Source organism: Lutra lutra, chromosome 14 (assembly GCF_902655055.1).
Source record: "Lutra lutra chromosome 14, mLutLut1.2, whole genome shotgun sequence".
NCBI classification, from domain to species: Eukaryota; Metazoa; Chordata; class Mammalia; order Carnivora; family Mustelidae; genus Lutra; species Lutra lutra.
Window position 1 is genome coordinate 89013452 of NC_062291.1, and position 67329 is coordinate 89080780.

At 52.9% G+C, this 67329-nt stretch overlaps 4 protein-coding genes across 4 annotated transcripts; 3 read left to right on the top strand and 1 right to left on the bottom strand.

Annotated features, from left to right (window-relative positions):
* The first annotated feature begins 3270 nt into the window (after nucleotides 1-3270).
* On the top strand, nucleotides 3271-16990 carry LOC125085126 (cytochrome P450 2E1). The gene is made up of 9 exons (XM_047703323.1): nucleotides 3271-3491; nucleotides 4424-4583; nucleotides 10660-10809; nucleotides 11119-11279; nucleotides 11678-11854; nucleotides 12929-13070; nucleotides 14553-14740; nucleotides 15166-15307; nucleotides 16282-16990. Exons 1-9 carry the CDS (start codon nucleotides 3315-3317, stop codon nucleotides 16467-16469), a joined length of 1485 nt encoding a protein of 494 aa, XP_047559279.1. The 5' UTR covers nucleotides 3271-3314; the 3' UTR covers nucleotides 16470-16990.
* A 13477-nt stretch (nucleotides 16991-30467) lies between these two features.
* Nucleotides 30468-39596, top strand: LOC125084770 (zinc finger protein 717-like). The gene is given in 7 exon segments (XM_047702546.1): nucleotides 30468-30672; nucleotides 32745-32931; nucleotides 33042-34142; nucleotides 36016-36142; nucleotides 36389-36481; nucleotides 38944-39408; nucleotides 39411-39596. Coding segments are annotated over 5 exon segments (771 nt in total). The 5' UTR covers nucleotides 30468-30672; nucleotides 32745-32931; nucleotides 33042-34103; the 3' UTR covers nucleotides 39458-39596.
* LOC125084768 (zinc finger protein 717-like) lies at nucleotides 39532-41412 on the top strand. Its single transcript, XM_047702544.1, has one exon. It carries the CDS (start codon nucleotides 39677-39679, stop codon nucleotides 40730-40732), a length of 1056 nt encoding a protein of 351 aa, XP_047558500.1. The 5' UTR covers nucleotides 39532-39676; the 3' UTR covers nucleotides 40733-41412.
* A 2196-nt stretch (nucleotides 41413-43608) lies between these two features.
* On the bottom strand, nucleotides 43609-52428 carry SYCE1 (synaptonemal complex central element protein 1). Its single transcript, XM_047702545.1, has 13 exons — nucleotides 52228-52428; nucleotides 48475-48537; nucleotides 47868-47927; nucleotides 47478-47552; nucleotides 46810-46857; nucleotides 46550-46604; nucleotides 45772-45861; nucleotides 45447-45510; nucleotides 44602-44668; nucleotides 44406-44529; nucleotides 44221-44331; nucleotides 43997-44084; nucleotides 43609-43752 (listed from the first exon to the last, which is right to left on the bottom strand). The coding sequence occupies exons 1-13, from the start codon at nucleotides 52295-52297 to the stop codon at nucleotides 43675-43677; spliced, it is 993 nt and encodes a 330-aa protein (XP_047558501.1). The 5' UTR covers nucleotides 52298-52428; the 3' UTR covers nucleotides 43609-43674.
* Between the last annotated feature and the right edge of the window lie 14901 nt (nucleotides 52429-67329).

Genomic DNA, 67329 nt, shown 5'->3' on the forward strand with positions numbered 1-67329 from the left:
ATTTTAGTTCTTTCATTTCTCCAGAAAGGGCTTTTATATCTCCCGAGAGGGTTGCTTTAATATCTTCCATGCCTTTTTCAAGCCCGGCTAGAACCTTGAGAATCGTCATTCTGAACTCTATATCTGACATATTACCAATGTCTGTATTGATTAGGTCCCTAGCCTTTGGTACTGCTTCTTGTTCTTTTTTTTGTTGTGAATTTTTCCGCCTTGTCATTTTGTCCAGATAAGAGTATATGAAGGAGCAAGTAAAATACTAAAAGGGTGGCAACAACCCCAGGAAAATATGCTTTAGCCAAATCAGAGAGATCCCAAATCGTGAGGGGGGAGAAAGGGGATAAAAAAGGGTTCAGAAGAAAAAAAAAGAAAAGAAAAAAAAAGAAACTATTAAAAAAAGAAAGCCGATAAAAAATATAAAAAGGAAAAAATATATATATATTAGATAAACTATTTAAAAAAAGTTAAAAAAGAAAACGGTAGAAGTTAAAAAATTTAGCAGAAGAAGAAAAAAAATTGCAAAAAAATTAAAATCACTGCAAGACTAAAGAATCATGGGGAGAAAGCCATGAGTTCCGTGCTTTGCTTTCTCCTCCTCTGGAATTCCGCTGCTCTCCTTGGTATTGAACCTGCACTCCTTGGTAGGTGAACTTGGTCCTGGCTGGGTTTCTTGTTGCTCTTCTGGGGGAGGGGCCTGTTGTAGTGATTCTCAAGCATCTTTGCCCCAGGCGGAGTTGCACCCCTCTTACCCGGGGCCAGGCTGAGTCATCCGCTCGGGTTCGCTTTCGGGAGCTTTTGTTCCCCAAGCGCTTTCCGTAGAGTTCCGGAGGGCGGGGATGAAGATGGCGGCCTCCCGGTGTCCGGCCTGGAGGAGCCGAGAGCCCGGGGCCCCACTCCTCAGTGCGCCCTCAGAGAACAGCACCCAGTTACTCCCGTCACCCTGGCCTCCGGCCGCGCTCTGAGCTGACCGAGCCCGCGACCGGTTCAAGGTAACCCCGAGCTGAGAGTCACTCCTCGGCTCTGTCTCTGTAGCCGGCTTCCCCATTCTAATACCTGCAAGCTCTGCGACACTCAGACACCCCCGATCCTTCTGTGACCCCGCATGGGCTTCACCCCGGTTAAGCCTCTGGAGCGATGTCCCTCAGTGGAACAGACTTTTAAAAGTCCCAATTTTGTGCTCCGTTGCTCCGCCGCTTGCCAGGAGCCGGCCCCTCCCCCCGCGGTCTATCTTCCCGTCGCTTTGGATCCACTTCTCAGCCGGTCTTCCCTTTCAGAAAGTGGTTGATTTTCTGTTTCTAGAACTTCTGTTCTTCTCTTAGATCTCCCGTTGGATTTGTAGGTGTTTGCAATCTTTAGATAAGCTATCTAGCTGATCTCCCGCTACCTGAAGTAGTCTCAGCTGCTACTTCTCTGCCATCTTGACTCCTCTCAATAAATAAAATCTTTTAAAAAAAGATTTTATTTATTTATTTGAGAGAGAGTGTATGAGCATGAGCAGGGGGAATGGCAGAGAAAGAAGCTGACTTCCTACTGAGCAGGGAGCCAGGCATGAAGTTCTATCCCGGGACCCTGAGATCATGATCTGAGCCAAAGACAGACACTTAACCAACTGAACCACCTGGATGCTCTCAAAGGAAATCTTTCAATAAGTCTAACAAAAATCAGAAATAACAAAAAAGAATTGGTAGCAATTTTTCTTTCTTAATAAGTCTTAAAGTAAGAAAGCTACCTCTGTAGAGAGAATCTTGGACTCCCACTTTTTGCTTTATCCAGTTTTGTATTGTTTGAATTTGTTACAAAGAACATGTTTTACTTTCTTAATTAAGATGGTCTTTTAATCTTTACAAATAATTGTTTAACTTCAATAAAGTCTCTCCATGTTGTTTCACTAGTGAGTTCTAACAACATTTCAAAGTCCAGATAATTTCTTGATGGTTTAAAGCATCTCAGACATAAAGAATGATGGAGGGCATTTCAATTGTTTTCTTGAGTTAGCACAGTTCTTCTTCTTCTTTTTTTTAATGTTATATTAGTCACCATATAGTACATTGTTAGTTCTTGATGCAGTGTTCCAAGATTCATTGTTTGCATATAACACCCAGTGCTCCATGCAATCTGTGCTCTCCTTAATATCCACCACCCTGCTCACCCACAATTCTTATGCAGAACCTAATAAAACATAAGAATCTGCCCCCCCCAATTCTATTTACGGACATAGATACAAAATAACCAAAAGTACTGTTACTAAGTTGAGTCCATCAGCATGTGAAAAGAGAGTCACCCCATGAAAACACTGGGGGTGATGTCGCACTGTGAGTGTTGTCACATGAGACCCTGTCTGCAGCCAGCACCATGCAGCAGACCCAAGAGAAAAGTCACAGGATTATCTCAGTTAGAAAGCTATTTTATCATCTCAACACTCATCCAAGGTACTCTTTGTTAACTAGGGAGGCCAGAAGGTGGCTCCAGTGTGACTGAGCCTTTGCCACAAACTACCAACCACAGACGTGATGGAGAGCCTGCCGAAGGACCTCATTCCTACCAGACCAGTCCTATCATCACCATTCGTTAGCATTGTCCTAGAAGGTCCAGGCAATTGAATAAGATGCAAGACGAACAAAAAGTACTCAAAAATGTCACTATTTTCAAAAGATATGTATTTCTTTATTTAAAATTTGATGTTATTTGGGTGCTCAGCAGCATTATGGCCAGAGGCCCTTGGAACAGTGGGACCTTGCCCCAGAGCACAGCTGCACCCCTGTGTGGTCCAGGCTCACCAGCACCTGCCCTCGGGCTCCCTCCCCACATGTACACCCTTGGGAAATGTGTACAGACACAGCTGTTCTCAGCCAGTGGGAGCCTGAGCAGATGTGAAGACTCTTGTTGCATGAGATCCAGTACTCTGCCATGGAGGCACTCACCAGCACATAATTGATGCTGCCTTATATCTGGCCCCTAAGCCACCCCCGTAAACATAACCTGAACCCCCCTGTCCAAACCACTGTGATCTTCTGACCCAAGGTCCAGTGTGGTAGTTCCCTGGATGCTGTTGGCTGACTTTGGTGCAGGTGCCAGCACCCAGGGTTGATAGATACTGAACATCAAAGGTGGGTGCCAGGATAGTTTCCCTGATGCAACCACCACAGTAGTCAGCTTTTGAAATGATGGCCAACAGTAGCTAATAATAAACTAATACGCTAGGTGAGAGGAAAAGGAAGATGGGATTGGTTGGCTGGTCACCCTCCTTCCCGAGGGTGCATTATAAAAGCTGTGGCTTCAGAGCATTCGCACAAGTCAGCAGTGACCCCAAAGTCACCATGGCTGCCTTGGGCATCACAGTTGCCCTGTTGGTGTGGATGGCCACCCTAATGCTTATATCTATCTGGAAACAGATCTACAGCAGCTGGAAACTGCCCCCTGGCCCTTTTCCACTGCCCATTATTGGGAATCTTCTTCAGTTAGATATGAAGAATGTTCCAAAGTCTTTCACCAAGGTAAGAGAAATATTGTTAGTTAGGGGAGGAGAATTCAGAGATTAGACATAGTATGTGTGCATTCAATTCACTGTCAGACAAGTTGTTATTCAAGTCCAGCCTGTTATGAGTGAACTGACTTAACAGTAGCATCCAAGAGGGATATTAAAGATATTTAGTTAGTGGTACAGCTTGGACCTTGAGCTCTTGAGTGGGCATTGGCCATGGCTGGCCCCAGAAGCCTGCTTGAGTCGTGGGTTAAATGCTTTGTCAGTGGATGGCTAGGTGAGGCCAGTGTGTCTGGGGCTGCTGCTGTTCACTGTCCCAATGTAAGGAGGGCCATGTGTTCCCACCAGATGCACACTGTAGATGCCAAAGAACAGGGTGAAAAGTGGTGTCGACCCACCTCTGGTGTAGTACCTCTGTCCACAGCTGTTGTGAATAGTGAATGAGCTAACGAATCTAAAAACTGAATGAGTTGCTAAATCTATTCCATGAGTTAATAAAAGAATGCCATAAGGCACCTAACATGTGGGGAAAGTGTTTGAGGTAAGGGAGATGTTGACAGTGCTTTGTGTACCATGGAGGATGGACTTGTGGAGGTCAGGACAGTGCTGACGCAGGGTCCTCCTGCAGCACCGTGGGGTCTGGGACTTCGGGGATGGCAGACAGTGAGGGTGATGGGGCATATGTTGGCAAAAGATCCTCAGGGGTGGGACAGGAGCCAGCCCACCAAGTTAATTTTGTCAAGGAGCTCAGGCATTCTGGACCCTTGCTCCCTGCAGAAGAAAGTCTCTATGTGAAGGGTCTTCCCAAGTCAGGCTGGACAAAGACTGTCTTTTCCCAGATCCCTCTGTGTTCTCTTGGTCAACAACAACTTTGGGTTTTAAGCCTGGCCTGCCTCCTCCCTGAGTTCCCAGTGGTCTCACTTGGCTCCTTGCCTGTCTCTGCAGCTAGCAGAGCGGTACGGGCCGGTGTTCACCTTGTACCTGGGCTCCCAGCGCACTGTGGTCCTACATGGCTACAAGGCGGTGAAGGAAGCTCTGCTTGACCACAAGAATGACCTTTCTGGCAGAGGAGAAATCTTTGCATTCCAGTTGCACAAAGACAGAGGTGAGCCCCACTTTTCAGAGGACCCCTGTGGGGGGTGGGAGCCAGGGAAATACCAAGGATGATGACCACATAGCACAGCGTACAACAAAACGGAAGAGTAGGGAGACCCTCAACAGTTCAGGTGCTTAGGACAGACTTTATTTAAACCTTCTATGACAGACTTGTAACAAAAAAAAAACAGGACCTCCCGCACCATCACTGACCAGCAGGACAGGTGTGTTATAGAGAAATACCACAGAGGGAAATGCCTCTGGCGGATGAGCTGTGCTTTCCTCCCACAGAGCTTCCAGCCTCCTGGGGCCACAGTCTGGGAAGCTCTTCTCACTCACAGCGCCCCCTGCTTCTGGGTGTTGGTGCTCCATTCCCCGAGGCCCTGCACCTAAGACCAGGCACCGATGCCCCCAAGGTATCCCGCTTGTCTGTGGGGCTGTTGGCAGCTGCAGTTCACATTCTAACCCTGGAGGCCTCTGATATGTCACCTGTGCTGTTCTGAGCACAGCAGCCCCAGCTCGCAAAGGGACTTCCACGGGATCCCGTCTTGCCAGCCTCACCTCTCTTTCTTTGCAGCCTATGTCTTCAGAGCCTGGGTTCCCATATCTAGAATAGGCAGTTACCCCGTATTAGGGATCTGGTGGTCTGAGTGTTTATTGGAGTCTTTACCTGAGTGTCATCCAGACTCCCGACTCCAGTGTCTACCTCCTGTGTCTCCTGGGACATCCTGGAGCCCCTGCGGGCACCTGCTCATAGGTCCTCCAGCTCACAGCCCTGTGAACTTGCTGCCCACCACTGCCTGTCCCCCGACCATGTATGCTGATTCTTTTCCACTTGCACACTTTCATTTTAACATCTGTATTCATCAGGGATATTAGTCTGAAATTCTCTTTTTTGGTGGGGTCTTTGCCTGGTTCAGGGATCATGGTAATGCTGGCTTCATAGAAAGAGTCTGGAAGTTTTCCTTCTGCTTCAATTTTTTGAAAAGCTTCAGGAGAATAGGTATTATTTCTTCTTTGAAAGTTTGGTAGAATTCCCCAGGGAATCTTTCAGGTCCCAGGCTTTTGTTTTTTGGGAGGTTTTTGATCACTGCTTCAATCTCGTTACTAAATATTGGTCTATTCAGGTTGTCAATTTCTTCCTGATTCAATTTTGGAAGTTTATAGGTTTAAGGAATGTATCCATTTCTTCTAGGTTGCTTAACTTATTGGCACATAACTGTTGATAATAATTTCTGATGATTGTTTCTGTTTCCTTGGTGTTAGTCGTAATCTCTTTTCATTCATAATTTTATTAATTTGGGCTTTCTCTCTTTTCTTTTGGATTAGTTTGGCCAATGGTTTATTGATCTTATTGATTCTTTCAAAAAACCAGCTTCTAGTTTCATTGATGTGTTCTACTGTATCTCTGGTTTCTACCTCATTGATCTCAGCTCTAATCTTGATTACTTCCCTTCTTGTGTGTGGAGTTAGCTTAACTTGTTTTTGATTCTCCAGTTCTTTAAGGTGTAGAGACAGCTGCTGTATTCTGGATTTTTCCAATTTTTTTGAGGGAGGCTTGGATGGCTATGTTTTCCCCCCTTAGGACTGCCTTTGCTGTATCCCATAGGTTTTGGACCAAAGTGTCTTCATTCTCATTGGTTTCCATGAATTGTTTAAGATCTTCTTTGATCTCCTGGTTGATCCAAACATTCTTAAGCAAGGTGGCTTTAGCTTCCAGGTGTTTGAATTCCTTCTGAACTTTTCCTTGTGGTTGAACTCCAGTTTCAAAGAAATATGATTTGAGAATATGCAGGGAATAATCTCAATCTTTTGGTATTGGTTGAGCCCTGATTTGTGACCCAGTATGTGGTCTATTCTGGAGAAGGTTCCATGTGCACTTAGGAAGAATGAGTATTCTGTTGTTTTAGGGTGGAATGTTCTGTATATATCTATGAGTTCCATCTGGTCCAACGTGTCATTCAGTGCTCTTGTTTCTTTATTGATTTTTCTGCTTGGATGGTCTGTCTATTACTGAGAGTGGCGTGTTAAGATCCCCTACTATTAATGTATTAATATCAATATGATTCTTTATCTTGATTAACAGATGTCTTATGTAGTTGGCTGCTCCCATATTGAAGGCATAAATATTTACAACTGTTAGATCTTCTTGGTGGATAGACCCTTTAAGAATGATGTAGTGTCCTTCTGTACCCATTCTTAACAAGATCCTAGCTAATAGAATCCAACAGTACATTAAAAAGATTGTCCACCATGACCAGGTGGGATTTATCCCTGGGTTGCAAGTGTGGTTCAACATTAACAAATCAATCAATGTGATAGAACAAATTAGTAAGAGAAAAGAGAAGAACCACATGGTCCTCTCAATTGATGCAGAAAAAGCATTTGACAAGATCCAGCAACCGTTCCTGATTAAAACACTTCAAAGTATAGGGATATAGGCAACATTCCTCAACTTCATAAAATCTATCTATGAAAGACCCACAGCAAATATCATCCTCAATGGGGAAAAGGGGACAGCCTTCCCATTGAGATCAGGAACACGACAAGGATGTTCACTCTCACCACTCTTGTTCAACATAGTATTAGAAGTCCTAGCAACAGCAATCAGACAAGAAAGAGAAATAAAATGTATTCAAATTGGCAATGAAGAAGTCCAACTCTCTCTCTTTGCAGATGGCATGATAGTTTATATGGAAAACCCAAAAGACTCCATCCCCAAACTACTAGAACTCATACAGCAATTCAGTAATGTGGCTGGATACAAACTCAATGCACAGAAATCAATTGTTTTCTTATACATGAACAATGAAAATATAGAAAGGGAACTTAGAGAATCAATTCCATTTACTATAGCACCAATAACCATAAGATACCTGGGAATAAACCTAACCAAAAAGGTATAGGATCTGTACTCTAGGAATTACAGAACACTCATGAAAGAAATTGAAGAAGACACAAAAAGATGGAAGACCATTCCATGCTCATGGATTGGAAGAATAAACATTGTTAAAATGTCTATACTGCCTAGAACAATCTATACTCTCAATGCCATTCTGATCAAAATTCCACTGACATTTTTCAAAGAACTGGAGCAAACAATCCTAAAATTTGTATGGAATCAGAAGAGACCCTGAATTGCTAAGGAAATGTTGAAAAAGAAAAACAAAACTGGGGGCATCATGTTGCCAGATTTCAAGCTTTACTACAAAGCTGTGATCACCAAGATAGCATGGTACTGGTTCACGTAGTTTTAGTGAGATTCTAAAGTAGATGAGGAAGAAAGCAGTGTCCTGTCTACCCTACAAAACCCAGAAGCCTCTAGTTTTTCCTTAGTTAACTATGGTGACAAATCTCTAGAAAACCTGTATCCACTTTATGTAGAAATTTCCAACTGATGTGCTTACAGTGGTGTCTGCTGTTCTTATGTGCTGTCCCCTCATTCCCATCTACTTGCACAAGGTCAAACCCTGTCACTGTCAGTGGCATCTGATTTTCTTTCTTGGACATTGTGGGCTGGTTTTACATCTTTGGGGTTGCCAAAAGCAAAGTTAACTTCCTCAGTTTTTATCATTAACACAAGAGGAGCTTTGCTGCCCCACAAGAGCAGGAGTTGTGGGGTCAAGGAGCTCCATCCTGGTTCCAGGGAGCCCTTACCTGACACCCCTGGTCCAAGTCATGGGCCCCTGAATGCAGCCAGGCAGGGGCCATATTCACATTCTATGCGTTGGACTCATGGGGCTTTGTCCTGTCCTGCCTGTGGTTCCCAAGTCCTATTTTCTCATGTGCCACATGGCCCAGACCCTGTCCATGGGACACCTCTGATGCCCTAGACATAATGATGCAAATGTTAACTGTCAACATTGTACTGAGCACAGGGCCCACATTAATTCCAATAAATTTCACTTCAGTGAATGTTTGTGAGGTGCTGACCCAGAAGCATTACTGTCTCTATTTCAGCCTGTTTGGGGTTCCAAAGTCTTAGCTCCTCTGCGATCTCCCTCTCTGTCTCTCTATCTCTGTCTGTCTCTCTTCCTCTGTGTTTGTCTCTCTGTCCCTCTGTCTCTCTCTGTCTCTTTGTCTCTGTCTTTGTTCATATGTCTCTCTGTCTTTGTCAGTGTTTTTCTTTCTTCTCCTTGTTTATTCCTCTGTCTCTCTGTGTCTCTGTCTTGTATCTCTGTCTCTGTTTTATCTCTTTGTCTATGTCTCTGCCTTTGTCTCTCTTTCTTTGTCTTGTCATTCTGTCTCTCTTTGTCTCTGTCACTCTGTCTCTCTCTCATCTCTCTGTATCTTGTTTCTTTGTCTCTGTCTTATCTATTTGTCTCTGTCTCTCTCTGTCTCTCTTTGTCTCTGTCATTCTGTCTCTCTGTTTCTGTCTCAGTCTCTTGTCTCTCTGTCTCAGTCTCTGTCTCCAACTCTTTCTCTCTGTCTCCCCTTTGTCCCTCTGTCTCTGTCTTGTTTCTCTGTCTCTGTCTCTGTCTCTCTGTCTCTCTATCCATTGCTCACATATTCTGGCCTCTCCCACCTTCCCCCTGCTACACAATTCTTTCCAGAACCATCTTAAAATTGTCTGTCTCCTTGTCCACCCCCTCAGCCCCCATGTCACAGCCATTTAGGTCCACTGGGCACTCCCACTTTCTGCGTTCCCTGCCAGCTTCTCAACCCTTAGCCCATAGCTCTGGCCTCTGGCCTGCCAAGGGCACACTCTCTAGTGCCCCCGCTTGTCTGCCCCACGTCCTGGGGCAGGATCTGTCTGCTGCAGCCACTGGAGGATGGAGCCACTGGAGCTCACTGCTGAGACATCAGTGGACCCCACAGACACGTGGGAGTATGGTCACACATGCCTGGGATCCCTCTTGGGCTGCCCAGCTGTGTCCCCAGCATCCACCTAGCAGGCTCCACAGGGTCCTGCAGGCACCCAAAGCTCCTCATACACAGACCCAAATGCAGGAACCCAAATGCCATCTCTCAATGGACGGCTCCTCTAAGGAGGACCCTGGGTGCCATGTACCCTCCAAGCACTCCCACCCAGTCAGGGGCCATGCTGTCCAGCCAGCTGTTATCTCTATCTCATGTTCTCTTTGGGTGGAATTGGACCCTAGTGTGACCAGTGCTGCCCCCCCCCCCGCCTCATCTCACACCTCCATCCCCCTCCCCGCCTCATGTCACACCTCCTGGTCCCTCCCCACCTCATCTCACACCTCCTGGTCCCTCCCCGCCTCATCTCACACCTCCATCCCCCTCCCCGCCTCATCTCACACCTCCTGGTCCCTCCCCGCCTCATCTCACACCTCCATCCCCCTCCCTGCCTCATCTCACACCTCCTGGTCCCTCTCCGCCTCATCTCACACCTCCATCCCCCTCCCTGCCTCATCTCACACCTCCATCCCCCTCCCTGCCTCATCTCACACCTCCTGGTCCCTCCCTGCCTCATCTCACATCTCCATCCCCCTCCCTGCCTCATCTCACACCTCCATCCCCCTCCCTGCCTCATCTCACACCTCCTGGTCCCTCTCCGCCTCATCTCACACCTCCATCCCCCTCCCTGCCTCATCTCACACCTCCATCCTCCTCCCCACCTCTGACCCTCCAGACTTCCTTCTAGGATGCACAGTGCCTCGGCCTTCCTCAGACCTCTGCTTGCACCTCCAAGGGGAATGTGCACGAGGTCTTCCCATATCCAGAGGCTGGCAGAGTCTGGGAGCTGAATGACAGCTCAGGTTTCAGTAAGGACACTTTCTAATTTGTAGTGTGGAAGTTCGAAACCAGTGGAAACAGCACAACTTCTGGGAAAGGGGCAGGGGCTTTCACTGGTGGGCAGCTGTGGTTTTGTTTCATGTGGGAAGCCTCTGGGCAAAGTGGACAAAGGCAGTAAACTGATGGTGGGAAGAACACTGGGGGAGGTGAGGTGTCAGGTGGAAAGCCAGCCTTAGGGCACCAGCCAGGATTCTGGACACCAGGAGCCCCGGTGCTTGGGTGCCCAGGCCAGTCAGTTCGCCACTTGGGTCCCTCCCGCCTGGAGCTGCTCACCTTGTCACTCTGCCCCGGGGCATGCAGTAAGTGCTCTGCTGTCCCCTCATCCCCAGGGATTACTTTCAACAATGGACCAGGCTGGAAGGACACCCGGAGACTCTCCCTGACGACGCTCCGGGACTACGGCATGGGGAAGCGTGGCAACGAGGAGCGGATCCAGAGGGAGATCCCCTTCCTGCTGGAGGCGCTCAGGGGCACCCGGGGTGCGTGTGGCCACCGGGTCTTTGCACACATGGTCTGGGGGGCAGCCTTGGTGGGCCTGCGAGACCCCGGACTGAACCGAAGCAGCTGGAGCTGAGAGGGTTGCCTTAATCCACAGACACCGTCTGCAGCTCTGGTCCTCTCCATGTCTGGTGTGTTTATCTGGAATAACTGGAAAGTAAAGCCCCCCCCCCCCCACAATAGGCTCCCACAAGCCTTGTAGAATTATGGGGATGCTTAGGACAACAGATCACAGACACTGGGAAGTGTGAGTGGGTGGGAGCCGGCCTGACTGCTCCCCTGTGTTGCAGGCCAGCCCTTTGACCCCACCTTTCTGTTGGGCTTTGCCCCCTGCAACGTCATCGCTGACATCCTCTTCCGTAAGCACTTCGACTACACGGACGAGACGGGCCTGAGGATACAGAGGCTCTTCAACGAGAACTTCAGGCTGCTCAGCACGGGCTGGCTCCAAGTGAGGCCCCTTAGTCTGCACTTGCCCATGTATGCTCCACTGAGGTTAGGAAAAGGACAAGGACTGGACCTGGGGGACAGGCAGACAGGACCACAAAACCAGGGAACACCCAGGGCTGGTGCAACTCACCATCTGAGAGCCTGGAGGTTGCTTCTGGAGACATCCATGGGCCCAGTGTTTGCCTTGCTGACCACAGGAGGCCGTTTTACCCTTTAAAACAGGACCCTGCTAACATGCGACCCCACACACCCCACAACGTGGTGCCGATGTGAGCCCAATGTTCTAAATATCACAATATGACATCCATGGGTTCAAGTCAGAGGAAATAAATAGCCCAGTACATAAAACCGTGTTGCATCTGGAAAAGAAAATAGAAATCCCTCCCCCTCTTTTTCTAGCTTTATAACATTTTCCCAAGCTATCTGCACTACCTGCCTGGAAGCCATTGGAAAATGTTAAGAAACGTGTCGGAAATAAAAGATTACACTTTGGCAAGAGTGAAGGAGCACCAGCGGTCACTCAACACCGGCTGCCTCCGGGACTTCACGGACTGCCTGCTCCTGGAGCTGCAGAAGGTACGTGTGGACGCTGGCCCCCCGACCCCACCCAGCTAGACACGTTTGATTGTGGGACAGGGGGCATGCACGTGCACATGGCGGTTGACACTGTGACACTCCTGCGGCCCCCAGGGGCATGTTCTGATGTTCCTGGTCTGACCGCACCCTGGCTTCATGTGACCATCCCACCTGTCTGTGTGGGGACACAGACCTTGCCTGCCCGGCTGGCCTCACTGTGCACACGCTGGTCAGCAAGGTGGCTTTGCTGGGGATGCCCTCATTGGCTGCCAGGCTGGGTGTGTGGCCCCTCGTGGTGGTTCCCTCCAGGCTGTACTTCCTCACCATTTCTGACTTTGATGACTGGGTCTCCTTTGGGGAGGAGCCCTCCACCCTCCTCATCAGCATGTGAACCCCAAATTGTACATGACTTCATGGGTTTCCAGGCCCATCCAGCATCATCTTTTTGACAGCCCTCTGGGACCCCTACCCAGATGGTGAAGCTTCTCCTCTCTCCTCTGACATCTCTTGTGCTTCTAGAACAGTATGTGAATTCCTGGATAACTGCGGGGGGCTGTCTGAGAAGCTCTTCCACGAGTGGGGCTCCTCACTGCCCCTCCTGGGTGTGTGGCGTCCTGGTGACTTCCCTGCCTCCTAGACCCAGTGGTGCTGACTGTAGGTGTGGAGGAGGCCCAGGGCAGTGTGTGCGTTGGGTTGTTAGCATGGGCCCCACAGCTCAGTCCCGGGCAGCTGGAGGTCATGGCTCAGGACTAGGGAGAGTCTTACTGCACTCCTTGCTGGCCCACTCCCCATGGCTCCGCTCTGTAGGAGGAACACCAGAGCTGCACAGCCCAGGGGAGGAGCACAGTCCTGCCTGTGGCAGGTCTTCTGGGAGCCTTGGTTTCCCTAATTGTGCCATGGAGATGATCATGTCTCCACGGGATAACTTCATGCACATCTGATCTGCCCTCTCCTCCCTGTGGAGCTGACAGCAAGGCTGTTGGGTGTGTTTGAGGCGGAGGGAGACAGAGGTCTCTTTCTCATCCACCGAGGAGCTCTTCTAATGGAGTCCCTGTGTATCTCTAATGTCTGCAGGAAAGATACAGTTCAGAGCCCTGGTTCACCCTGGACAATATTGCTGTGACTGTGGCTGACCTGTTCTTTGCGGGCACAGAGACCACCAGCACCACTCTGAGATATGGGCTCCTGGTTCTCATGAAATATCCAGAGGTCGAAGGTATGCTGCACAGGAGACAGGGTTCTGGGGCCACACTTTGTCAGGCCGGAGTGTTTAGGGAGCAGCTTTCTGCCTGCAAAATGAAAGGCTGGCCTTGCTGGCTAAGCCTCATGGCAGTGACACGGGAGCCACCGCCTGGATTCAGTGGAAGCACTCCTGTATGATGGGTGCCTGGCACTCTTGGACGCTGTGCCCCGTGCCCCACTGACACATACCTGATTTCAGAACAGAAGAGCCTGCAGCAGCATGGGAAAAGCAATGCCTTCTGCATTCTGCTGCACAAAATAACCTACTTATGACAGTGAAAATAATGTCTACCTTGCCCCGGAACAAGACCTGGCTGGCTACACAGAGCACAGAGAGAGAGGGCAGGATGGGGTGAGGGTGTCCTCATGGCTAAGAGCCTGCCCCAGCGTCCCGGCTGCCCCTGGGCTCTGCTCCAGGGAACACTCATCACCCTGAGGCAAGCTTGCTGCTGCTGCTCATAATAATTTGGCTCCTGCTGTGTGCCAGGCATGGGTAGGAGCCCTGAAATACACTGTGTTCTTAAGGGCAGGAATTTTGGGATACGAGGTAATTTCCCTCAGGGATGCGGACTGTGACCTGTGCAGGATCAGACCTGACCCCAAAGGCATTGCTTTTTCTGTCTCACAGAAGGGTTAGGGGTGAAGGAGCCCAAGTCTCTGGAGCAAAGCCTTCCACAGATCTGAGAACTTCTGACCAGTCTGGACCAGGGGGACTAGAGCCTGAGAAACTGTGATTAGTTGTGAGCAATCTCCAATATAGAGAAAAAGACAGAAAGTAAATAGGACTGATACCCACACACCATTGCCGGATCTGACACGTGTTAGCCTTTCACAGGAGCTGCTTTGGGGCTCTTGGAAACCTGTTGCTGAAGCCCTGCCCACCCCAGGCTTGTCCCAGGACTGTGTGTGTCACCTCTGCACTCAGCTTTGTACCCTTAGTACTGGTTCAGTGTCAGCAGGAGTTTTACACTTTTACCTGGGAACCATACAGCACATGACTTTGTCATTCACTCAGCATACTGCAAAGGCCCCAGCAACTTGTCAGAGCGGGAGGCCCAGACTCTGCTCCTCCATTCTTCATGCAGAAGGCCATATGCACCTGTTTGCATTCTGCCTCTCACCTCCACAGCTCCTGAAAGCGTGCAGTAAACCAGCTGGGGGTAATGATTAATACAGAGGTTTCCCTCCACCTGAAATTTCTAAGAACTTTTTGTTACCCTCTACTCCGGGCGTCGGGTCAGGCACTGGATTAGCTGCCATCAGCTAACAGCTGGCCCTAGCCGCACAGAGTATGACTCTCATTGGCCTTTGTGGAGGAATTATCCAAGGGTCCCCAGCATCCAGGACACCCCCAAGCACTGCTGAGAGTGCCCTGTAAGCCTCTGCTGGGCGGGTGGGTGGGTGAGAGCTGGCCTGGAGCGGGTCCTCTGCATCTGTCCTCTTCATGTCTCGGCAGAGAAACTCCATGAAGAAATCGACAGGGTGATCGGGCCAAGCCGCATCCCTGCCATCAAGGACAGGCTGGAGATGCCCTACATGGACGCCGTGGTGCACGAGATTCAGCGGTTCATCGACCTCCTGCCCTCCAACCTGCCCCACGAAGCAAACCGGGACACGGTGTTCAGAGGTTACATCATCCCCAAGGTCAGATGGGGCCTGGCGTGCATGCCCTGAGCACCATCTGCCAGCCCGTCTGCTGGCCCATGGAAAGGCAGAGTCCCTTGACAGATGTGGCTGAATGGTGGGGGCCAGACCAGAGTTCTGCCCCCTGGAGTGCTGCGCCCCCAGAAGTCTTCACATGGACCTGATGACCAAGCAGTGGAGAAAATCTGGAAGGGGGACCCCTGGGCCAGTGCCTGGCTCTGTGGTACTTCCACCCAGGAACCACGGGTAGTACATCTAGCCCATGAGCTCCTCCTGTGATGAGATTAGAGCTCTCACCTCTGTTTAGAACTGACCCCTGACTGCCTCCCATCTAGTCCTGAAGCAGACGACTTCCCCCGCCGGGAGTCCCCGTGGAAAGCCCATGTTCTGGCAGCTTGACTGACGCTAGCCTTTGTTCCTTCTAGGGCACGGTTGTAATTCCAACCCTGGACTCCCTCTTGTTTGACAAGCAAGAATTCCCTGATCCAGAGAAGTTTAAGCCAGAGCACTTTCTGAATGAAAATGGGAAGTTCAAATATAGTGACTATTTTAAAGCATTTTCTGCAGGTAAGAAGAGTGAAGATGTAGGTCGGGTCTTCCCTGGGAACTGTCCCTCATTCCTGCTCTCTGCCATGGTCAAGCACTTGTACGGGGACCCAGATGTCTTCTTCCCGTCCACAGAGGCCAAATGGCATCTTCTCATCAGAGGTCCTGGGAATGAGAGGAATTTCCCCTTCTGCATAGCAGATACCGTTCTTCATCCAGTGCTAAAATCCTATCCAATAGTGCTTAGTGAAAATCCCTCAAAACTTTATTACCTAATTCTCCATACTTTTAAACAAGGGTCAGTAAATGAAACCTCAGGGTTGGTTACCGGGACTCACCATGGGACACTCTGGCCTTCCCTAGGCTGTGTCCTGGTGTCCTCTCTCGGGCCCTTGGTCTCTCCCAGGGCCCTTCCTCAGTGGTTGGTGGGAGGGAGTCCATGTAAGCAAATCCCTGATACTCCGTGTTAGAGGCCGCCTTCCAGCTGTGGCCCCGCTTCTTTCCTGCAGGATGTTAGGGGAGCACTGGGCAAAGATCCCTGTTCCAATCCCATATAGGTTTATGCTGCTGAGTCCTGGTGATGGAGACCATATGAAGCCCTGTCCCCGAATATGTCTATCACGGATATTTTTTTTTTTTAAAGATTTTATTTATTTATTTGACAGACAGAGATCACAGTAGGCAGAGAGGCAGGTAGAGAGAGAGAGGGGGAAGCAGGCTCCCCGCTGAGCAGAGAGCCCGATGCGGGACCCGATCCCAGGACCCTGAGATCATGACCTGAGCCGAAGGCAGAGGCTTAACCCACTGAGCCACCCAGGCGCCCATATCACGGATATTTTTATACTGAACGATGTCATGTGCTTCCTTCTAAGGGGCAGAGAGGGGTCCATTCTGCTTGAGGGTGACAGTTTACCCACAACCCCCTCCGCCCAGCCCCCCTCTGCTGCCTCACCTGTGCTGCCTCAGAATCTCAGGAGCACTGTTGTCACTTCCAGGAAAGCGGGTGTGTGTTGGAGAAGGCCTGGCTCGCATGGAATTGTTCCTGTTCTTGTCCGCTATTCTGCAACACTTTAACCTGAAGTCTCTTGTTGACCCCAAGGATATTGACCTCAGTCCCATCGCAATCGGGTTTGCCAAGATCCCACCCTATTACAAACTCTGTCTCATTCCCCGCTCAGGCTGAAAACCAGCCCCACCCCCGCCCCAGGCTCTCTGGGGCAAACCTGGAGTTACCCCACGCCCCCACACCCCCTCAGCCCCTCCAGGAAGACCCTTTCTGCAGAGTCTCAGTGAAAGCAGTTCGCTTCACAGGGAATAAATTGGGCTAGAGATGCTGCTTTCCACAGTTATGTGCATCAGATGAAATTTGTGTAAAGCTAATTAAACAAATTGAAACAAACTGCAACCTAGTTGAGTCTGTGCTGGGGTCCCTGGAAACAAGGGTGAGCGGTTCTCTGGGAAGGTAAACACACGTCTTCCAGGAAAGCAAAGTAGCTGGCAACCAGGACTCACAAAAAAGAATACCGATGCTGTTCCGTAGTTTGGAAAAGCGGAAAATAATAGACCTTTGAAGGCTTGTCAACCATGTCAAAAATGTATCTGCTACCATCTGTCCCTGGGATAAGAAGTTGTTCCTTTGGGCTCGCTTCTCAGCACCACGTGCTGTATTTTAAGATTAAAATATGCCTGAAAAGTCAACATAGACATCTGTTTTTATCTCTTATCATTAAAATGTGACTTCATACCTGGAACAAAAATTCTAGGCTCGTGGGAACCCTGGGTGGAATAAGGCAGAAGTGAGGAAATAGCGATTAATCGGCTCAGTGAACTAAAGCATGTCGTGAAGCAGAAGAGGAGTTTGGAACAAGAACTCTGTCCGCACCCTGTCAGCTCTCACTGAAGGCCCCTGGGTGCTCAGCCTTCATGCTCTAACTGCCCACCTGTGGGACGGGCCTGACGGAGGCCCCTCTACCCCATAGCCTATGAGGGCTGGGCGGTCTAGGCTTGCAGAGTCTTTGGAACCTGTGGGGCAACCAGAAGTCCTGCATAAATGTTCCTTAATAAAATGAGTAATGTTTTGAAGCCAGTCGTGTAGCAGCTTTCAGTCTCTCTTGGGCTGACCCCCCGCCTCCCTCTTATACGGGTCCTGTGACGATCATGGGTCCACCCAGATAACACAGGATAGTCTCCCTGTCTTAGAGCTCCTACCTTCATCGCACATTCAGAACCCCTTCTCTAGGTAAGGTAGCATAACCTTGGGCTCCGGGATTGGGACGTGTGTGCCATCCTACCCACCATGAGGCACTAGCAAAACCAACACTGACAGATGGGCAAATCACAAACTGAGGACCGGCTGCTCCATTCTGAAAGCTGTCTGTCATTTTCCTGACACACCTACACGGGGGTAATACTGCTTCCAACAGAAAAAGATAAGAACATGTCTTTTCATTTTCTCTGGGGATTTAAAGTTGAGAGAATGTCTAGGAAAATCCTAAAGTACTCAAAAGTGATGGAAAACGTTGGGAGGGAGAGTGGGGGGTGTTGGGGTGTGAGTGTTCAATGGATTCAGGCAGCAGCTGGCTATCAACAGGCTTGGGTTGGTTCCTCTTCAGCACATTCCAGAATGCCTCCATGCTATGGTCTCCAAAGCTCCAGCTCTTAACGAGCCCTGCTGTCCCCTCAAGGACAAGCGTGGACTGCCCGGTAAAACTAGCTGGAAAATTAGTCTGAACTTAAGAAACCCTCCACTGATCTGAACCACCTTTGGCAGAACAGAAAGAGAAAGGGTGGGGTGGACAAGGGAACGGAGGAATGACTTGGTCTGTTCTGTTTGCTGTAACGAGGTGCCACAGACTCGGGTTTATCACTGACTGAAAGGTATGAAGGCTGGAAGTCCAAGGTCCGGATGCCAGCATAGTGGGGTTCTGGGGAGGGCAGATGGCTTTTGGGTCGCAGATGGATGACTTCCTGCTGTGTTCTCATGTGCAGAAAGGGAAGTAGGTAGCTCCCTGGCCTCTTTTCCTAAGAGCACTGGTTTCATTCATGGTCAGATCACCTCCCAAAGGCCATTCCTCCTAAGACCATCACACTGGGATTAGGGCTTCCACATAGGAATTCTGGGGGACACAGACATTTAGTCTATAGCATTCCATTCCTAGCTTCCCCGAATTCACATCTTCCCAGTGTAGAACACACTCCCTCCATCCCAGCAGCTTCAAAGTCTTACTGCTTGCAGTCAGCGTTTAAGTCCAAAATCCTGTCTCCTCTAAATACCCACTAAATCAGATGGGGGTGAGACTGGAGGCACTGTTTCTTCTCAAGCAGAACCCCTCTCCAGCTGTTACCCATGACGCCAAAGGAGTTATGTGGTGGGGCAGGCGTCTGATAGACACTCCCGTATCAAAAGGGAGAAATGGAGTACAGAGCCTTTACCTCCTTGGTCAGGCTTATTCCCAGGTGTTTTATGGTTTTTGGTGCAATAGTAAATGGAATCAGTTCTCTAATTCCCCTTTCTGTATTTTCATTGTTAGTGTGCAAGAAAGCAACTGATTTCTGTGCATTGACTTTGTATCCTGCCACGTTACTGAACTGCTGTATGAGTTCTAGTAGTTTGGGGGTGGAGTCTTTTGGGTTTTCCATATAAACTATCATGTCATATTCACAAATGACAGTACAAAGAGCTGATATTCAAGATCTATAAAAAACTCCTCACACTCAACACCCCAAAAACAGATAATCACATCAAAAAAATGGGCAGAAGACATGAGCAGACAGTTCTCCAAAGAAGACATACAAATGGCCAACAGACACTTGAAAAATGTTCAACATCATTAGCCATTAGGGAAATACAAATCAAAACGCAATGAGGTACAATGTTACACTAGTCAGAATGGCAAAAATTAACAAGACAGGAAACAACAAATGTTGGCAAGGATGTGGAGAAAAGGGAACCCTCCTACACTGTTGGGAATGCAAGCTGGTGCAGCCGCTCTGGAAAACAGTATGGAGTTTACTCAAGACATTATAAATAGAGCTACCCCATGACCCAGCAATTACACTACTGGGTATTTATCCCAAAGATACAGATGTAGTGAAAAGAAGGGGCACCTGCTCCCAAACGTTTATAGCAGCAATGTCCACAATTGCCAAACTGTGGAAGGAGCCGAGATGTTCTTTAACAGACGATGGATAAAGAAGACGTGGTTCATATATACAATGGAGTATTACGCAGCCACCAGAAAGGACGACCATCTACCATTTGCATCGACATGGATGGGACTGGAGGGGATTGTGTAGGTGAAATGAGTCAATCAGAGAAACATAATTATCATATGGTTTCACTCACACGTGGAACATAAGTAATAGTGCAGAGGACAATAGGAGAAGGGAGGGAGACCTGAATGGGAAGAAATCAGAGAGGGAGACAAAGCATATGAGACTCTTGACTCCGGGAACCAAATGAGGGTTGTGGAAGCAGAGGCTGGCGGGGGATGGGACAACTCAGCGACGGGCAGTAAGGAGGGCACGTGGTGTGATGAGCACTGGGTATTGTACACAACTGGTGAATCACTGAGCATTACATCAAAAACTAATGATATCAAAAATCAATGATGATACGTTGGCTAATTGAATTTAAATTAAAAAACAAAAAAAGGAAAAATAAAGTAGCTGTAAAGGAACAAAGAAGAAAGAGAAGGAAAATTTTAATCGAAAGAGCAAAGATCGTGAGAAACACCCTCAAATGCTGTGTGCCGTTGCCCAGCCCTGGGGTTTTGCAGTCCTGTGCGCTTGTTGAACTCGATACCCGCCTGCTGTCCCGCTGGCCCGCTCGGGAGGGGCCTGCTGTGCGGATTCTCGGTGGCTTTGCCTGGGTGGAGGCGCGCGGCCCCTTCCCGGGGCCGGGTTCAGTGTAAGCAGCTCCGGGTTGCTCTATGTGGCTTTTCTTCCCTGAAGGCTTTTCACACTTCAGAGGACGAAAATAAAAATGGCCACACCCTGACGTCCAGCCCGAGAGCTGAAAGATCGGGGGCGCCTCTCTCTTCAGCAGGCCCTCAGGGAGAAGCGGCTTTCACTCCCATCTGAAGTTGACTCCCATCCACTGTTGAAGCAGAACTGCCCAGGGCTCAGGCCCTGTTCCTCGGGCGGTGGGGGTTTCGTGTTTGCGGCTGGAGCAGCGGGAGCCCTTTCAGGAGGGAACCCCCTCAGCATCTTTGGGACAGAGAAACCGATGCGTCTGTCATTCCCTGGTGTGACTGGGACTGGGATGGGTGAGGATCTGTTCCTGCGGCCTGAGGCTGAGGGCAGAGGAGCGCGCCCTCCTCAGCTCTGATCGAAGCCAGGAGTGCCTGAGGCTTTATGAGCAGGTTGGGCCCTTCCACAGCGAGGAAATGGGGATACCGCATGGGTCGGTGGTCCGGGGCTTTACCGCTCCCTGTCACGGAGCTGACGAAGGTCTGGGATGGGGCTCCTGCGCCTCCATCAGGAAGGAGTCCTTCAGGGTCCTGTGTGAGACGGAGAAGGACACAAACCGAAAGTCACCTGCAGCACCGTGGAAACCGATGGTAAGTGTCCAGCCCTCTGACTCCCCGGTTCGGGATGGCTTTCTAGCACAGCGACATGTTCGTGCATCAAGTGCGGTGTTGGGGAAAGAGCACAGGCCACGCTGTTTTAATAAGAAGTGTGCTTCTGTTGGTCCTCCCCACCCCGCCAAACCTCCTCCCATCCTTGAAGCTGGATGTGAGCCCCTCCTGGGTCCCTGATGGCCTTCGTCTCCTTCTGCCGGGACTCAGGGGCCACATCTGTGCTGCACTCCGGGTGCTTCTCCCACAGCCCCTTGTGGGTTGGGGTGGGCCGGAGAGCCTCCTGCTCCCACCTGCGCTGGGTTTCCTTCCTGTGTCCACCACATGCCAGCCGAGGACCTCAACCCCAATTTTGGAAACCTCTCAAAGGCCGTAACTGCTTTTTCTGCCGAACACAAATGTTTATTTATGAAGTCCACTTTCGTTTGCAGAGTGCGCGTCCCTCAGGGCAAGGGGTCCCCCACCACTGCCATCTTCAAGAGCTGCTGGTACCACGTGCCCCGCTCCCAGACACAGAAACACAGAACCCTCTTTAAGTTTCCTTGGGAGGTCCCTGTATCACGCCAATGGTTTTTTTGTTTTTGTTTCTGTTTTTAAGCAGGAGAAAGACTAAAAGGAGTGAGTTTGTGTTGTTGGGATGAAAAACAAACCTGTCCTGGGAGACCATGGCTGGGGCAGTCGGTTGAGCATCAACTCTCCGTTCCAGCTCAGGGTCCTGAGCTCTTGGGTCCATCAGCTCCTGAGCTCAGGGTCCGCAGACCCAGCAGTGTCCAGCCCTCCCACTCAGTGCTGAGTCTGCTTAAGACTCCTTCTCCCTCTTCCCCTCCCTCCATCTTTCAAATAAGTAAATAAATGCTTAAAAAAACGAAAACACTTGTTTGGGGTTGCCTGGGGGGCTCGGTCGGTGAAGTGCCTGCCTTCTGCTCCCAGGGTCCTGGGATGGAGTCCCAGATTGAGCTTCTCGCTCAGCAGGGAGCCTGCTTCTCCCCCTTGTTGTGTGCTCTCTCTCTGGCAAACAAATAAATAAAATATTAAAAAAAACTTGTTCCAAAAAAAGATGTATTTGACTTATTTTATAGGGCAAGGGATATGATAAAATCCCATGAACTAAAACGGGGTGGAGAACTTTGAACTGAGGGCTGGACCATGTGGTGACCTCCATAGCTGTGAGATCCCCACTGAGCTGGATGCTTCTCCTGTGCCAGAGTCCCTGACAAGTCCCACCAAAGGGCACCAGTGAAGGTCACTACAGTTTCCTCTGTGTGGTCCCTGCATGGGGAAGGAAAGAAGGAAGTACGTCACTTCCTCCTCTCTCTGACCTTTTGGCCAGTGTCCACGTAAGCAGCAGGCAGAGGGCTTCAGAGCCCAGCCCTCCCAGGCGCTCGAGGGCACTGATGTCCTCCTGCCGCCGCCAACTGTGTCGTAGGGAAGTCAACCATCAAGACTTGCATCTGCCCTGACTGGGGAAGGTTTCCTGAAAAACGTATTTGGTTCTGCTCGTTGGGAGGGAGGAAGAGGAGGCCTGAGGCCCATGGTCTAGTCTTCCCAGCACGGAGGCATCCTTCTAGAGGAACACTCCGTGAGCTTTGCATCTGCCTCACTTCAAGCCCATGCTCCCAGAGTTCCTGAAGGTGGAGTCCTGAGCAAGGTACTCCCTCACTCTCTGCCTCCATTGGACATCTGTGAAAGGATGGTATTAGCTGCCTGCCAGAATTAGGGTGTGATCGAAGGAGAGAATTGAGAAAAACTCTTCAGCACAGTCGCCAAAATCAACATGGAGATTCCTGGGAGCCACACTCTGACTGCTTGGTGCCCTGAAGATTTCCCTTTTGGCTGGGCTGGTATTTGGCACAGAGTAGGCACCTGGTAAACCTGTTTTCTTTTTTCTTTTTAGGTTTTATTTACTTATTTGACAGAGAGGCACACAGCGAGAGAGGGAACACAAGCAGGGGGAGTGGGAGAGGGAGAAGCAGGCTCCCCTCTGAGCAGGGAGCCCGATGCGGGACTTGCCAGGACCCTGGGATCATGACCTGAGCTGAACGCAGACACCTAACGACTGAGCCTTCCAGATGCCCCTGTTTATTTAGACATGTCTGGTTGTAGTAAAGCAAGCATAATGAAGTCACACAGGGAAGGTGGTGCGTATACTCACAGATAGGCAAGTGCTTAGTCCCCTTATATGTGAAGAACATATACAGTTCGGGGGGGAAGGATAAACAACCTGGAGAAAGATGGACAAAGAAAATGGACAGGTCATCACTAGATAAGGAAGTTCAAATAGTTAATTATATTTTAAAGATACATAAACCTTCTGAACCAGCAATCTCAGTTTGGGAGTGTGTCCTGTGGAAATAAGGATTTGAGCTCAAGGACTGGAAATCACAGCCGTGATTCTAGTGGGCACATGGAAGATGTTTACACTTGTCAGTGGGAACATGCAGATGGAGACCATGTAGTGACGGATGCACATTCCCCCCCAGGACAATCCCCTGAGACCCACTGAGGCAGGAAGGTGGGCAAGCGGGGAGCAACGCAGGGTGGGATGAGGGGGGCTGCTCTAGCCTTCTTGAAAGTAATCTGACAGAACCTCCTCCAAGGGGAGTGATACACCACTTTGACCCAATTATTCCTGTTTTGGGAACCATAGAAATAGCAACAGCTCATACATTGTTGGTGAGATGCAAGTTGGTGCAGCCACTTTGGAAAACAGTGTGCAGACTCCTTAACAAATTAAAAATAGAGCTTCCCTATGACCCTGCCATTGCACTACTGGGTATTTACCCCAAAGACACAGATGTAGTGAAAAGAAGGGCCATCTGTACCCCAATGTTTATAGCAGCAATGGCCATGGTTGTCAAACTGTGGAGATAGCCAAGATGTCCTTCAACGGACAAATGGACAAGGAAGATGTGGTCCATATACACTATGGAGTATGATGCCTCCATCAGAAAGGATGAATCCCCAACTTTTGTAGCAACATGGACGGGACTGGAAGAGATGATGCTGAGTGAAATGAGTCAAGCGGAGAGAGCCAATTATCATATGGTTTCACCTACTTGTGGAGCATAACAAACAGCATGGAGGACATGGGGAGATGGAGAGGAGAAGGGAGTTGGGGGAAATCGGAGGGGGAGACGAACCACGGGAGACTGGACTCTGAGAAACAAACTGAGGGTTTTGGAGGGGATGGGGGAGGACAGATGGGTTAGCTTGGTGGTGGGTACTAAGGAGGGCACGTATTGCATGGAGCACTGGGTGTGGTACATAAACAATGAATTCTGGAACACTGAAAAAATAAAATTAAATAAAAAAAAGAAATAGCAACAACAGAAAATTAAAATTATGTGAGAAAATCCTTAAGACAGCTTCTTTTACTGTGGGCAAAGAGCAAACAAGAATACTGGAAACAACACAAATGTAACTTCTTGGGGGGATGATTTATTGAGTGTGGTGTATGTCAATGTAAAAATGAACAAATCTTTTAGAATCTCTAAAAAGAAGAGTTTTGTTCGAGCCCAAGTGAGGACAGCCAGGGGAGCTGCCTGGGGAACATTAACTTCACAGAGAAGAGGACGCCCCAGGAAACAGCATTTGGCACAGGGCTGTGGACATTTACATAGAAAGTTACAAGTCATCAAACAAAGGGCATCAGAAAAGGTTGCAGACCTCATTTTCAGCTTCTGATTGTGCAGGACTGGGTGACCTTGATTTTATGGGCACAGGAGAGCTTTCTTCCTGTTGCTTATCTTTGTGTTTGGAATGCCCCTATTTGGTTATATTTTAAACAAAGCAGATGTACAAAGTGCGCTAGGGCAGAAACAGAGCCATGTTTTGAGACTTTGGTCATTTTGACCTTGGTAAGTGTTCAGGGATGACTTCTCTGGGAGCCCAGGAGCAGGGCTTTAAAACATTAAGTTGAAAATTTCCTTTATTTTCTCATGTATCACACCATGGGATATTATGCAGCATTTAAAGGAATGACAAGAGTCTACATCTATTGATTCAAAGAAGACGCCCAAGGAATATTTGGTGAAGGAACAAAACACAATCGGCAAGGGGTTCCCGGGTGGGTCAGCCAGTTAAGTGCCTGTCTTTGGCTCAGGTCAGGATCTCAGGGTCCTGCGCTCTAGCCCTACAGTGGGCTCCCTGCTCAGAGGGGCGTCTGCTTCTGCTTCTTACTTTCCCTCTCCCTCTGTGTGTGCACTGTCTCTCTCAAATAAATTAAAAAAGGAGAAGGGAGTTGAGGGAAATTGGAAGGGGAGGTGAACCAGGAGAGACTGTGGACTCTGAAAACAACCTGAGGGTTTTGAAGGGGCGGGGGGTGGGAGGTTGGGGGAGCCAGGTGGTGGGTATGAGGGAGGGCACGGACTGCATGGAGCACTGGGTGTGGTGCAAATACAATGGATTCTGTTACACTGAAAAGAAATAAAAAAAAAAAGTCTTAAAAAAAGTAGGGGAGTGGAATAGCAAGTCCCTATTTTTTGTTTTAAAGATTTTATTTTATTTTGTTATCCACAACTAATGAGTCGTTGAACACTACAACGAAAACTTACGATGTACTATGTGTTGGCTAACTGAACATAATGAAAAATAAAAAAAGAATAAAAATAAAGATTCTACTTATTTGAGAGAGAGCGTGATTACAAATGGGGGGAGTGGCAGGGGGACAGAGAGAAGCAGACTCCTCACTGAGCAGGGGGCCCTACGTGGGGCTTGATCCCAGGAAGCTGGCATCATGACCTGAGCTGAAGGCAGAGGCTTCACTGACTGAGCCCCCCAGGCGTCCAGCAAGGCCCTGTTTTTTATGATCCAGCAACACTGGCTCCCCTACCCCACCTCCATGTATCCATCCACGTGGCCAGCAGGAGCAACGTGTCTCTGGCTGCCGACCCCAGGGACTTTGCAGGGTGAGTCCGGAGGAGAGGTGGGAGAGGTAGTAACTTTTCCCACATACCTTTGCACTGTTTCCCCAGTTAAAATGAGGGTCTATCTTAAAGAAATGAACTTTAATTTATAATGCAGGAAAGGAATGAAGGCTCATCATATTTCTCATGTAAAACATCGTCTTAATATCCTGACCTGAAATTTGACTAACTGATACATAACTGGGAAACATGTCCAGTAAGTTAATGTGCGTATTGTTTGGACAGATGGTGCTATTGCCTTTTTCGAAAATTGACTATATTATTGAAAAATCAATAAGGTAAATATCTCATTAGAAAAATGGTCAAATAACAGTTCAGATATTACCAATGGCCCATAAACCTAAAAATACTAATTGTTAATCTTGTTGATAACCAAATAAATGCCATTTGAAATGAGGAAGCAGCCTGCTGTGGGATGGAAAGAAGGAAGAGCTACGGAAAGTGGGGAGGTGCCTGAGGTGCAGGGTGCCAGGGGTTGTGGAGAGCACCTGCACGGTAGAGGTATGAACAGCTGGACCCCATCTCTGGGTCCAAAGTGAAGTGGGCACCAGCCCACTGTCCTGAACTCCACGGTCTCTATCCAAACCCAGCGGACCATCAGAGTTAATGTATAATCACCACTTAAAACATGAGAGAAGGCAAGGTCATTGTGGCGAGTGTGCGGGAGAGTCTGGGGGCTGGAGATGCAGGTGAGTCTGCAGAAGAGGCAGAAAGGGCATCATCAGAAGCAGAGGAAGGGCCTGGGGCAATGTCCTGGAGACCACATGGCATGGACTGTTCTTGGAGCTGAGTGGTGGGAGGCCCCACAGGACAGGAAGGCAAGGTGCAGGCTAGTGTGTGGGGGTCTTGAAGGTCTTTGTAAGGTTTTTGGGTTTTACCCTCAGGTAAATTCCTGGGAACCCACTGAGGGTTTTTCAACAGGTGAATGACCTGGCCTGATCTATGTCTTTAAAGGAGATTCTGACTGCTTTGTTCTAAATGACCGAATGGGGCAGGCGTGATGTAGGGACCCAGCGGGAAGGGAGAAGAAGGTGCCACAGGTAAAGGCACGGCCAATGCCAAAGATGGAGAAGATCAGGCAGGACGTGGTTGGGAAGAAGAGAGGCTCAGGGGGTCCAGTTGAAGACCATCTTCCATCTGCCTGCTCTATGTCTGCTGGAGTAGGACTCAGTCTGGCGGCCGCCAAGAGACGCCCAAGTTTTCCCTTTTGGGTTTCCTTTCTATTCCAGGAGAAGAGTCAAACTGATGATGAGGTGAGGGGACAAACAAAGGGACATGGAGGAATCCTGCTGGGGATAGTGTAGAGTCTTAATTAAGTGACTTTGAAGATGCCAAACCCATCACATTTCTAAACGTGGCTCAAGGGAGCATGTGGGTCTCCTGTAGACTTGATTTGCAATTACAACAAACTGTCTTCAACAGTGGCTGACATTCTAAGTGACAGTTCCATGGCCCACACAGGGTGGTGACATGACTCTGCTCAGTCTGCCCACCCTCCTGGTGGCTTGTGTGGCTTTCCTGCTGTTTACCTTTGTGTGGAGAAGAGGAGGCACTCGTGGGTTTCTGCTCCCACCTGGCCGTCTTCCTCTTCCCATCATTGGGAATATCCTGCAGGTGGAACTTCGGGACCTGCCCACCTCTCACTCCAGGGTAAGACCCCCTCAGGTATGACCAGCTGCTCCCTGGGTTAGTATAAGTGCTTTACTCAGATTTCCCAGCTAATGTTGGTGGCGGGGAGGTTGTTTCTTTCAGTTGTACTAGAATATCCCACTTTTTGTTTATTTGATCCTCTTAAAGAGACCTTAAGACTTAAAGAGTTGTGACCCTCAAACATGGTTCCATTCTTAACTGATGGCTCTCTGAGGTCCCTTTCATGGTCTCTGACATGAGAGGGAGCTTCCAGCTTTGATTCAGACCGACACTGAACAAGAGCCCCATAATACCTGGGGCACCTGTTCAGTGAGGATTGTATCCATGGCACAGTGTGGTCATTGCCAAAGCTGCACCCCATTGTCTTGATACAAAGTGCCCACCACCCATCCGGCTTTCCAACTGTAGATCTGGAGGTCAACTCCAGGGAGACCTGTCAGCATGTTATTTCCACATCCCTGCCCTTTGCTTAGTCCAGTGCCTTGTGGACCCAGGGATCAAAGGCATCCACTCAGGAAGGGCTAGCAGCAGTTAGGGTTAGACAGCGGTGGATTGTGACCTGAGTGAGGGAGAGGTGGGTGAACATGTCCTAGACTGCCTTGTGGTCTAGAAGCTTCTGCAGGGCCTTCATGGAGTCCCTCATCCCCACTGGTGGAGAGATGGCCAGGGGCACTCAGTGGTGCCCACTGGAGTGTCTCCACTTTTCCCCATGCCCATCTGGGCACCTTCCTGTCCCAGCCTGGCTGGGATTCTACTGCTAGTCATGTGCTTCTCTCCCTGGTGTCAACTCTGCTCCCCTCTCTCCCTTCCAGGAATCTATGCCTCTGCCAGGCCAGGCTCAGAGGGACACGGGTGGCCCTACTCACAGTCCCCAAGCTCCCGGGGCCCCTTCATACTCCTGCAGCCTCAGGATGTCCCCTCCTTCCTTCTTCCCGCTCTCCTAGGGGACTATTTCTCTTTTCCTGCCTGCTCTTATTTCTTCAAACCTCCATCAGTGTCCCCTCTGCCCCCCATGTGGTTCTCACTCCCATTTCTCTGAGAAAACCAGGCTGTCAGAGAACACGTCCTGAGGCTTCCACGCCAGCAGCCCAGAGCTCCTCAGCTTCCACACCATGAAGCTCACAGGCTCTTTGCACTGACAGGCACACAGCTGTGCCACCGCTGCCTGCCTCTGCACCTCTCCTTGCTTTCCTCTGTCTAGAAGGAATGCTCTTGTTCTCAGCGCTGCTCAGACCAGAGGCCAGGAGTCATCCTGACTCCCCTCTCCCACCACATCCTGGCCACCAGCAAACCCCTTACTCTACCAAGAAAATACATCAGGAATCTGGCCTCTCTGGACCTGGATCAATCCAACACAGCTTCCTGCCCACAGATGCCCTTCCTTCCATTCTGTCCATGCTCCACACAGGGAGACCCTGGAGGGGGAAGCCCACTCCCTCAGCAGCCAGTGCCCCTCTCTGACACACACAAAAGGCCTCATGGGACCTGGACCTCCCACTCCCCCAGACCCATCCTCCCACCACCTAACCCCCTGCACCATCTCCCATGCTCTCCTGTCCTCCGCTGCCCACCATGGCCACTGACCTCCTCACTCCTTCCCAACACAAACACCCTCAATTCTCAGGGCTTTGCTGGTCCCTCTGCAGTGGCTATTGTTCCCACAGATATCTGCCTGTGATGATGGCATTCCCATCTTTCTTGGTGTTAAAATGCTGCATTCAAAGGAGACCCTCCCTAGTGGCCTTCTCTTGAGGATGAGAGCACCACCAGACTTCCGCCCCTCCTCACTGGTGTTTCCCATCGGCATGCCTGCATGGAGGCATACTCTGGACTTGACCATCATATGTTGCCCACTAGAATGTGTATCAAAGAAGATAAATTTCTTGCCATGCCCTGTCTTTCCTCAGTCCTGAGACACTGTGTAGTACCTAGTATTTGTCGAATGCTTAGTAAGTGGTTTGTTCTCTCCAATAAAGGAAGGGATTAGGGAAAGGCACAAGAGGTTGAGAGGCCAGAGTGTGAGTCCCTGCACAGACATGCTGCCCTCATGTCAGCATGGCCCCCGTCTGCAGCCCTGAGTCTTGGCTGGGACACACTGATGGAGAGGGTGCTGGCCAGACATGGGGGCTGCTGGGAGGGAGTGTCTCCATTTCCAACTGCCCCTGTGCATCCAGGAGTTGGGCTAGTTGTTCAGGTGTGCCTTGCCACTGTCCCCAGCTGGCTAAGCAGCACGGCCCCATGTAACCACTGCGTCGGGGCCCCCCATCCAAGTGTCGTGCTATATGGACACCAGGTCCTGAAGGATGTCCTGTGCCCTCAGGAAGTCATTGCAGATGTTGCAGAAACAGCAAGAGAACTTGAATCAGAAATGGGGCCTGAAGATGGAACTGGATTATTGTGATTTCATGACAAAACTTCAGCAGAAGGGGGTGAACGAAGGAAGTGGTTTCTTGAGAAGGACTCTACTGCTGGTGGTGATGCCGGGAAGATTGTTGAAATGACAACAAAAGCCTGGAATATTAGATAACCCTAGCTGATCAGGTAGCAGTCGGGCTTGAGAGGACTGACAGCAACTCCAAAAGAAGTTCTGTGGGTAAGATGTTGTCAAACACCATCCCATGCTACAGAGAAATTGTTCATGTTTCCGCCATACTAGGATTTGACCAATTAGGGACAACGTCTCTCATTTGGTGAAATCAGGATCTCATAATAAACCAGAAATCCCCGGTATCCTCACGAGGTTAGAGGCCAACTCCCCGGCCCCCAGCCCGCTCTCGCGCAGCTGGACACATTCACCTCCCAGGACTCCTAAAGGACTGAGCGCAGAGGCTTGTGGGAAATGTAGTCTCCCGCGACAACGACGAATGCCCGCGCGGGACTCTGGGTCTTCCGGGTTCCTTCTGCGCACGTGCGGACCCGCCCCTCCTCTTCCGCCCGGAAATCCGGCTCCCTGCGGGTGTCGGCCGCTGTGGCTGCGGGCCCCGGTGGGTTGGGTCCTGTGTCCCCGAAGGTCGGTGCGAGGGGGAAAGGGGAGCCCTGCGGCCGGCGGGAGCTCGGCCGGGGGCGGGGCCTGACGTGCAGGCGCGACCCGTGGAGCGAGACCCGGTGGGCGGGGCGACGGGGCTTCGGGGCCCGCAGTTCGGGCGCCGGCCGGGCGCTCTCGGGCTGTGCTGGCGGCGGTCGCTTGGCGGGAGAAAGCGCGCTGCGGGGGCTGGGCCCGGCGGCGGCGAGGGTGGGTGTGGGTCTGCGGGCGGTGCGCGTGCCGGTTCCCGCTCGGGCGTGGCGCGAGCGTCTCGATGCGGAGTGCGGGGTCCCGGTCCGCGGCGGGGTCCGCGAAGCTCCTCCCGGGAGCGGTCGTGTGCGCGGGCTCTCTTGAGGCTCCTCCGAGGCCGGGGGTCGGGCCCCCCGCACTGTGCGGTCTGCCGAGCGCTGGGCTCGCGGCGGCGTGTGCAGGACCTGGTTTGCAGGCGCCGCCGGCTGCAGGAGCGGTGGCGCGGCCCCCGACGGCCGTCCTGTCTTCTCTGGAAGGAGCCCCTGTGACTTGAGCGGAGGCAGAAGAGTCCCGGCAGGGAGAGGACCCCAGCTTTGCATGGCCAAGCGCGTACGGAACAGGGTTGGGGGTGCCACCTCCCCCAGAGGGCACCAGAGGCTGCGAGTTATGGGAAGGTTGGACCTGCTCCCGGGAGACCTGAGCCAGGCTGAGAGGGGCGGGCGACGGCGCGAGGTGTCACTCGCCCGAGGGGCCTGGTGTGAGGGGGAGGGGTAACCTGCTGAGGCTGAGAGGCCACTCGCCCCGCCGACCCCAAACACTGCCTGGCTCGGTTCTCCACTCAGGGTTTCTGTTGCCTGAACTCCCTCCGCTTGCGCAGCTGGAGCTGCCTTCCGCGCCCCCCCACATGGCCCAGGACGGGTCTGGGGGCACCTCTGCCTTACGAGAAGGGTGGGGGGAGGGAGGGGTTCCAGGGCTCACCGGATTGCCCGCGTCGGGGATCCCGACTTGGGGGCGGTGTGCGTTCTCTCTCTCGCCACAGTGAGGCCACGGCCATGTCTGCTTCTGACCCCATTTTTGATAAATGCGGTCGCTTAGGACAACCGTTTCTTAGGGGAACTGCCTTAAACATGCCTGTCCCACTTTCCCTGATGGCTTCTCTGCCCTGCGGGTGCTCAAGGCATTAACAGGGCAGGTGTTCCCGCTGATGCGGTAACCTGTCTGAAGATCAGAAATTCTACCGTGCGAAGCCAGAGCCCGTTTTTCCTTTCCGGTGTGTGAAATGGGAAGGTTGGGCCGCAGTTTTCTTCTCTAACCCGTCTTTCGGGGCTGCAGGTCAGACCCTGCACGCGCCCAGCTGTAGCCAACAGACTCGTGTCGAAGTAGGGGTGTTAAGACAGGTGTTTACGGGCTCCCCACGGCCGGTCTTCCGGGCCTCACTGGAGGCCAGCGAGCGGGCAGTCTTCCCACCCCTCAGAGGTGCGGAGTGCGGTTGTCCAGTTCTGTCGCTGGTCCTTGGTGTAAAATTCAAGACTTTCTCCCTGTGTACGTGCTGAGCTCGGGGGCTTAGGTGGATCACGTTCGCGTTTGCTGGGTAACAGGCCAACCGCGTTGAGTGACTTTAAACAGCAGTCATTTTAGGTTTTGAGGTCCTGCGGCTCCGCGCTTGGGGCTGGGTGTACTCGGTCGGTTCCCGTCGGTGCCTGGTTCCCAGGAGAGGCCGTGATCATCTGGTGCCATGGCCGGGGTTGGTCGGGGAACGCGATTTCATTTCCTTCCTGGTGGTTGGTGCTGGCTGTTGGCTGAGCCTCGTATCAGGCCTGTCCCGGGCCTCTTCACGGAGGTCAGCGGAAACGAGTCCGGGGTGTGTGCTGCGTTCCTTATGACGAGAGCAGGTCACGTGGCGGAGCCCACGTCCGTGTCGGAGGAAGTGAACACAGGGGAGCAGGTCATGGAGAACCGTCACTGGAAGAGTGCACAGCAGCACAGCGTCCCGTGTCCCTTACGTGTCTCTTCCTGTAAAGTCACGGCCAGCAGTGTTGCGTCTACTTTCTGTGAAGACGAGGTATTTACAGCGCGGGCGTCCTCGTGGAGACACTGCTGTGAAGCCCTGCGTGTGCGACTCTGTTAATAGGGACATAGACAATCGTGCTTTGCTGAGCATCTTCAAGATCTTGAACTGATTCTTTCTGTTCAGTGTTATAAGTCAGTAGGGAATGTGTGTTTTGATGAACAAACTGTATGTGTAAATTAATGGGCCTGTAACAGGGTCTTTCCTGCCCTTTCTCAAGGTATAAAATTCTCTCGCCCCACAGGAGCTGCGCGCCGTCTCCCTCGCGTCTTCGCTAGCCGGTGTGGAGAGCTTCAGACAGGAGAGTCCAGGCTGTGGGAGCGGAGCCCCAGCGTCTTGGCCTGCAGCCGGTCCGGTCGCCTCCTCTCCCAGGGATCCCTCCAGAGCCCTCTGTGCGCTTCCCGGAGCAGCGGACGATGAACACATCTCTGGTGAGTCGTTGGCGTGTTTGCCCTCAGCTCGTTTGACGTGGTGCTTCCTAAGCTTGGTGAGGCTGAGAAGGCTCAGGCTTTATTTATTTTAATTTTATTTTATTTTTCAGTGTTCCCAGATTCATTGTTTATGCAGCACACCCAGTGCTCCGTGCAGTCCGTGCCTCCTTAATAAGGGCTCATGCTTTACAGTAGAAAAGTAGAAGTAAAATGCAGCTTCAGGGTGATACGCGGAAGCACGGGGCCAGTGGCATGCGGATGTGGACGGGTTATATGACCTGAGAGTCATCCCAGGTGAGTGCAGGTTGGTCTCTGGTGTTTCCGATGCCACAGCAGAAGGACACACAGTGTTGCTACCTGTTCAGAAAGGACCCTCAGAAGAGGCGTGTCCCATTCTCACAGGACCTGACTTTGCAGGCACAGAAGTCCGAAGCGGTGCCTTTGCTGGTCACGCGGCTGAGGGGCGGACAGTGTTTTGCCACCAGTCCGGAAGTCAGCACTGGCAGCGCGGTGCGGCGGTCATGGTCACCTGGTGCCGGAACGCAGTTTGCCTGAGAAGCTTTGCTAAGGGAGAGTCCCAGGCAGCTTCTGGAGGGCCCTGCTGGGTCCGCGGCCCCACTGCGGCCACAGCCCGAGCCCTGCTAGAGTCAGACCCTGGGGTGTCTGCAGGACTGACCGGCTGCAGGTCTTACTCTCCACGTGTTTCTGTCAGCCGGTCTGTGTAGGCTGTGTGTCCGACTGTGGAGAGTGGGGTTTTCTGAGAGAGAGTTCCCCGGCTGTTTGCGCCTTACCCTACTCCCTGTCGTCTTCATTCATGTCTTCTAAGTGTAGAAATAACCCTACAACCTACAGAGCGACCCAGCTTATGTTTGATTCAGTAACGGTGCTGGGGGCTGTGCCTCACTCGACTCTTCTGCTGTGGGAAAACTGCTGTCCAGGGTCTTCTCTGGACGTTCTCGTCTGTTAGCTTCTGGGGCGGCCTCCCTGGTGGTTTCTTCTGCTTGTTCTCTCCTGAACGCAGCTCATCCCGGTGTTCAGATCTGAGCCCCATTTTCACACTCTGTGGTTTTCCTGGACTTGTCTGGCCCTCTGCGGTTGGACAGTCTGGACAGCGCCTCTCCAGCTCGGACCTCTTCCTTAGCCTCTCGACCACTAGTCCAAGCCCCTGGGGAATGGTTTCGTGCAGCCGTCCAGAAGGCGCCCCAAGCGGAGTGAGTCCTGTGGGAAAAGCGCATCTTCCTTTCTTCTCTCACGTGTCCTTCTTCCAGTTAGCCAGTGACCGACACGACCAAAATGGAGTTTCTGTTCTCCCTCTCTCTCCCCACGAACCTTGACTGGCATCGAGGTCTGGACAAATGGATAATGAGATGGAGCCGCCATTTCAGTCACACCCCACTGCAACCATACAGAATAGCGTCACTGTCCTCCAGCTCCTCCGTGCTCCTTCCGTTCATTCTTCCTGCCTCCTAGCCCTTGGCCGTTGGTGATGCTTTTCCCGTCTCTGTAGTTTTGCCTTTGACAGGCAGGCGTGCAGTTGGAATCACACGGTATGTGGTCTTTGACGTTTGCTCTTTTCACTTACTAGGGTGCATTTGCGTTTCCTCCCCCATTTTCCCCTCGCCCCGATAGCTCCTTTGTCTTCAGCCCCGCGTGGAGTTCCCTTGTCAGAGGGGAGCACAGTTGATTCGTGCATCCGCTGAAGACATTTGGTCACGTCCAGGTGTTGATGGTTATGAATAAAGCCGCAGTAGGCATCCGTGTGTTGGTTTCCGGATGGACGTAAGTTTTCAGCTCCTCCAGATGCATATCAGCGGTGCAATGAAGGGATCGTGGGTTGGAAGTTTGTGTGTACTTGTGCGGACGGTACAGCTGTCTTCCAAATGGCTAAACCATTTTGGTGGCTCGATATGGCAGCCATAGCAAGTTAAAACTCTGCACTTCATTCCGTTACCTTTTTATTCACTCCTCACCGGGTTTACCACACGAGTCTTTACCAAACATACTAGAGTAGTCGTGCCCTACTTCATAGAAAATAGGAACTTTTGAATAGTATAAATCCATTGCTGCCCCTGTCGTGTGAACTGTGGATCGTACACACGTGTGTACGTACTGAACCTACAGACGTTATGAGTGCCCTGCACATTGTTGCAGTGTTTTCCCTAAAGGATCATGTTTTTTATAGACGTGAAGAAGAAAAATGCATATATATATATACATATAGTTCCTTATATTTTCCTACACACTTGGCATTTCCAGTGATTTGATTCTGTCTTATGGATCCAGATTATCTGGTGTTACTTTGTTTCAACCATGGAGAAGGTCCTTTGGCACTGTAGTGCCGTCTTCCAATGAAGAATTACGTTAGTTTGTGTTCCTCTGAAAATGTTTGTATTTCACTTCAGTTTTGTAGCGTAACTGCTCAGTGGGTGCAGAATCATGGAATCGAAGGATTTACGTTCACCACTTTGTTTTCCCATTGTTTCTGATAAGTTGCCCGTCCTTCCATGTACTTGTACCTGAACGTGCTCGCTCTTCTCTGGCTGCTTTCGCGATTTCTCTTTATTCTTGGATGTTGGCAGGTTGGCTGTGATGTGCCTAGAATAGGTTTGTTTGGTTTTTTGTTTTTTGTTTTTTTCCTAAATCTAACTTAATTATGGGCACTGAAGTTAATAAATCTGAATATTCAGGTCATTCACAAAATTTGTGAAGGTTGTAGCCATTGTTTCTGAAATATGTAAATGCTCTATTTTTCCTCCTTTCCTCATGGAACTCCAATTACATGTTGTTAGACTGTTTTTTAAATTGTTTATGGGCCTCTTTTTATTTTTCTTCATTTTTTTTCTCTCATAAATATTAGAAAATATCTGTTGATCCATCTCCCAAGTTCAGAGACTTTCTTTTGCTGTTGTTTCCAGTCTGAGGTAGGAAATTGCTGCTGTGGTATCCCTTTACCTTACCCCACAGTACAGAGTACAAACCATGGGTATATTTTGTACAAGACCAAACACACAAAAAAGAATGAACTCCTAGACTTCCTGTTCTGATCCAGGCTGATGCCTTGAATTGAGGCACGTGTCATTCCAGGAATTGGTGTCCTTTGAGGACGTGGCTGTGAACTTCTCCTGGGAGGAGTGGCAGGACCTGGATGATGCTCAGAGGACCCTGTACAGGGCCGTGATGCTGGAGACCTACAGTAGTCTGGTGTCACTGGGTGAGTGAGAGTGTCCTGGCAGGTGTAGCCCCTTTCCTCTTTGTGGGTAAAGGTGCAGCGGTGTATGAAGTGAAAGGCTGCTCAGGTTTAAGATCCGCGGCCCAGAAGAATGTGCGTGCTCACCCCCTAATCGGACGTTCATGTTGGCCCTTCACCGTACAGTCCTTGGAGCTCTGCTCATGTCATTCTTCAAAGGCCCTGAAACTTAAGCAGTTTGTTAAAAGTCCCCTTATTTCTGATCAACAGGGCACTGCATTTCCAAACCTGAGGTGATTGTCAAGTTGGAGCAAGGAGCAGAGCCGTGGGCTGTAGGGGAAGCCCCAACCCAGCGCCTCCCAGGTCAGTGAGTGCATACTGGGCAGGGGTCTCTGAAGAGGAGAGCCGATGTTGGCCATGCTGGGCTGTTTTCCCAGGTGCTTTTCCCAGGTCCAGACCTCAGGACAGTGAGTCTGCATGGATCACACTCCTGCCTTCTTCACTCTCACAGTATGGCTCTCACCCACAAATGTCCCCTGCTTTTTTTAATTGCCCACTCTTTTCTTAGACTTATCCAAAATCCATTCCTTACCTGCCTCCTCTTAGAATATCTTTCTTCGTTAGCCGTCGTCTCTGGGTTCAAAGATGCCCTCCTTTCCTCCATTCTCATGCACTGTTTTCTTTCGAGTGTTTATTTATACCCTCATTTATTCTTTCAGCACAGGTTAAGCATGGGTCATCTTGTAGTTGTGGGGATTACAATGGTAATCAAATACATGCCATCCTTTCTAGGAGATTACTTTCAGTTGAGTCAGAATGAAGCAAATACACAAAACACTAAGAAGTGGGTAACGATCAGAAATAATGTTTTACCACTCTGAGAGAAAAGCTGGGGTGTGTTATTTTAGTAGGGAAGCTCAGAGAAAGTATTTTTGAGGGAATTATCAAGACTTTACTTCCAGATAGCTTTAACCTGAGGTGATAATTTAGATTTTCCAGTGTTGACAACATAACCCATACAGGATGTAATGTCTGGAGTAGAGATTGGGTGTCACTATTAGAAGCTGCAAACTAGAACAGTCTTTAGCCTGACTGGTATTTGAGGCACAGGATGAGAGGAGGTTGCCCAGGTAGTTGTTAAGGAAATAAGAGAGCGCGGACCAAGCCTTGTCAAGCGCAGAATCAGTGTCACAGGGGCGGAGAACCATGCACAGGTTGCAGTGTGGAAAGGGGTGATCCACAGCATGGGGGCAGAATCTGGAGTGCATGCGTTCTCAAGGCCAGTGGGGCCAGGGGTTTCAGGATGCAGTTGCTCCTGCTAAGTAACCCTAATATAATAGAGAATCCAGTCCATGCACGGACTCCATTTCCATTGAAAGTAGGACACAGCTGATACTCCAGAGTGCAAAACAGAAGCCTTTAGAAACAGCAAATTGTCAAGTAGGGATGCACTAGCAGGAAGCAGAGCACAGCAAAACAGGTGAGACTGCTTTTCCCAGAAGCAGCCAGAAAAAGACTTTTTAGAGCTCATGGGTGCAGCCTGTGTTGCAGAACCTAAATTGTTTAGACCAGCAGGGAGGGTAGCCCAACGAGGAGAATTGGAACTTGGTTGTAAGAAGCCAAGGCATAGGGTTTCATTAGGAGTTAGCAGAAAGCGGTCTTTGGCTAGCATGGAGAAGGAGAGAGGATGCCCGTAGCCATCCCCCAAGAAGTAGTGAAAAAATAAAGAAATGTGGGTACAGATCCTTGTCCCTAAGCAATATCCCTGCTTAGGTGACAAATGGCCGTCTACTGCATCCTAAAGTAGCCAATCCAGGACGATCCTGTCACCTTCAAAGCTGAGTGATGAGGAAAGGCCAAGCAAAAAGGAATGTGCAGTTATTGTGAGAGAAAACAGGAAACAGAAGGAACACAGATGACAGATGAAAAAACTCAGCCGAAACTGCGGCTAGGGAGTAGGTGACTGTTGTGACTTCCTCTTGGATCCAGAAAGGAAAAAAGAAACTTAAAAAAGCAAAACCGAGGGCGCCTGAGTGGCTCAGTGGGTTAAAGCCTCTGCCTTCAGTCAGGTCATGATCGCAGGGTCCTGAGATTGAGCCCCACGTTGGGCTCCGCTCAGTGGGGAGCCTGCTTCCCCCTCTCTCTCTGCCTGCCTCTCTGTCTTGTGATCTCTGTCAAATAAATAAATAAAATCTTTAAAAATAAATAAATAAAATCTTAAAAAAAAAAAGAAACTACAAATAAAACCGTGATTTGATATTCAAGAATCTATTAGTGTCATTTGTTACATGAATTCGTTAGGGAGGAAAATAATACGCTTATCATAACATACCCATTATCAATTCTTTAAAATTCATATCCTGCTGTGTTGTTGGGTCCGTTATCAAAGGCACGAGACTGAGACAAAGTTATGCAAAGCCTTATTCTATGCCAAGCATTGGAAGTCAGACTGACTGGCCAGGGCCGCCTCCGAAGAGAGCGACGCCCCTTGGTCTTACAGGCTAATTTTATAGGGCACAACCGCGGACCTCTACGTATGTGGCTTTGGCTGATTGGATGTCTCCTACCTGTGTGTTTTAGCAACGGTTACCTGGAACCGATACTAGTAACTGCTGAGGCGTTTATTAAACAACAAAGTGGCTACCTAGGCAACATGGAGTCACTCTGGCTAAGCAGGCCCAAGCAGGCCCTAGGGCTTTAACAGGTTTTAACGTGGAATCGGCCCCAGTACTGTGATGGAAAGAAACTGCCTTATTCCTACACAAATCTTCCGTAAGAAATGCTTAGATGTGGTTCACAGACATGGTTACTTTGTCTCATTTCAGATGTCCAGAGTGCAGGTGACCTGATTGAGACCCGCCAGGAGCATCAGAGCAGACATGTGGGGCAAGTTGGGTTCTCCAGCAACAAAAGGTCAGCTACGAAGAGAACCGCCTTGGGCAAACCATTTAATTTGAGCGCAATCCACATTTCAGACCTGGTTATAAATAATGGAAACTGTTCAGGAATGAAGCCAGAGGAGTTTGATGTGTGTCAGAACATGTTTCTCCCTGGTGAGCCTGATGAGATGCATGGTGGAGAGCAGCCCGAGGACCGTAATATGAGCGGCAAACCCTTCGGGTGTGAACACCGTAGTTTTCATCAGAAGGGTCAGATTTTGCAGCCACCTTTTGAATTTGGTGGGCAAGGGCACGACTTTAGCAAGGAGACAACCACCTTTACACATAGCAGTGCTCCTGTGGGAGAGACTGCCTGTAACTATGATGACTGTTGGAGAGCCTGTGACAAGTCTGCTGTCGTTGTCCGGGAGAGAACTCACATAGGGGAGGGTCACTGTAGGTGTAACAAATGGGGGAACACCTGTGTGAAACCAACCCAATCGAATCTTCACAGAGCTGATTTGGAGGAGCAACACTGTGAATGTGATCAAAGCGGGGACAATTTCAGCAAGAAATTACACCTTACTCGGCTTTCAAGAACTCAGGAGAGAAAACTTTTGAATGTGACGTATGTGGCAAAACTTTCCACAAAAAGTGTAATCTCAGTAAACATCAGAAAATGCACAGAGGGGAGAAACCCGATCAATGTAGCGAGAGTGAGGAAGCCTTTATCAGTAAAACAGTTCTTACAGTACACTGGAGAACTCATACAGGGGAGAAACCCTATGCATGTATCGAGTGTAAGAAATCTTTCTGCCATAAGTCTCACCTAACTGTTCATCAGAGAACCCACACAGGAGAAAAACCATATGAGTGTTATGAATGTGGGAAATCTTTCTCTGTGAAAACCAAACTCACTGTGCATCTGAGAACACACACAGGGGAGAAGTCCTATGAATGCAACGAGTGTAGGAAATCCTTTTACCAGAAGTCAGCCCTCATTGTACATCAAAGGATTCACAATAGAGAGACACATCATGAATGCAATGATTGTGGTAAAACCTTCCATAAGAAGTCCATTCTCACGGCACATCAGAGAACTCACACAGGAGAGAGACCTTATGAATGTAAAGAATGTGGGAAATCCTTTGGCCATCGCCCAGCTCTTACCGTGCATCAGAGAACTCATACAAGAGACAAACCTTATAAATGTAACAAATGTGGGAAATCTTTCTGTGTAAAGCCAAAGCTCACTGTGCATCTGAGACTTCACACCGGTGAGAAACCATATGAGTGTAAGGAATGTGGGAAAACTTTCTACCAGAAATCAAAACTCACTGTACACCAGAGAACTCACACAGGTGAGAAACCTTATAAATGTAACGAATGTTGGAAGACCTTCTCTGAGAAGTCAACTCTCAATAGGCATCAGAGAACTCACACGGGAGAGAAGCCCTATGGATGCAAAGAATGTAGGAAGACTTTCTACCAGAAGTCAGCCCTGACTGTGCATCAGAGAACTCACACAGGAGAGAAGCCCTATGGATGTGATGCATGTGGGAAAACCTTCTGTCAGAAGTCACACCTCAGCAAACATCAGAGAGCTCACACTGGGGAGAAGCCATGTGTGGCAGAGACAGGCAATATGTACACCAAAACTCACTTTCTCTTTGTGTTGGGCACACAGTTTGCCTGCATTTCTTGGCTCCTGTTTACTGTGGGTGGAAGCACGTAATTGAGCTCTGGCCAAGAGACCATGAACACAGATTACGAAGTTACTTCCATGCCTGGCCACAAAAAAACTTACTTGCCTTTGCTGATTTTTCATTCCTTGTGCTCCGGAATGCAGATTAGCCACAGGTGTGTCTTTGGAGCCACAGGGTGAAGATGGCAACCAGGACTTAAGGCAGAAAGGACTGACTGGGGAGGGCAAAGATCTTCCCAATGCTGCCTCACAAATCTTCACCTGCACTTACCTGAGTGAGAAGTAGTCAGTGTTGAATCCTATGTGTGACCTGTTTCCAACAGTGTGAGTCCATTATAGCTAGTTCAGTTTGCAAATTTGAGGTCGGATTCTGTGACATTACCAGTCCTCGTGTAAGAGAGTCACACAGGAAAGAACCTTTGTTGTCCCTTTTCATCCCCAAGCAATGGATGGAAAAATCAAATCATAGGAAGAAAGAAATTCAATAAATGCAGGAATGCCTTTATTGGGCAGAGACAGGTCATTGAACACGGAGGATAATGTAAAACCTTATCAATATCTTTAATGTGTCCCAATTTTCAACAGAATGTCCAACTATATATCAGTGAATTTTTCATGAAGCAAAAACTATCAGTTTAGGTAATGTGGATAAAAAAAATTCAGATAGAAATGATACATACTATATTAAAGAAAATTTTTGAAAGACTATAGACCATTTGTTCTCTGGGGTGATTTCTGCCTCTACAGGGACACTTGGCAATACTACTCCTGGTGAGTAGCACAGTCAATTCTGAATTTTTCTATTTGGGGTTGTTACAGGGCCCACAAAGATCCTAAGGGGTGGAGAAGTAGAGTCCACCTGTTGATGTAAAGGCATCTCACAAGAGCGTGTGGCCGTCTCTGGAAAATACAGTGGGACACCACCTGCTTTCTGGCCACAGAGTTCACATCACTATAAATGCACACACACGAACACTCAAAGGGTTCCAACTTCTAAAGCTGTTTGGCTGAACATCTAGGACGTCGTCCTCTGTATCAGGACAAGGTGCACAGTCTCTGGGAGCAGTGCCTTCTGTGTGGTTGCTCTTAGTCTGAAGCCATGTGACCTCAAGTGGCCACTTAGGTGGCCCACAGTGTAGCATGGAGATGGGGACACTCAGTCCACTCAAAGGGGAGGGCAATTGGGAGGCACTCAGCCATCTGTGGTCCCCAAGAACTCTGAAATCTAGCCGGGCACCCCATCAGCCCCTCAGTCAGGGTGCAGTGGGTCTGAGAGTGACTTCCAAAGCTCTGGGTTCTGCACTCTGTCACTTCTCTTCTTCCAACACATAACCAGTTTTTTGTTTGTTTTTACTCTAACTAGTTTCTTCAGGTGTATTTCCTGCCCAGAGGGCTCTTTTCATTTGAACTGTTTCTAAACTTATTTCAAATTGATTTAATTTCCTTTAAAAGTTTTTGGATTTTTGATCTATTATAATCCACTCCATTAGATGAAAGCCATTCCCCACCACTCTGCCTCAAACAGAGTGATGTGGGGAGAATGTCCCTAAGATTTGCAAAGACCCTCTGTGTCATCCGTCGTGAGGATTTACAAGGCTTAAGAGTCTCAGAGGAGGGTCTTAGAGCAGCATCCTTGGTCTGAGATTGACTCTGAGGCTCCATTTTGCTGATAGTGTCCTGAATGTGATCTTTAGCCTGAAGTCATTTCCTATCTCAGGGATCCTCTTTTCTGCCTGGAGAAGCTGGGAAGGAGGAGCAGTTCCATTTTCAAACCTGGGTAGTCCTGGCTCCTTGGTATTTTGTCTAGATTAATCTTTAAGACTGAACAGTTTCTTTTAGGTCATCTGTCTCTACGTATACCTTATGGTAAGTGACGCTACCAGCTACGTTTTCTGTTCGTCTCAGCTAGGGACCCACCCCAGGTAGCCCAGCTCTGTGGTGAGGGGGCTACATTCCTCCTTTTCCAGGCGACACAATCTTTGGGTTTCCAAGGAAATGGCCAGCATTTCTCCTCGTGGGCTTAGCAGAACTGCAGTCCTTTGACGTGACGTTTCCATTGTCGTGCAGGGGATATACCAGTTTCCAGGAGATGTGAGTTGCTTTGATGTTACCAGTTCATTTATGATGAACCCCATCTCAGAAGGCTGGGAGGTTGATGCTTAGTGTGTACTATTTTTCCGTTCTTCCATAGTGCTTCTAATAGTGCTCTCCAGACTGGGGGCCTGTTTGGACCCCTCTCCATCCCACCACGTTACTGTCCTACCTGGATGTGGGAGCCTTTCAAGAGAAGGAATCTCTTTCTTCAGTCACTGTATTTTGGCTTAGGATCACAGACTCCTGACAAGCCTTGCTACCCTGAATTGGGCAAGTGCATTTACGTGCTTTGAAACATACTTCAGAAGTACACAACAGTCTTGGGTGACTGAGTCCCAGGACAATGAGGAACCCTAACACACTATGCTGTAGTGACGTGTGTCTCAGTTATATATTTTGTTCCACAAGAGCATGGACTACACTTGGCCTCCAATTATGTTTCTTTTTCTCAGCTAATTGGTGGGGACTGTGGGCAAAGTACTGATTGGCCGAGAACCCCAACACCCTGCTCCTCATTTTTGGGATTTCTGGGATCCTGTGTAATTCAGGCCTGAATAAGGAATTGAAACTATCACAGGGTGAGTCTGCAGAATGTGAATCCTGCCCGGAGACCCAGAACCACATGTTAAGTCCTAGAAATGAGCAGAGCAGAGACTGTAAGGTTAGGGAAGCACTTGCTGAGTGCCTGCTGCAGAACTCTGGCCGAGGCCAAGAGGAGACATGGCCAGAGCTTTACCAAGGCTCGAGGGTCAAGGGTCTTGGGCCAGACAAACCCTTCCACCCCTGCACAAACTGTGCTGAGGCAGTTGTACTGAAATAGTGCTTTTATTTCTTGAAGTTCATGGAACATGCTCCAGGGCAGGGAGAGTCCTCCTTGCCTACGAGGGCACAGGGCCTTGCTTGGTGGGCAGCTCTGGGTCTTTCTCCTCAATGACTCCTAGGAGCTTGGGACTGGCCTGTGGGAGGTCAGGGTCTGAGGAGGCAAGCCTCCATGCATCCCTGTGACCACACCCTCACTGGGACCTGCCTCTTTCTAACCCACGCCGCCAGCCTCTGCACTTTTGTCTTGGTTGTGCCCTGAGAACACCCTTCCCCAAAGACCATCCTCCGAGGACTCTGTGGTTCCCATTCCTTGCTTTCCTGTGCCCTGCTCCTTTCGTGAGCTATCTCTGCTCCCTGCCACCTAATTCCAGGACTCACAGGTTCTCCTGGGCCAGCCCCTTCCTCTTGTTTGCTTTGGCCTCGAGCAGGGATCTGCATCCCAAGCTTTTCCAGCTCCTCCTTAAGCCTGGACCAAAAAGGGAGGGGCAAGCAGAGGAGAAGGGACAAGACGGTGTGAGGAGACCAGGAGACCTGTGAAAGGGGAGCCGATATGCCCTCAGCCACTGTCCCCTTGGGATTAGGGGCCGGGCCTCCATGCCCACCTCTGCCTCCTCTGCTGCAGCTGCTGGCACTTCTGCTGCAGCTGCTCGTGGTGCCGTGCGGCGGCCTCCAGGAGCTCCTGGGCCTTCTTGTTCTCCTCCTCAAACAGATGCCTGAGGGTGCAGCTGTCAGCCATGGCAGCTCCCTCCCTCCTCCCCATTCCCCGTCCCCATCATCTTTATCTTACACCGCAGCTGCTGCTTCCTGGCTGCGGAGAAAGAGCCCTTCAGCTATGGCCGAGCAGCCATCAGCCCCAAACTGGGAGCACAGGCGATGCTTCACGTCCTCCAGCTTCGCCTCCACGAGCTTCTCTGCAGCAGGAAGGGACTGATGAGCAGGGCAGGGCAGGACACATCAGGGCCACCCCATCCGCCAGGCCTCACCTTCTTTGAGCAGTTGCTCCTTGCTGCTGTCCAGGGTGCCTATCTCCTGGGCCATCTGCTCTGGCCTCTGAGTAGGTAGAGAGGAGGCCTGTCCATGTGTCCCGTCCTCCTCCCACGCACCTCAGAGAACCCTACCTGGATGTGGTCCCTACTTAGCCTGCCTCGCTTCCTCCTACTCTGGGCCTCTGGGCACACAAGGCACATTCCAGATTCAGGGCCTTAGTGCTGGCCATCTTCTCTCCACCACCGTCTCTCTGTCTCACCCCAGATCCCGTGATGCTGCGCTAGGGAGGCCAGGAGTTTTGGAAGCCTTGAAATCAGGTCTGAGGCAAGTACTTCTTACAGGGGATCCTGAAACCATTACAAATCGGAACTGTGCCCAGAGAATCAGTCACCAGACCGGTACTGCAGCTCCCCTTCCCTTTGCGTGGCTTCCCCACTGAGCCCCTCCAGCCTAACACTGAACCTCTCTGCCCCCATTTTTTTTGGCACCAGGATCCTTGGTTTCCCACTGTCCTGCCCTGTACCAGTCATCGCTGCAAACACACCCACGGATCTCCCTTATGGATAACCTCTCCCTGGTTTATCAGGGTTCCTCCTGGCCACTGAAGGGCGTGGGGGCGGGGAGCAGCCGGGATGGACAGGCAGGATCAGTGAAGAGGACAGCACTGGGTAGTGCTGAGCGACTGAGCTGAGGGCCATTTTGATGTATGACCACAAGGGCTGGATCAGGAGCTGGGTGTGGCAGGTGCGAGGAAGGAGGCCTGCAGTGGGACCCTGAGTTTTGGGCCTGGGACTTCCGGGGAAGATGTGGAAAGTGGGAGGAGTGGCTTTGAGTGACTCACGTGGAACTTCCAGAGGTCCTTGTGCTGGCCCATCAGATCCTCCAGCTGTTCCTCAAAATCCAGCCTGTGGACCAGTCACACAAGATGAGGGGCCACGGGCTGAGACATTCCTCCCCACCTTGGCCCAGGCCAGGGGTCTTCATGCACAGACTTTGGGAGACTTGCTCCTGTTCTCTGCTCTGCAGGAAGCACCTTCCCACCTTGATCCTCCAAGCCTCAGCCCTGCCAGCTCCTCCTCTAACCACCATCCCCAATATTACCACATCCACAACCCATCCCAGCACATCGCCCCCATCCTGCCTGGCACCGGGCACCGGGCTTTTACCTCAGTTGCCTCTGTTTGTTCTTCTCTTCCTCAATCTGGGAATTCAGGGCAGAAATTCGCTCCTTGCACTCCTGCAGCATGGTCTGCTTCCTGGGAAGAGGCAAGGCGGCCCTCAGTCATATTCTCTGAATGTTTCCGAATGACAGGGCTGGGGTGGGGCTTCTGCCTCCTCTTGGGGTCTGTTCTGGCTTTCCGGGCTGACGTCCTTCTCTAGTAACTTCGTGGGGGGTGGGGCACGAGCACATGACCCTGGAAATACTGTTGCGAAATCAGGGAGCTCCACACCGACACTCGTGCACAAGCACACATCCGTACTGATCTCATCCAAATTTCCCACATAGTTCCAATGTTGGTATGTGAGGGCTTAGGGCACGGATCACAGAATGAGCTAAATCAAGGTTCAGGAAGTGGAGAGATGGATTCACAAATACTGAGGTGGATGGAAGGATAGTGGACAAACGGAGAGACACTGGGTGGCTTGATGCCTAAATGAAGGGACAGACGGGTGAAGAGCGAGCCAAGGAGCCGATTTTAAGAAGAGTCACGGGCATAGAATAAGAAACGGCTGAAAGCATTTGATATCCTAACAAATGAATGATGATCCCAGTGAGTCAGAGGACCCTTAACACTACTCTGCACCATGGGGTCAAGGTGGGAAGCCATGCATCTGGCCTCTCTTTTTTACAGATTGGAGACAATGTGACCTGTGGATCTGGAACTGATTTTCCTTCTTTCATGAAAGGGGGGAGCAGAGCAAGTCCCAGATGTAAGCTCTTACCTCTGTGCCTCACTTTCCTTCTCCTGGCAGTGGAGCCGGAGGATCCTTAGGGTCTCTGCAGGGAGAAGAGCCAAGGGCCCCATGAAAACCCATGGAAGCATCCGGATTGGGCATTCATGACAGGGTCAGATCATTGAGGTCTTGTGGACACCTGATAGGACTCTGTCATTTGCTGAAAGTGTGGTGGAAGCCACAGGAGGGCTGCAGGCTGATTCAGGTTTCAAAGGGCTTAAGCCTGGAGACAGAGTGGCTGCGATTACCTTGCTTTTTGTTCAATATCTCTTTCAGGTGTACTTTCTCTCCAGCCACTGGAAGACACAGGAACACATTCAGGCATCAGGAGGCATCACCCCACCCTCAGGGAGCGCACCTGCCCCTCGTCACACAGGCAGGTTGGGACAGCACCACCTCAATCCCAAATGTGCACCCCTCGAGTTGAGCCCCCTCCCCTCTTGAGCAACACTCCGTGTAAGCAGCAAAGGGCCCTGGGGTTGATCAAGGCTGACTGTGAGGATCCTGTGGAAGGACAGTGTGTCCCCAATAACGGGAGCGAAAAAACACAGCCCTCGAACTGGGACATGGGCTAGGAAGCAGCACACCAAGCAGTTAAGGGGAACGCGATCAGGTGGGGACAGGGTGCCGTCTCTAGATGGGATGACTTGGGCGAGGCTGACCTGAGAAGGGGACATTCAAGGTAAGAGCTGCTGAGGATGTTGGCAACAGCAACCTGCACTATCTGGGACAGAGCAGCCCATCAAAGGCCCTGAGGTGGAAGTGCGCTTGGAGACGACTCCGGAAACACTCCTACCACAGAGTGGGGCTGGAGAGGGGGTAGGAGCCCTTGGTCACAGCAACAACGTGGTGTCCAGAATACTGACTTCAGGAAGGCATGACACCGAAGACCTCTGGGTGACCCCAGCATGCTTACATGAATCCATTTCCCTCTGGAGGGCCTCCCAAACAGTCCGGGCCTCTCCCAGCTCTTCACTGGCCTTCTTTTTCGCTATGCCGAAAAGCAGAACAATGTGTAAGTGCAGCCTCCCACTGCCTTATTCCTTGGAAACTGACATTTCTCCTATGTCTTCCAGGCAATCTGGGTTGGGGGCAGATTTTAAAGCAAGAAATGAGGCTTCCAGAGCACAAGCCTGACTTGTTGGGCTCAGCTGACAGCAGCACCAGGCTCATGGACACAGGACTAAAGCAGCTGCATTTAGATGGTCCCATCCTTGGTTTAATGATCTGCTGCTGCTGTCACGACCTACTCAGTCATCTTTTAACAAGGAGCCCTGCACAGCATGTCGCTGGTGCCTGAGCTCACCTTGCTGAACCTCATTAATCCGATTAATCAGGACTTCAACCCTGGGCTCCAGGCTTCCCGCTGCAGGAAGGAAAGACGTTGAGTGGAGATGCGAGAGCAGGCAGAGGGAGCTGGGGGCCCTACGGGGACTTTTCCTGGGTAGGGGAGACGAGGACAAAAATTAATACAGATACTGAGTCAGGCTGTAGTCACTGCAGCCAAGACACACAGACGGGCAAAGAATTAAAGAGTGAAGGAGCGGGGCCTGTTCTCCAGATATGGGAAGTCCTGGTAAGGGCCCCGTCAGAGGGAGGGCAGTTCCTGGGGCAGGTGGGAGACCGTGAGGAGGGAACAGGGCTGGAAGGAGGCCGGTCAGCAAGCGGAGAGCAGCAGAGCTAAGGCGGAGGGAAGGAGGTGCAGGTGAAAACCTGGACTTAAAGCAGTTGGGGCCAAAGGGGCGGCTAGTAAGGAGGTTTTGGGAAAATTTCTCGCCTTCCATCCCCTCATACTTTAATTTTGAATCATGGGGCTGTATTTTTACTTCAAGGAATTAAGCTTTAAAAGTGAGAGCAAATGAGCTGATTTCCCAAGTCTGTGAATTGTGGGGGCTACAGAGGACACTTGTGACCTTTCTGCAACTTCTTCACCATTTCCAGCAAGTCTTCAATTTTCTGTGAGGATCTGGCTTGCCCTGTGGAGACAAAGCCAAACATGTTAGAAGCCTGAAGGAGTGGGAGTCCAACAACTTTGGTCCGGAACTGAGGGGGGCTCAGGTCTCCAGCCAGAGTGGTGCCCCCCCTGCTCCTTGTCCTGAATGAGAGAGGAGTCAGGCCATTTCACAGTCAACTCCTAAACTGTGAAGCCAAGCCACAGATTTCCCCTTAATAAAACCCAGCCCAAGGGGAGGGGTGAACTCTCACTGCCTGTAGTACTCAAGATTGGGTCAAAGCTCATAATATACTAGTGAAAAAAAAAAGAAGGGGTACAAAAGACCTCTGGAAACACGGAGTCAAAAATCACTAACTGCACGTGGCTAATTAACTAGAAAGTTCTAGAGAGTCTTATAAGAAAAATCCCACAAAGAACAAAAGAAATCCCAAGACATCCCATTTAAAAAATGCAGTTCATCTATATACAATCATTTATTCTTGTGAAGCCTCCCAGTACAATATTTCATCTTAACCTATTTATAGCGAACACAGGCACTTATTTTTAATCCCTTGATGAACTGCTAGATCTAAGCAATTATTATTAATGGTACTAACCCATCACAATAAAGATAACTGGACACTATGAGCCACTTGAGGTAAAAATATAATACAGAATTTTGGCCAAAAAATCAGATGAGTATCTGGTAATCCTCTCAGCCTAAATGCTAACTCAGAGGAAATACAGGGACACGGGACCACGGGGACGCACGCTGCAGCGTCCAGACTGGGAGCTTCACAGGAAAGCCAACTCAGTTCCTCCAACAGCTTCTGTGGGGAAAGGGAGAAAGAAGAGCCTGGCAGACCGAAACGGATGAAGGAGACATAGAAATCCGTCTAAGAAATGGACATATTTAGAGCTTGATTCAAATGCACTTTAAAAAATGCTGATGACAGAATCAGGGAATTTTGGAATCTGACGGGATACTGGATGAAACGAAGGAATTACTGTAGTAGTTACTCAGCTGAGACAGTACTATTGCATTTAGTTACCCTTTAGACACCTGTTAGAGAGACACACGGAAGTATTTAGGGATGATATGCTACGAGGCCCGTGATCCTGCAAAGAAACAGTGGCGTGGCGGCAGCGAGTGGGGGAGATAAAGAGGAAACAAGGTTGGTCAGAAGCTGATAATTGTTCAAGTGGAAAGATGGGCTCATGGGGTAATTACACTTTGTTCTCGCCTTTCGTGTAGGCTTAAGTTGTTCCACAGCATGTTTCAGTCAACATGAAGAAGGCTAGCAATCACTTCTATAACGGGTGGAGGAAAGGAGTGAACAGTGAAGCAAAAATTATACAAATGGCCACTAAATATTTGGAAAGATGTCCAATCCAGTCATAGTTAATGAGCTAAAAATAACACCTTGTACCTATCTGACTGGCAAAGATAAATAAATCTGACAATGGCCAGTGAGATCACGTGGAGAAGGTCACACACACTGAAAAGATCGTGGAAACGGATGTGTGTGAACTTTCCGAGGGCCAGTTGCACTCTATCAAAATTTTGAAGACTTAATTCCAGTTCTAGAAGTTTATGTAGAAGATGTACTTGGTTAAGGGGCGCCTGGGGGGCTCAGCGGGTTAAGCCTCTGCCTTCAGCTCAGGTCGTGATCTCTGCGTCCTGGGATCGATCCCGGCATCGGGCTCTCTGCCTCCCCGCCCCCCCCCCCCCCCCCCCCCCGCTGCCCACCGCTGTGCCTGCCTGTGATCTCTGTCTGTCAAATAAATAAATAAAATCTTTGAAAGAAGGATGCAAAAGGCACGGTAAAGGACACTGAAGCACGATCCGTCACATCCAAAGTGGAAACACCCAGGATGCCCACCGACGGAGAATTTAGGGTTCATCTCCTCAACAAAGTACTGTTCAGCCACGGGAAAGCAGGCTGGCTCCTACGTACTAACGCGGGAAGAGACCGCAGACGGACGCAGCGCAAAGCGGCGAGCGGAGAATCACACGGCTGCAAAAAGGGGTGAAGCGTGCACCGCCGGTCTGCACGGACACGCGCAGCAGCGTCTGGCCAGGGTCACAAAGGCAATTCACCAGCAGCTACCCCTGCAGGGTAGGGTGGGCGGGACAGGGCCACGTTTACCGTTCAGTACCCCCACTTCCGCATACCCTTCCATTTCTTACAGTCAATAAATCGGAGTGACCCCGCATGATGCTAGTTCGTCTGCGCATCTTCCTGGCAGGGACTGCGCCACTCCCGCTCTGCCACAGGGCTAGTGCTCGCCGCAAGGCAAGGCTCAGACTGGCCACACGTGCCTGCTGAACGGAACCACTAAGGTCTTGTTCAAGAGTCCAGGGCACACAGCAGCCTGGGCAGTGTGGGCGCCCTTTTATCTCAATAAATAAAATAATAAAATACCTTTTATTTCAAAATCACTTCAAATTTACGGGAAAGTTGTGGAAATAGGATCCACAGCTCGTATCCCCCATTTGCTAACATCTCTGAACCCGAGAAGAAGTTGCAGACGACGCCCCACTACCCCGTGACGCCCAAGTGTGAAGTGCACGGACACCCCCTAGGCAGTGACCACCGAACAACAGGTGTTGAGATGGCCTGGTCTGGGGCGCCCGGGCGGCCAGGGCGGCCAGGGGTCTGCTTTCAGCTCAGGTCACGATCCCGCGGTCCGGGATCCCGTCCCGAGTCAGGCTCCTTGCTCAGCAGGGAGCCTGCTCCTCTCTCGTGCCCCGCCCCCGCCACAAATACAGAAAATCTTAAGAAAAGGAGGAAGAAATACAACACCTGACGGGAGCACACCGGGAGGTGACTGGCTCATGACGGCGGACCGAGCGCCTTTACGAGAGAGGCTTCCAGAACCGCCCGCCTGCGAGGACGCAGCCCGACGCGGACATCCAGAACCCCCGAGCCGGTCTCGCCGGACCCTGCTGACGCCTGCGTCGGACTGCGGCCTCCCGAGCCGTGAGGAAGAACCGGCCGTGGTCTGCAGGGCCGATGGCCTGGAGCTTCGGGGAGCGCGGCCGAGCCGAGCCTGGCGGAGCCAATCCAGCTGCCGGTTGACCGGAGGCGCCGGAACAGCCCCACTGAACGGCTCCTTCCGTGCAGCCGCGGCCGCGGGCGGTTCACACAAGGGCGGGCAGCGCATCCGCACCCGCCCCGCTCCGAGCGCGCTTTCCGAGCGAGGGCTCAGGGCTCGGACACCGCCATCGCAGGGACCCCGAGGCTGCCCCCCGCAAGGAGGCGTGAAGGGAACCAGCAAGGCCCGTGCCGCTGACGGCGCTGCGAGCAGGGTCCCGGGGGTCGCGCGGGGGCTCCCGGGAACGCCTCCGAGCCGGTCTCTGCCGCCGACGGCTTGGCTCGGGACAGCCTCCCCCTTCCCCTCGGCGCGGGGCAGTGAGCGCGCTCCGGAGGGCCTGCGCCGAGCTGCCCAGCCGCGTCCCCTGAGCGGGGGCCGTCGGTCCGCAGGGCGCGTCAGGAGGCGGCCCCGCGGGACGCTGCGCGGAGCCGGAGCGGCCCAACCTCGGTAAAGAAACGCCCCGCTGGAGGCTGGTCTGGGGCCGTCCCGCCGCCGCGAGCGGAGCACCGGGGCTTCCCGAGGGGCCTGGCCGCTGGGCCCAAATGGCCGGGGTCGTTCCCTCGGCAGCGCGCTCCCCCGCCCGCCTGCCCCGGCGCGGTCCCCACGGCCGTGCCTGCGGGCACCCCTGCGCTACCTTCGGCCTTCTCAGCCCGCTCCGTGGCTCCTGCCCGTTCCGCGTCCGAAGGCCCCGGCCTCCCGGCCATGTCCTCTGCTCGCGGGCGCCTGGCGGGTGGCGCCTCGGTGGGGATTGGCCGAAACTCGCGCCCGGGGCGGGGTCTCCTGCCTCACGCCTGCGCACTGCGCTTCCGAGCGCGGCGGACCGGGTCGCAACCGCCGGGGACAGGCGCTAACGCGCATGCTTTAGGCCTCTGAGGCCGCACGTTCAGTGAAGGTGGGGCTGGGTGCGCGTGGCTTTGCAGGCTTGCGATTGGCCAGTTGAGAAGTCGGGGCTTGCGCAGGCGCAGACGGCTCTGGAAGAACCGCCCACGTGGCTGCGGCTGCGGAGGTGGGGGCGAGCGCACGTGCGCCCCTCGGCGGGTGTGGGGTCTAGTCTTCCGCGCCGGAGCTCGTCTCTGCGCCTGCGGCGCTGGAAGTCTTGGGGCGTTAGCTTTGCGCCGCATGGAGTTTCCGGGCGTCCGGCGGGGGGAGCGGCCTCGGGAGAGCGGGGCCCCGGCAGCGTCGTGGGGCTGCCGTCGTGCCCGCCCCGCCTGGAGCTCGCGGCGCTTCGTCGGGGCCTCCGGCTGCTCCGTGCGCTGGGCGCGCCGAGCCCGCAAGGCTCCGGGCTCTGTCTGAAGCGTCTCTGCGCGCCTCGGGGTGGCGGAGCGGCTTTGCGGACGGGGTTGGGGCAGACGCGCGGGCCAGGCGCGAGGCACGGGGCGAGGGGGGCCGCTCGGTTGGCCCCGGGGGACAGGGGGACAGGGTGCTCGTCACGGGGCACGTCCGGAAGCGCCGACCCCCGCGGTCCTCCGCTGCGAGCGGAGGAGGTCGTCCCGGCGGCCCCGAGCCCGCTCGCAGAGTCGCTTCCGTGTCGCGTGCCGCTCTCCCCGCGAAGTGCCGCTTGCTTTTATGTTCATTAGTTTTGGTTTTTACAGATTTTATTTACTTTTATGTTCATTTGCTTTAGTTTTTAGTTTTTAGAGATTTTATTTACTTGACATCACAAGGAGGCGGTGGGGGGCAGGTTCCCCGCTGAGCGGAGAGCCCCACGCGGCGCGATCCCAGGACCCCGGGACCATGACCCGAGCCGAAGGCAGAGGCTGAGCCCGCTGAGCCCCCAGCCGCCCCCAAAATGCCGTTTATTTTACCGGCAAAGGATGGGCTTTGGGGCTAGTAGAGAATTAGGACAGGGCCGGGGACGAGCCGCGTGCGCGAACCTGCGGTGAAGCCGCAGACCCGGCGAGAAGAGCCCCTTCCGCGGAGGCGGTGGCGCTGGGGGCTGCGGCGGACGGGGGCGCGGGGACCTGCGACCCGGAAGAGCCGCGGCGTGTCCTCGGCGGCGCGCCCCCCTGCACGGCGCCCGTCCCGGTGCTGTAGGAAACCGTCCCCGCCCCCCCCGCCGCTCCCTCCGACCTCCGGGCTTCACTCCGTCGGGTCTGCCGGGGCTCCCCGGGCTCCAGCGCCGCTTCGGCCGAGGTGCTCGCTCCTCCCGTGGAGTCGGCCGCAGCTCACGGACGCGACCCGCCGGGAGGCGCTGCGGGGTCTTGGGCTTCGGGAACACTTGCGGCGGCGGCGGCGGGGACGGGGGCGGCGGGACCCAGCGGAGCGAAGGCCTGGGGTGGCAGCCCTCAGTGTGCGGTGCGCGATTCGGTGTTGGGGGGACGTGCTGCGTTCCGTGGCTCGTGTCCGGCGTCTGACGAGCGCAGCGTCTGACGAGCGGACTGTCCCTGTCGCGGGCTCCTGGGCAAAGTCGCCGCGCGTGCGGACCGGGGTCCGTTTCGTTCTGCCGCCGCTTCCGTGTCCGGCTTTCAGGGCCGTTCGGGCTCCGCCGCGTCTCGTCCGATCTCGGGACGGCCCGGCTGTTCACGGTCCTTCGTGCCCTCCGACGCGCCCTCAGTCGCGCTGCAGGGGTGTTGCTCTTCTGCGAGAAATGCCTTCGGAATTTCGAATTTACGTGGAGTCCGGCCATTGCCTCGGCGGGGGGACGAGTTGACGGTATTTGACGATCTCCAAGTAGGTCCCAGGTTTCTGAAAGTTTTGACCGTGTCTTGTTTACTTGCCAAAAAGTGAAGTGTACTTTCCAGCTGCAGTCTTGCCCGGTGTCACGGCAATGTGAACCGGAGGAACCACCTCTTCTGCACAACCGACCTAAGGGGGAAAAGAATCTCCACCCTCACACGCACATTCTCACCCTTTGGACTCCTGCCTCCAGCCCTGTCTCCTCGGGCTCAAGCACGGCCTGCCTGGGGACCCCAGCACCTCGGGTCCATGCAGCCTAGCTCTGCGGAGAAAGTGATGTTTTCTAAGAAAGAAGGGCCGTCTTACCACACTTACATGAGCAGAACTCAGTTAAATGGTGATTTTCAGCTGGAGAGCAGAGGGCACTATGAGGAAAAGATTTGCCCCAAAAGCTCAGACGATCTGGCGTTGTTGTGGGAAGTTAATTTTTCTCCTCTTTGCTGTGGTCACTGTCCTGGGAGAGGCCGCACTGATAGACCGCGGCTTCGGCCCAGACCAGTCTAGACCATCAGACTAGCGGGCTGCTGAAATGGGAAAAGACCCCCAAAACCCTTATGTCTCAGAGGGGTCTCTAGTAGATGTTGCCTAGTGCGTGCCTCGGGAGCCACTGAGCACGGTCACAAACGCTCATGGTTGGCATCATTAGAAGGTACTGGTGGCACCCGATGGGCTTGCCGCCACTTGACGGGCAGTCCGGGGCTCCGTCTACACTGTACAACACGGGAGCTGCCTCTGGCCCCTCAGTTGCTCCACAAAGCTCCTTGCTTGGAAAGCACTTACAAAGCAACCTTCTTGGATGCGAGGTGCAGGCTTTTCTAAACCCAGCTGATCTTCGTGCAGCTGGAAAAAATACTTCTCCAAAGACTCGTGCTGTGCTGACACATCTAACCTCTGATGGTTTTACTTCTTGGGAGGTAATCTTTGTCCTTTATGCACAACTGCTTGTTGCTAAAGAATATATGAAGAAACCGTACCTTTTGTAGCTAGGTCTCTCTGGAAGAGACTTAAACTGGAAAGAGAAAACTGTGATTTAAAAAAAAAAACTCTCAGGTTTATTGGCATCTTCCTCAGTTTCTCTATCAGCATCTTACACTTTCGAAGTCCCAGATTGTCACATCTTGGTTAAATGCGTTCCTAGATGTTTTCTTAATTTGGATGAGAGTGTTAGTGATACGATTTTCTCAATTTTTCCTTGGGGTGGTTTGTTGAGAATGCGGGAGGAGCGAGAATGCCCGAACCTGTCAGCGCCCTTTTCGGCGCGCGAACAACCCAGTTGACAGGACACACAGTGACGGGAGCAAGTAGAGTGTGATTTTGTGCCTGCGAAGAATCCGGGGAGACGTGGGAACTCCAACGTCAGGCCAAAAGAGGTATATGTGTCGCACTGAATTCAGGACCAGGTGTAGGGGTCGAGAACCTCCAAGGGAGGGAATGCACTTGGCAAGGGAAAGACCCATGTTTGGAACAGTATGTCCACGTGCTCCCGGACGCAGTGAGATACAGCGGGCTTAAGTCAAGTAGACCTTGATAGGTTCCCCCTTTCTACCAGACCTAGTTCAGAGCAAGTCCGTTACCTAGACTGGTGGCGACAGCTCTCTTCCTGGAGCCAGGACCCTGGGGATGGACGTCTCCAACACACCCACTGGTTCGGGTTAGGGCCTAGGGCTTTGGCAGGTCCAATCTGCCAGCTGTGTGGCGAGCTTCCCAGGGGCTGGGTTGAGGGTATGGGTCAGGGTGGGTCGGGCTTTGGGTTTGGGTCCTGGGAGGGGGGCACAGAATGTGGGCGTGGCCAAGGGGGGCATCAGATTTCTCCTGCTGTCAGTCCTTTGAGAGATCCCAAGTGGCATGGTATCCTTCTGGGTGACAGGCTGAGTCCTCTGGTATGGCTCAGATATCCCCATGTTCCTCCAGCTGCTGGTGGAGTGCCGGTTTCTTCCTCTCTGTGGAGGGCTCTCTCCCGCACCAGCAGTGCCTCCTCTCCTGCCAGCCACTGCCTGCCCTCAGCCTAGAAGGGTGGATACACTGGGGACAGAGCCGGTGCAGGTGGGACATGGTCTCCCAGGAGGCCTGAGTGCCAAATCCCCACAGTGCTCACTCCTCCTGTGGGCTCACTGTGCCATGTCCTCCCTCAGGCTCCCTGGGTCTAAGTCATCCTCTGCTTGGGACCAACCTTGGCCCAACTCCACGTGCTGGGAATGGGAGCAGATCATATGGACCTTCTGGACTCGCACTTCCATGCCTGTGATAAGGGCGCAGTCTAGACTCACAGATTCATCCAAAGAGACCCAGCACTGGAGGGAGATTCCAGTGACCCCAGGGGGAGCACTCAGGCCTTGCACAAAGCACTGAGCTGATGGGACCTGGCATGGAATGCAGGCACCAGGCCACAGGGCATGAGAAGTCTTAGCGGGGGAGGCTCTGGAAGGGGTGGGGGTTGGGGAGGCCACAGAAGGATTCCAGAAGAGGTAGGAAAGGTGGAAGGGGACAGGACAGAGCTTCTCAAGGAGGTTGATGGAAGAGTCAGAGGATCAAGAGACCTTTGGGAAAACTCAGAGGTCCTGGAGAAGTTTGCTGAAAAACAGTCATTTGGTCACAAAAGTTGTGTCACAACCCCCCCCCCCCCCAGTTGACCCTGGCTGGTAGACTCTTTGATAGAACTCATTGCATGAAGTCTAGGATATATTTACTTTTGGTCACTTTTTTCAGGACTAGATTGTTGTAGAGAAAGTGCTAAGCATGGGTCTCTCCATTCTTTTCTTTGTGCAACTGGCCTCTTTTCAGGAGCAGATTCCTGGTGCTCATCACCACTGCAAGCCCTGAGGATTGCCCCCTGTCACCTCCTATGATGGACGTGACCACGTGAGTTGAGGGGGTGTTCACTGATGAAGCCCCAGTGCTCGGTATAGACCAGGGACCCCAAATTCTCTGCTGAACGAGAGAGGGCATGAGGAAGGATGGGAGTGAGGGAAAGAGAGGGAGCCAGGAGGGGAGAGAGGGAGGAGGGAAGGGAGAAAGAAAAGGAGGGAGGATGAGAGTGAGGGCCATGGTGGGGGGGTTAAAGAGGGAGGGAGTGGGGGAGGGAAGGGGAAAAGGGAGGAGTGGAGGGAGAGAGTGTGGGAGGAAGGAGAGAGACTGTGAGGGATGGGCAGAATGGAGAGGGAATGAATGATGGGGTGAATAAATGTGGCAGGGAGGGAGGGAGTGAAACCGCAGAAGCCAGTCTGTGTATCAAGAGCCATTAAATTGGGTGAGGTCTGAGGGAACCACAGCTCAGGCTCTGGATGTTGGCTCTGGGCAGGTCCATCTGTCCTCCCAGTGCTGACCTTCCTTCTTGGCCCTCTGTCATCCTGGATCCTCTCCACCTCCTCCTTAAAGAGTTATGACTGTCCCCAGGAGCAGAGTGGCAGGAGTGGGGTCCCAGGAGGACCTCTCCTGTGCCCCAGACAACACTGAGATACTAGCCACAGGACATTCTGTCCTGAGGACTGGGATGAGGATCCCCTCCATCTCCTTGGGCATGAACATTGTTCCATTGCCTGCTGTCTCCACCACTGCTGTGCCAAATCCTACTGAAAACACATCTGTGACAAACGGAGCCAGAGTTTCTGGGGGTGAGTCACGGGCTGAGCCCTGCTAGGTGATAGGTGCACCTGTGGCCTGGGATGGGTGCCGCTCACCGTTGTCCCAGACAGGGGTGCCTGTTCCCCTTCTCTCCAGGGGACCTGCATTGGACGTCTGCTTCCCCACGTCCTCCCCGGGACTGCTGGTCCCCAGACCCGACACCTGCCTGTCGGAGGGTGACCAGCACTGCCTCCCCAGGGTTTCCTTTGCCTGAGTCCTTCCCCGGGAGCTCCTGCATTTCCTGAAACATACTCCCTGTGTGCCTCTCCTCCGCCTTGAACTTGCACGTGTTTCGTCTCTGTCCCTGTCTCTGTCCCTGTGGGACCCAGTGACTTGGAGCATGGATCGGAGCAGACCCATGGGAAACCTTTCTCTGGTCTAGGGTTGTGAGCGATGGTTTTGCCCTCTGCGGTGTGTCTTCCAGCTTTCAGCATTTGCCTGGTTTCTGTGGGAGCCACAGGAGGAAACAGCCGTGTCCTGTCTGGGGACCAACTGTGGGGTCCCAGCAGGAACAGGGGCCTTGGCCCCGACATTGTGCCCAGAATTCCTAAAGGGGTCCCTAGGATGACATCTCCTCTGGAACCCATTGGGCGTCTCAACATCCAATAAGGGCAATTCTATGTCCAACAGAGAAACAAACCAAACGAGTGCCCTTTGACAATCGGTGCGACACAAAGACACCTGTGGAGGGATTCCACTTGCAGAAACCTCCAAAACACGTGCAGGAACAGAAAGAGAAAGCAGCTCCGGGATTGCGAGGGGCCGGGCTGGGGGAGCGATGGGCAGGGAGGGCTTGGGCTCGGGGTCTCCTTTGGGGAAGGAGCTATGCTGCAGCGAGGTTCTGGGGTGTGGTGGCCCGGCGTTGGGAATGGACTTCATGCTCATGACGTGTTCAGGGGAAAACAAGTCCTTTTATTTAAAATAAATAATACACAGCATATAGGAGATGGACGGCGACGATAACGGTGACTACATACAGGAGAGGAAGAACACAGGGGGAGGGGAGGAAACATAGTGGGGGGATGTCGGAGTCAGGGGATGGAACTGATGGTACATTTATGGGGAGATCTCCCCGCAGAGTTGTGGGCTCTGGAGGCGGGCCTGGGAACCCCGCAGGAGAAGGTGTAGGGGCAGGGGTTGGGCTAGGGGCGGGGACAGGGTCAGCAGTCGTGGCCAGTGCAGGACCCAGAGCAGGAGCTGGGTCAGAGACAGGAACAGGAGCACAGGCCAGGGCAGGGAAAGGAGCAGGAGCAAATGATAGGGACTGGGTCTGGGGCAGGAACAGGGGCCTAGGCAGGGGCAGGGGAGGCCGTGCTGGCAGGGGCACGGGAAGGGGCACGGGAAGGGGCAAGGGAAGGGGCAGGAACAGGTGAAGGAGCTGGGTCTGGGGCCGGTGCAAGGGCAGGTGGGGGGGCATTGGCCCTGTCAGGGAGAGGAGAAGGGATGGGGGCAGGGGAAGGGTCAGGGGCCGGAGCTGGGGCAAGTGCAGGGGTGATGGCCGGTGCGAGGTCAAGGGCAGGAGCTGGGTCTGGGGCAGGAACAGGGGCCCTGGGAGGGGTCTGGGAAGGGGTGAGACCAAGGGAGGATCTGGGTCAGGGGCCAGAACAGGAGCACAGGCAGGGGCAGGGGAAGGGGGAGCGGCAGGAGCAGGGGTGGGGGCAGGAGCAGGAGCAGGAGCAGGAGCCAGCTCTCCGTGGACAGCATCAGCATCTCCGTGGGCAGGCGCCCGGTCGCCTGTCGGCTCCCGGTCTCCTGCCGAAGTGTCTCCAGGCACCATGTCCCCCTCGGGAGTTGCTGAAGTTGGGAGTGGGTCTAGCTCCTCCGCTGGAGTAGCTGTGAGAGGAGAGAAGGTCAGCCGCGGGCCTGCCTCTCCCTGCGGCTTTGCAGACACAGAGCCCAGCCCAGGGCCTCCCGGAGAAGCCGCAGCCACGAAGGAACCCTCACCGGGACATCTCCCCGACTGTAGTCCACCCCCTGGGTGCTCCGAGCCAAGTCGTGGCTCCGGGCCCCACACCAGCCCATGGGGGGTTCTGCCTGTGGGGCCCAGCACCGACCCCTCCCCACACAGCCAGGGGCACCCCATCCCAGCCTTCTCACCCTCGGACGTGGCCTCCGTGGGCTCCGTGTCCAGGACCGCAGTCCAGTGGAGTACCGCGGGCAGTGGTCTGGGAGGTACGGGAGGCCTTCCCAGGACCGGGGACTCCTGGGTCAGGGAGGAGTGCGTGTCTTCCCGCCTCCTTCCTCTTTCATCCGTGGCCTGCCAAGGCAGAGACGGGGAGTGTGCAAGAGGCATCAGAGCCCTGCCCGGCCATCCCCACCGTCCTCCCGCCCAGCGCCCCAGCTTCTCCCGGATCCCACGCACACCTGCGCGTGCACAGCCCCGCACCTGGGTCAGTGACCCGTCCCTGCAGGGTCACAGGATAAACCCAGGGCAGAAGGGTGCGGCCCCCACCCCCCGTCCCAACTAGCCAGCCTTAACCTGGGGTGTGAACATGACCTGCCCACCAGGCATCTGACCCCTCATCAGCCTGCTCCTGCTCGGGCATCTCCACCCCAATGAGCTCTCTTTACACACACACACACACACACACACACACACACACACACACACACACACACACCGGGAGGAGACCTGGGGCTACCCGGGTCGATCAGAAGGTGTGGGGCTGGCTGACTCTGAGCCTCCCGGTGTCACCTTTGGATTCTTCTTCCCAAAGGGCCAGAGGCATCGGAGAGCCCCGACACGACCTCCCCAGCGAGGCGACGTGTTTGGCGGGCGAGCTCTCCTCCGCCCGCGTCCTCTGGACTTCGGTAGGCAGCACAAGAACATGTCGCTTCCTTGAGGTTGTCCAAGGAAATGAGCCGGGCAGGGGGCTTTTCTCTGGAATGTGGGTGCCTGGATACGTGGGTTCCAATTCCGTTGGGCTCTGTCGTCAGGGAAGTGAGGTCACCCCTGCCTGGGGGCTCCTTACCCGACTTCCTCCTCACACCAGAGCTCCCTGAGGGCGCCCCTCCCCCAGCTGCTCAAGGCTCACCCTCCACCCCGTGCCCTGTCTATACAGTGAGCCCCACACGGCCTCCCCACAGCCCCTGGGAGGCCTGGGTGCAGCTGCTGTCCCCGCTGTGGGGGCACAGAGCTGGCTTCAGACCGGGCTCCTGCTCCTGCCCAGGACTGTGAGCCCGGACACACCCTGTGGCTCTCAGTCTCCCCGTCTGCACATTGGGGGTGTTCTGGCTTCTCCTTCTAGGGATGCCATCAGGGGTAGGACCTCTGCATAGGTTCCATCCCCGCTCTCCCAGGAGGCTGGTGCACACACCTGGCAAGGCACGGGGGAGCCAGGGGCTGGGCGGGGGCATGGAACACAGCCCAGAGGGGCCCGGATCTGCTCTGGGATCCAGGCAAAGCCACCCTCCTCCTGCCTGGGTCCCCTCCCCCGTGGCAAGGTTGCAGTGCATGGCTTCTGACCTTGGTGACCCAGACTTCCCGGGGCTCCCATTAGGTTGAGGTCCAAGGGCCTCGTCTGCGCCCATGGGCTGGGCAGCTCCCACAGTGGTTCCCGGGCATTCCCGAATCCGTCCTCCCAGGGTGGATGGCCCGTGGGACTGAGAAGGGGACAACATGTTTGGCTGCCATTTCCCAGCTGATTGAGGAAAGTCTGTGACTTCTCCTGGTTCCCTCTCTCGTGTGTTCAGTGTCTGTGTCTGTCTTTGTCTTGGTCTCTGTGTCTGCGTCGGTCTCGGTTTCTGTGTGTCTCACAGGAGCAGGATCTGTGGGCTCCAGGGGTGATGGGAGAAACCTCAGAAGTCTCCCTTGTCCCCGTTTCCCTCTCCTGTGCTGGTGCTTGGTCCCTAGCTAAGGCCTTCTCCCCCTGAGCAGAGCACTGACTCTGGAACCTCTTCCCAATGGGGACCCTGAGGCTGCAACGAGGAGGGTCCTGACCTTGATCCCCAGACCAGGGCTCTAGTGCTCTGCCACCTTCTGCAAGCCCACAATGTCAGCCCCCCGAGCCTCCAGGCTGTCCTCTGCTCAGAAGGACCTCGAGGGAGTCCAAAGCATTTTCCCAAGACTGGGAGCACAGTGGGTCAGGGAGAGAGATTCAAGGCCAACAGGCTCTTCTAGCAGCCTGTGGGAGCCTAGGGACACCCTGTCTCTATGGCCCCATTGATAGAAGAGGAAGGGGAGGCCTTCGGTGTTGTAGCCCTGTCCACACTGGGGGGGGGTACCTCTTTCCACTTCCCGTAGTCCAGGGTGGTGATGGACACCAGGCCCCAGACCCTGTCCTCACCCAGTGTCCTGGCGAAGCCCCTGGGCCTCTTGGGGACCCCTTGACCATCAGCCCGTCCTGTCTCCCCTCCCCATGCTATGGATCTCAGTCCTTGCCAGGAGTTCTGAGGCCCCTGACCCCATGGCCCAGCTGTGTCCAACCTCTTTCTTCTTTCCTCCTTGTTACCCACCATCTTCCCAGGGTGTCTCCCCCTCTGACGCCTAGCTGGGCAGAGTGGGGTGTGTGTGTGTGTGTGTGTGTGTGTGTGTGTGTGTGTGTACGTGCACGCGCTCAAGCACATTTGCCTCTACCTGTCTGGGGATGCCCGAGGTCATGTCCCCACATGGGATGGGGTGGGTAGCTCTCCCCAAGGATCGGAGGGACTCTCACCCTCCAAGCAAACCTCATGGGAGGGTCGGGGCTTGCCTAGGACTGGAGGGACGCTCTGCTCCTTGGACTCTGTACCCGTCTTTTGTCCTGGGCCAGTCCCTGCCTCTCTTGACCCCAGGTTCCCAACTGTCCCTGAGGGTTGGGCATGGAAATGCTTGAACTTGGCCGTTCCTCCAGGGGTAGGTGGAGGTGGAGGAAAGGTGCGCCAGGCACACAGACCTCCATTCCGGAGGGCCAGATGTGCCCAGGAGATCTGCCCACAGCACCTGTACCATGGCCCAGCCTTGCGGTGGATGTGTACGCGACCCATGGCGCTGTCCCTGACGGGTCCCCCATGTTCCCTCACCACTGCCAAGTGCTCTGTGGCCCCGAAGTCTGCTGAGCCCCAGAACCATGCCTACCCTGGGAAGCAAGGCTTGGGGTGCAAGGCCAGGCGGGGTGGACATCTGGGGATGCCAAGGTCACCGAGCACCCCCCAGCCAGCTGGCCTGGAATTCAGAATCCCTCCCAGGGTCCCGCTCAATGCGGGGTTGAGCCGGAGGACGTGGAGACATCCGTGGAGGCCAAATCAGGGCAGGGAGATCAGTGGGCCCCTTCAACTTCTCCTCTCTCCCTCTGCTTGGTCTTCCTGGTTGTACCCTGGGACAGAGGTCCAGCCAGTCCTTGGATTGAGCCCTGGCTTGAGTCAGTGGGTGGGAAGGAGGAAAGGGAAGGTTAGGGTTTGGGTTAGGGGTTTGGCTTAAGGTGAGGGTTACAGTTAAGCTTAGGCTTAGGGTTAGGGTTAGGGTTAGAGGGTTAGGGTTAGATGCTTAGGGTGAGGGTGAGGGTTAGGGGGATATGGGTAGGGTCAGAGGTTAGGGTTAGGGTTATAGGGATAGGTTTAGGGTCAGAGTTAGCGTCAGGGCCAGGGTTAGGGTCAGAGTCAGGTCAGGACCAGGGTTAGGGTCAGGCTCAGGGCCAGGGCCAGTGCCAGGGCCAGGGTTCGGGTTAGGGTCAGGGTCAGGGTCTGGGCCCGGGTTAGCGTCAGGCTCAGTGCCAGGGCCAGGGTCGGGGATAGGTTTAGGGTTAGGTTTAGGGTCATCGTCAGTGTTAGGGTCAGGGTCAGGGTTAGGGTCAGGGTCAGGGCTAGGATTAGAGTCAGGGTCAGTGGTAGGGTCAGGGCCAGACTCTGGGTCAGGGTCAGGGTTAGTGTTACGGTTAGGGTCAGGGTTAGGGTTAGGCTCAGGGTCAGGGTCAGCGTTAGGCTCAGGGTAGGAGTTAGGGTTCGGCACAGGGTTTGGGTCAGGGTCTAGGTCAGGGTCTTGGTCAGGGTTAGCGTGAGGATTACAGTTAGGCTTAGGGTTAGGGTCAGGGACAGGGTCAAGGTCAGGGTTAGTGGTAGGATTAGGTGTAGGGTTAGAGTTAGGGGTAGGGTTAGGGTTAGGGTTAGGGTAGGATTAGGGTTAGGGTTATAGGGTTAGGATGAGGGTCAGGGTGAGGGTTAGGGTCATGGTGTGGATAAAGCTGAGGCTCAGGGTCTGAGTCTGGGTCTGGTTCAGGGTCAGTGTTATGGTCACGGGCAGGGTTAGGCTTAGGGTCAGGTTTATATTTTGGGTCAGGGTCAAGGTTAGGGTCAGGGGCAGGGTCAGCGTCTCTTTCAGGGCCTGCCTTCGGGTCAGGCCAGGGTTAGGGTTAAGGTCAGGGTTAGGGTGAGGATTACAGTTAGGCTTAGGGTTAGTGTCAGGGTCAGGGTCAAGGTCAGGGTTAGGGTTAAGGTCAGGGTCAGGGTGAGGATTACAGTTAGGTATAGGGTTAGTGTCAGGGTCAGGGTCAAGGTCAGGGTTAGGGTTAGGGTTAGCGGTTAGGGTTAGGTTAGGATTAGGTGTAGGGTTAGAGGTAGGGTTAGGGTTAAGGTTAGGGTTAGGGTTACGGTCAGGTTAGGATTAGGGTTAGGGTATAGGGTTAGGGTTAGGGTTAGGGTTAGGGCTCGGGCTTCAGGTTCGCCTTCCGGTTTGGTTTAGGTTTAGTATTGGGGTTCTGGTTCGGGTTAGGATTATGCCCTAACGGGGCCTAATGCTGGCTCGGGGCAGGTCCGTCTGTCCTCCCAGTGCTGACCTTCCTTCTTCTTGGCCCACTGTCAGCCCGGATCCTCTCCACCTCCTCCTTATACATTTACGAATGTCCCCAGGAGCAGAGTGGCAGGAGTGGGGTCTCAGGAGGGCCTCTCCTGTGCCCCAGACAACACTGAGATACTAGCCACAGGACATTCTGTCCTGAGGACTGGGTTGCAGATCCCATCCATCTCCTTTGGCATGAACATTGTTCCATTGTCTGCTGTCTCCCCCACTGCTGTGCCAAATCCTACTGAAAACACATCTGTGACAAACCGAGCCAGAGTTTCTGGGGGTGAGTCACGGGCTGAGCCCTGCTAGGTGATAGGTGCACCTGTGGCCTGGGATGGGTGCCGCTCACCGTTGTGCTAGACAGGGGTGCCTGTTCCCCTTCTCTCCAGGGGACCTGCATTGGACGTCTGCTTCCCCACGTCCTCCCCGGGACTGCTGGTCCCCAGACCCGACACCTGCCTGTCGGAGGGTGACCAGCACTGCCTCCCCAGGGTTTCCTTTGCCTGAGTCCTTCCCCGGGAGCTCCTGCATCTCCTGAAACATACTCCCTGTGTGCCTCTCCTCCGCCTTGAACTTGCACGTGTTTCGTCTCTGTCCCTGTCTCTGTCCCTGTGGGACCCAGTGACTTGGAGCATGGATCGGAGCAGACCCATGGGAAACCTTTCTCTGGTCTAGGGTTGTGAGCGAAGCTTTTGCCCTCTGTGGTGTGTCTTCCAGCTTGCTGCATTTGCCTGGTTTCTGTGAGGGCCACAGGAGGGGAAACAGCCGTGTCCTGTCTGGTGATCGACTGTGGGGTCCCAGCAGGAACAGGGGTCTTGGCCCCAAGATGGTGCCCAGAATTCCTAAAGGGGTCCCTAGGATGACATCTCCTCTGTAATGCATTGGGCGTTTCCACATCCAATAAGGGCAATTCTTTTTTTTTTTTTTTTGGTTTTTTTTTTAACATTTATTTATTTGACAGAGATCCCAAGTAGGCAGAGAGGCAGGCAGAGAGAGAGGAGGAAGCAGGCTCTTCACGGAGCAGAGAGCCTGATGCGGGGCTCGATCCCAGGACCCTGGGACCATGACCTGAGCCGAAGGCAGAGGCTCTAACCCACTGAGCCACCCAGGCGCCCCCCAAGAAGGGCAATTCTCTGTCCAACAGAGAAACAAACCAAACGAGTGCCCTTTGACCATCGGTGCAGACACAAAGACACCTGTGGAGGGATTCCACTTGCAGAAACCCTGCCAGAACACGTGCAGGAACAGAAAGAGAAAGCAGCTCCGGGATTGCGAGGGGCCGGGCTGGGGGAGCGATGGGCAGGGAGGGCTTGGGCTCGGGGTCTCCTTTGGGGAAGGAGCTATGCTGCAGCGAGGTTCTGGGGTGTGGTGGCCCGGCGTTGGGAATGGACTTCATGCTCATGACGTGTTCAGGGGAAAACAAGTCCTTTTATTTAAAATAAATAATACACAGCATATAGGAGATGGACGGCGACGATAACGGTGACTACATACAGGAGAGGAAGAACACAGGGGGAGGGGAGGAAACATAGTGGGGGGATGTCGGAGTCAGGGGATGGAACTGATGGTATTTTTATGGGGAGATCTCCCCGCAGAGTTGTGGGCTCTGGAGGCGGGCCTGGGAGCCCCACAGGAGAAGGTGTAGGGGCAGGGGTTGGGCTAGGGGCGGGGATAGGGTCAGCAGTCGTGGCCAGTGCAGGACCCAGAGCAGGAGCTGGGTCAGAGACAGGAACAGGAGCACAGGCCAGGGCAGGGAAAGGAGCAGGAGCAAATGATAGGGACTGGGTCTGGGGCAGGAACAGGGGCCTAGGCAGGGGCAGGGGAAGGGATGGGGGCAGGGGAAGGGATGGCGGCAGTTGAAGGGGAAGAAGCATGGGCAGGGTCTGGGTCTGGGGCAGCAACAGGGGCGCAGGCAGGGGAAGTGGAGGCCGTCCTGGCAGGGGCAGGGGCAGGGGCAGGGGTAGGACCTGGGTCAGGGGCAGGTGCAGGGGCAGTGGCCCTGGGAGGGAGAGGAGAAAGGACAGGGGCAGGGGAAGGGGCAGGAGCAGGATCCGTGGCAAGTGCAGGGGTGATGGCCGGCGCAGGGTCAAGGGCAGGAGCTTGGTCTGGGGCAGGAACAGGGGCACAGGCAGGGGAAGGGGAGGCCGTCCTGGCAGGGGCACGGGAAGGGGCAAGGGCAAGGGCAGGAACAGGGGTAGGACCTGGGACTGGGTCTGGGGCAGGTGCAGGGGCAGTGGCCCTGGCAGGGAAAGGAGAAGGGATGGGGGCAGGGAAGGGTCAGGGGCCGGAGCTGGGGCAAGTGCAGGGGTGATGGCCGGTGCGAGGTCAAGGGCAGGAGCTGGGTCTGGGGCAGGAACAGGGGCCCTGGGAGGGGTCTGGGAAGGGGTGAGACCAAGGGAGGATCTGGGTCAGGGGCCAGAACAGGAGCACAGGCAGGGGCAGGGGAAGGGGGAGCGGCAGGAGCAGGGTGGGGGCAGGAGCAGGAGCAGGAGCAGGAGCCAGCTCTCCGTGGACAGCATCAGCATCTCCGCTGGCAGGCGCACGGTCGCCTGTCGGCTCCCGGTCTCCTGCCGAAGTGTCTCCAGGCAACCATGTCCCCCTCGGGAGTTGCTGAAGTTGGGAGTGGGTCTAGCTCCTCCGCTGGAGTAGCTGTGAGAGGAGAGAAGGTCAGCCGCGGGCCTG

What these genes read in the sequence shown, in the direction of transcription:
- LOC125085126 (XM_047703323.1), top strand. Translation starts at nt 3,315, where the DNA reads ATGGCTGCCTTGGGCATCACAGTTGCCCTGTTGGTGTGGATGGCCACC. An exon ending in GGCGCTCAGGGGCACCCGGG is followed by an intron (nt 10,810 to 11,118) that starts GTGCGTGTGGCC and finishes CCTGTGTTGCAG; the next exon opens with GCCAGCCCTTTGACCCCACC. An exon ending in TGCTCCTGGAGCTGCAGAAG is followed by an intron (nt 11,855 to 12,928) that starts GTACGTGTGGAC and finishes TAATGTCTGCAG; the next exon opens with GAAAGATACAGTTCAGAGCC.
- LOC125084768 (XM_047702544.1), top strand. Translation starts at nt 39,677, where the DNA reads ATGCACAGAGGGGAGAAACCCGATCAATGTAGCGAGAGTGAGGAAGCC.
- SYCE1 (XM_047702545.1), bottom strand. Translation starts at nt 52,297, where the DNA reads ATGGCCGGGAGGCCGGGGCCTTCGGACGCGGAACGGGCAGGAGCCACG. An exon ending in GCGGGCTGAGAAGGCCGAAG is followed by an intron (nt 48,538 to 52,227) that starts GTAGCGCAGGGG and finishes TTGTCTCCACAG; the next exon opens with GGCAAGCCAGATCCTCACAG. An exon ending in CAGGAAGCAGCAGCTGCGGT is followed by an intron (nt 44,332 to 44,405) that starts GTAAGATAAAGA and finishes CTGCACCCTCAG; the next exon opens with GCATCTGTTTGAGGAGGAGA.